At 35.8% G+C, this 62,288-nt stretch overlaps 1 protein-coding gene across 1 annotated transcript; it reads right to left on the minus strand.

The window, feature by feature from the left end:
• Window positions 1-10,234: 10,234 nt before the first annotated feature.
• LOC103040476 (cadherin-like protein 26) lies at window positions 10,235-43,805 on the minus strand. The gene is made up of 17 exons (XM_049462879.1): window positions 43,715-43,805; window positions 28,465-28,581; window positions 26,997-27,143; window positions 25,931-26,075; window positions 25,290-25,468; window positions 23,391-23,522; window positions 22,520-22,702; window positions 20,448-20,767; window positions 19,732-19,874; window positions 19,316-19,540; window positions 17,684-17,905; window positions 17,022-17,143; window positions 15,980-16,087; window positions 15,339-15,401; window positions 15,122-15,163; window positions 14,806-14,886; window positions 10,235-13,378 (listed from the first exon to the last, which is right to left on the minus strand). Exons 1-17 carry the CDS (start codon window positions 43,748-43,750, stop codon window positions 13,175-13,177), a joined length of 2,469 nt encoding a protein of 822 aa, XP_049318836.1. The 5' UTR covers window positions 43,751-43,805; the 3' UTR covers window positions 10,235-13,174.
• Between the last annotated feature and the right edge of the window lie 18,483 nt (window positions 43,806-62,288).

The following is a 62,288-nucleotide window of genomic DNA, read 5'->3' on the forward strand; positions in this document are numbered from 1 at the left end:
TGAGTTGCTTAAATATTTTTAGTTGGATTAACAAACTCAGAAGTGTTTGTTGTACATGTCAACAGAAAAAGAAAAAACTGAACATAATATGTGAACATGTGAAAATATAATACAAAAAGAATATTCATTGGCTCAACTTTACTCAGTCAGGTCATCATTTTGCTTTGACACAGTTAAGTTGTAAATATATAACATTTTAACCGAGTTTTGTTCATACAGCAATAGTTTAATCAGCTCAACAGTTTTTTTTTTCAAGAATTGTGGGCTTAAACAATTCAGTTTATTTAACCTATATATATATATATATAGGTATTCTCAGCATATTTAGCATATTTTTATAGAACTGCCAACACTGACAGTATAATCCTGGGGCAGCATAAGAGTGAACTCTGTAAAGAACTCCAAGCCAACATACTCTGATCACTAGGAACACAGAATAAAGGTAACTTGCTCTTACAGCCTACAACAAGGCCTGGCAACCAACACACATATTACACTAATGCACAACTAGAATAAGGTAACTTTGGGCAACAGACAACACAAAGATGGTGAGTAAAGGAAAGGCCATACCCAATATTCAAATATATGATGGCAGGAGGCTTATGGGAAAGCTGTACGAACCAACACTGTAGAAAGAGCATTAAATGTTGGTTAAAATCACCTTTTTTCATTAGCTCAACAAGCATTTTTAAGTTTTCAGGTTGAAGTTCTCTGAACTCAATTTATTGAGTTGTACTGCCTGGTAATTTCACTCAACCTGATAATATTATTTCTCCTGACTAAAACACAAAATCGCTTTTTAGAGTGATGCTGTACACTCTAAGAAATATAAGTACAAAAGAGTATAAAGCTTGTCTCTGGGGCTGTACCTTATATTGAAGTACAAAAAAGTACCTTTCAGTGAAAGTCCTTTTTTGTACCCATGTTTTTTGTGCCAGTAAAGATTATAAAGATTATAAACATTATCATCAACTAAATATGGCTCAAAAACTTGATGATGCAAAATTGTCTGGTTTTCAAATAAAAAATGTGCAATTAAAGTATATATAGTTTATTAGTGCAGTGATACAGAATACAGAATGTACCTTTTGGCTGCAGGTTAAATGGTACAAATTTGTACTTATTGCTGTTAGAAATTACTTTGTACTTCAGAGGGAACAAATCTGACCCTGTAAAGACCAATATTATACCTTTAAGTGTACAATTATGAAGAGTGTAATTGAGTACAAAAAGTACTCATATCGTACCTCTGGTTTTTAGAGTGCATCATACAGGTTTAATCTAAAAATGTACAATTACCACCTTTCAACCTACTGTGCATCTAAATTTACATCAGCACTGTCTCAGTTAATCCCCGCCCACAGAGAGACCATCCTCCAGCAGTATCGATACTCTCCCTTTTGATGACGTCATTCAACTTTAGTCATCACTTTATATCAATCACACTCTTAAAAATAAAAGATGCTTTTAAGGGTTCTATGAGGGATTGATTTCTCAGAAGAAACGATTTTGGATAAAAAAATAACTTTTTCTTGTTGAAGAAAAGCGTAAATGTGAAGAACCTTCATATTTGTACATGATTTCTACAGCAAAAAAATACGATTTTTAAAGCCTTTTTAACACAACAAAACTGGTTATTCTGGTTATTATGTATTTACGCCCGCAGTATAGATCTGCTGCTCTGAGATTGAGCTGGTGGATTGGCTGCATACAACAAGGAAGTGGTCCCACTTTATAATATGTTAATAACAACACATTAACAATACATGTAATAACAGTGAATATATTGGTGAAATAGGCATTATTACAGATTAATTACAGTTGTACAGGTTATGATTCATGTAATTACACACATGTGTATAAGGACCAGTTAGGAATGTTTTCGCTTTTCTCATAGTGAAATCTAAATAATAGTGATTTTTTAGAATTCACTATGCTCACACTATTAAACACAAGTCAAGTCAGTTGATGGTGATGCATTTTTAATGACATAACCTGTGCTTAATTAATCTGTAACTATGTGTAATTCACCAGTAGTTACACTAGTACACTGTTATTACATGTGTTGTTAATGTGTAACTACATAGTTATTAGAGACTCGATAGATAGATAGATAGATAGATAGATAGATAGATAGATAGATAGATAGATAGATAGATAGATAGATAGATAGATAGATAGATAGATAGATAGATAGATAGATAGATAGATAGATAGATAGATAGATAGATAGATAGATAGATAGATAGATAGATAGATAGATAGATAGATAGATAGATAGATAGATAGATAGATAGATAGATAGATAGATAGATAGATAGATAGATAGATAGATAGATAGATAGATAGATAGATAGATAGATAGATAGATAGATAGATAGATAGATAGATAGATAGATAGATAGATAGATAGATAGATAGATAGATAGATAGATAGATAGATAGATAGATAGATAGATAGATAGATAGATAGATAGATAGATAGATAGATAGATAGATAGATAGATAGATAGATAGATAGATAGATAGATAGATAGATAGATAGATAGATAGATAGATAGATAGATAGATAGATAGATAGATAGATAGATAGATAGATAGATAGATAGATAGATAGATAGATAGATAGATAGATAGATAGATAGATAGATAGATAGATAGATAGATAGATAGATAGATAGATAGATAGATAGATAGATAGATAGATAGATAGATAGATAGATAGATAGATAGATAGATAGATAGATAGATAGATAGATAGATAGATAGATAGATAGATAGATAGATAGATAGATAGATAGATAGATAGATAGATAGATAGATAGATAGATAGATAGATAGATAGATAGATAGATAGATAGATAGATAGATAGATAGATAGATAGATAGATAGATAGATAGATAGATAGATAGATAGATAGATAGATAGATAGATAGATAGATAGATAGATAGATACTTGATTTATCCCGAAGGAAATTTAGGAATTTTAGAAAGTGAAAGTGATAGTTCTCAATCAGTAAATATGTGAATTAAAGCTGTGTGTGTATATTGTTGTGTGTTTTGGGGTCAGTTTGTATAGAAATCTGGTTTATTGTGTAGAGTTCAGTAAGGTCAGGTTATTTTGGAGCACAGCCGATGGATGTTTCAGATGTATCTGAATACTTTACTAGATTATTCTCCTCTGTTTCTTCTGTGTAAACAGTGTTTTATAGACGTTCTACTGTGAATTCTCTGAATTCCTCTCCGCTGACATTTAAAGACTTCTGATTTAAACTCAATTCAGAAACAGAAGCGAACAAAACAAAAAACAAGCAAAAACATCAGTTTCCTCATTCCAGCCATCAGCTTTAGGAGACAGACACACACTTCTCCAACAGATTCCACATAAACAAAACAGCTTTTTAAAAACAAACATGTCTTTCAATGGAAGCCACTGTAAAAACGCTTCTATTCCAGGTCATTGTGGAGCTTTTCTGTTGTAGTTTTCCATTTGTTGAAGGTCACACTTCAGTTTCTGAATCAGTTTCTCTGATTTTGCTATTTATAGGTTTATGTTTGAGTAAAATGAACATTGTTGATTTATTCTATAAACTACAGACAACATTTCTCCCAAATTACAAATAAAAATATTCTCATTTAGAGCATTTATTTACAGAAAATGAGAAATGTCTGAAATAACAAAAAAGATGCAGAGCTTTCAGACCTCAAATAATGCAAAGAAAACAACAAGTTCATATTCATAAAGTTTTAAGAGTTCAGAAATAATCAATATTTGGTGGAATAACCCTGGTTGGTTTTTAATCAGTTTTTTTCATGCATCTTGTCATCATGTTCTCCTCCACCAGTCTTACACACTGCTTTTGGATAACTTTATGCTGCTTTACTCCTGGTGTAAAAATTCAAGTAGTTCAGTTTGGTGGTTTGATGGCTTGTGATCTTCCATCTTCCTCTTGATTATATTCCAGAGCTTTTTAATTTGATAAAATCAAATAAACTCATCATTTTAAGTGTCTCTTATTTTTATCCATAAATCAATATATCTGTTAGTTAAATATAGCAGAACTATTTTGACTATTTTCTCATAATAAAATCTAAATAATGATTCACACGCACACTACCCTGGTGAAAAAAGTATATACTTTATTGTACTTAAAACATATTGAGAAATGTCTGTAAGTATGCTGTAAATAAAGTAACAGATTTATGTACTTACTTAAAATATATTAAAAGTACATTAATATTAAGCTTTCATCAAATGTATGAAAGTACACTTTGATCATACTTTTTAAAAAGTACAATATAGTGTATTTAACATAAATAGAATACTATGAATTACACTTTAAGTTTAATGTAATCAGTAGATATTTTATATATTTATTTCCAAATATACTTTTGTTTGAGTACTATAGTACTATGTTCTCAGCCCATGTCTAGATACTTTTTTTACATAACAGAGTAATTCAAAGGAAGGTAGTAAGGTGGGGTATTGCAATTAATCACAATAAGATAATTTTTACTAATTTACATTAGCAAATTACACTCTTTACACTCAAATTACCCCCCCCCCCCCCCCCCCCCCCCGAGCAAAGCAGTCTAGAACATGGGCTGAGCTGAAACTACTAAAATCAGTTTAAGAACTGTCCAATGCTGTATTATTGAATAGTGGAGAAATATCATTTTCCAGAAAGGAATGTGGTCAGAAAAAATCAACCACTTAAACTTTTGGAAAAAAAATAAATCAGACAGAATAAAAACGGCACTAGAACTCAGGGAAATGTTGTTTAATAGTGAAAGTAAGAGCTTTACCATAAACACACAATGCAGTGAAGAGAACTGAAGTGATTAAAGAGATTAAACAGCTGTGTAGCTTTAAGAAAAGCTCTTATCAGTAAAAAAAAAATCAGATAAAACAGCTTCAGTTTAGTAGAGAGAGTAAAGATCAGACTCTAGATCAGAGGAAGAAGAAGATCATGAGAAGATCTGATCAGTCCTGATTTACCCAGAGTTCCAGATCTAGGTTCACAATAGATTACAAGAGATTGTGATAAGAAGATCACAATAGGGGGCGGAGAACTGCGCTCTGTAAAGTTCTACAGAACTCTGGACCATCTAATCTTTATTTCACTGGAAGCAAAAGGTCAGTCTGATCTCAGACCTGCAGAAACCTGTTCATCCTGCTGTACAATCACTACTGCACCAGAAGTGAAGCAGCAGCAGCAGTAGTAGTGATAGTGGTAGTAATAGAAATATTAGCAGCAGTAGTAGTGGTAGTAGTGATAGTGGTAGTAGAAGTGATAGAAATATTAGCAGCAGTAGTAGTGGTAGTAGTAATAGTGGTAGTAGTAGTGATAGAAATAGTAGCAGCAGCAGTAATAGTAGTGATAGTACTAGTAGTAGTCATAGAAATAGTAGCAGCAGTGGTAGTAGTAGTGATAGTCCTGGTACTACTAGTAGTGTTATAAATAGTAGGATTAGTAATGATAGTGGTAGTAGTAGTAGTAATAGTGATATAAATAGTAGCAGCAGTAGTAGTGATAGTGGTAGTTGTAGTAGTGATATAAATAATAGCAGCGGTAGTAGTGGTAGTAGTGATAGTGGTAGTAGTGGTAATAGAAATAGTAGTAGCAGCCGTAGTAGTGGTAGTAGTGATAGTGGTGGTAGTAGTAGTGATAGAAATATTAGCAGCGGTAGTAGTGGTAGTAGTGATAGTGGTACTAATAGTGATAGAAATAGTACCAGCACAGAAGTGATAGTGGTAGTAATAGTGATAGATATAGTAGCAGCAGCACTAGTAGTAGTGATAGTCCTGGTACTACTAGTAGTGTTATAAATAGTAGAATTAGTAATGATAGTGGTAGTAGTAGTAGTAATAGTGATATAAATAGTAGCAGCAGTAGTAGTGATAGTGGTAGTTGTAGTAGTGATATAAATAATAGCAGTAGTAATAGTGATAGTAGTAGTAATATAGAAATATTAGCAGCAGCAGTAGTGATAGTGGTAGTAGTAGTGATAAAAATAGTAGTAGTAGTAGTAGTAGTAGTGATAGTGGTAGTTGTAGTAGTGATATAAATAATAGCAGTAGTAATAGTGATAGTAGTAGTAATATAGAAATATTAGCAGCAGCAGTAGTGATAGTGGTAGTAGTAGTAGTAGTGATAGTGGTAGTAGTAGTGATAGAAATAGTAGCAGCAGTAGTCGAGATAGTGGTAGTTGTAGTAGTGATATAAATAACAGCAGTAGTAATAGTGATAGTAGTAGTAGTAGTAGTAGTGATAGTGGTAGTAGTAGTAGTGATAGTGGTAGTAGTAGTGATAGAAATAGGAGTAGTCGAGATAGTGGTAGTTGTAGTAGTGATATAAATAACAGCAGTAGTAATAGTGATAGTAGTAGTAGTAGTGATAGTGGTAGTAGTAGTAGTGATAGAAATAGGAGTAGTAGTAGTAGTGATAGTAGTAGTAGTAATAGTGATAGTGGTAGTAGTAGTAGTGATAGTGGTAGTAGTAGTGATAGAAATAGGAGTAGTAGTAGTGATAGTAGTAGTAGTAGTGATAGTGGTAGTAGTAGTAGTGATAGTGGTAGTAGTGGTAGGGGTAGTAGTAGTAGTGATAGTGGTAGTAGCAGTAGTGATAGGGGTAGTAGTAGTGATAGTGGTAGTAGCAGTAGTGATAGGGGTAGTAGTAGTAGTAGTAGTAGTGATAGTGGTAGTAGCAGTAGTGATAGTAGTAGTAGTAATGATAGTGGTAGTAGCAGTAGTGATAGTAGTAGTAGTAGTGATAGTAGTAGTAGTAGTGATAGTGGTAGTAGCAGTAGTGATAGTAGTAGTAGTAGTGATAGTGGTAGTAGTAGTGATAGTGGTGGTAGTAGTAGTGATAGTGGTAGTAGCAGTAGTGATAGTAGTAGTAGTACTGATAGTGGTAGTAGTAGTAGTGATAGTAGTAGCAGTAGTGATAGTGGTAGTAGTAGTGATAGAAATAGGAGTAGTAGTAGTGATTGTAGTAGTAGTAGTGATAGTGGTATTAGTAGTAGTGATAGTGGTAGTAGTAGTGATAGAAATAGGAGTAGTAGTAGTGATAGTAGTAGTAGTAGTGATAGTGGTAGTAGTAGTAGTGATAGTGGTAGTAGTGGTAGTGATAGGGGTAGTAGTAGTAGTAGTAGTGATAGTGGTAGTAGTGATAGTAGTAGTAGTAGTGATAGTGGTAGTAGTGATAGTGGTAGTAGTAGTGATAGAAATAGGAGTAGTAGTAGTGATAGTAGTAGTAGTATTGATAGTGGTAGTAGTAGTAGTGATAGTGGTAGTAGTGGTAGTGATAGGGGTAGTAGTAGTGATAGTGGTAGTAGCAGTAGTGATAGGGGTAGTAGTAGTAGTAGTAGTGATAGTGGTAGTAGTGATAGTAGTAGTAGTAGTGATAGTGGTAGTAGTGATAGTGGTAGTAGTAGTGATAGAAATAGGAGTAGTAGTAGTGATAGAAGTAGTAGTAGTGATAGTGGTAGTAGTAGTAGTGATAGTGGTAGTAGCGGTAGTGATAGGGGTAGTAGTAGTAGTAGTAGTGATAGTGGTAGTAGTGATAGTAGTAGTAGTAGTGATAGTAGTAGTAGTAGTGATAGTAGTAGCAGTAGTGATAGTAGTAGTAGTGATAGTGGTAGTAGCAGTAGTGATAGTAGTAGTAGTAGTGATAGTGGTAGTAGCAGTAGTGATAGTAGTAGTAGTAGTGATAGTATTAGTAGTAGTGATAGTAGTAGTAGTAGTAGTAGTGATAGTAGTAGTAGCAGTAGTAGAAATCCCACACAATATAACACGGAAACTCCACCCAGATATTGACTTGAACCCGAGACCCCAGCGCTGGGAGGTGAATGTGCTGAACCACTAAACCTATTACTACCTTTACCATATCCATCACCACCACCAATAATAATAATAATAATAATAATAATAATAATTATTATTATTATTATTATTATTATAATCTTTCATTAATTCAAATAATTGATTTGCATTTTTTATGCTTAGCTTTTTTAAACCAGTGCAGTTTAATTACTGATCTCTGGCTCTTCAGTCACAGTGTAATTCTGTATTTGTAAGGGTGGCGCCCCCTCCTGGTGTGACTGAGTGCTGCACTGGTTCAGTGTTTTCTACAGCGCCCCCTCCTGGTGCGACAGGTTGAGGTATTGTTTTGAACGGTATCGGGTTTGGTGAGTTTTACATAATGCAGGTATTGTTCTGGGGCATGCTGGGTATGCAAAACTGCAGCACAGGTGTGTTCCTAATGTTCTGGTTGCAGGTGAAGCGTGTTGACAACACCTAACAACACCTGGACTCTATTGCACACTGTGTAATAGAGGTAATTACTACCTCACTGGTTATTTTTGCACACTGCATAATTTGCACACTGTCTTGTTATTTATTATTCTTTGTCTGTATTGTGTTGTATTGTCTGTCTGCACTTTTGTACTGTTGCACTATTGTTCTGTCTACACTGTGTTTATGTGCACCATGGTCCCTGGAGGAACGTTGTTTCGTTTCACTGTGTACTCTGTATATAGCTGAAATGACAATAAAAACCACTTTGACTTTGACTTTGACTAATCACAACGCCCACCTGTTTGCAGTCATGCAAAAACCTTTTATGTTAATAGTTTTTTTTTATCTTTCTGCATAGTCTTTTATATTGTATCAAAATTATTTTAAATGAATGAACCAATAGAAATGCTCCAAACTGACGGATAGGACTTCCACTGACTACACTACATTAACGTCCACTGAAAGTTAAGAAAATGTACAGAATATATGAATATTCTTCCTTTTAGGCTTAAAAACATAATAGCAGTAGTAGTGTTAGTAGTGAAAGTGGTTGTACTAGTAGTAGTGAAAGAAATAGCAGCAGCAGCAGTAGTAAGAGAAGTGGTGGTGGTGGTACTAGTAGTAGTGATATAAATAGTAACAGTTGTAGTAGTAGTGATAGTGGTAGTAGTAGTAGTAGTGATATAAATATTAGCAGCAGTAGCAGTGGTAGTAGTGATAGTGGTAGTAGTAGTAGTAGTGATATAAATATTAGCACCAGTAGCAGTGGTAGCAGTGATAGTGGTAGTAGTAGTAGTAGTGATATAAATATTAGCACCAGTAGCAGTGGTAGCAGTGATAGTGGTAGTACTAGTAGTAGTGATAGAGGTAATAGTAGCTGCAGTAGAGGTAATAAAAATAGTACCAGCAAAATTAGAAGTAGTAGTAGTAGTAGTGATAGTAATGGTAATGGTGGTACTAGTAGTAGTGATAGAAATAGTAGCAGTAGTAGTAGTAGTGATAGTAATGGTGGTACTAGTAGTAGTGATAGAAATAGTAGCAGTAGTAGTAGTGATAGTAATGGTAATGGTGGTACTAGTAGTAGTGATAGAAATAGTAGCAGTAGTAGTAGTAGTGATAGTAATGGTAATGGTGGTACTAGTAGTAGTGATAGAAATAGTAGCAGTAGTAGTAGTAGTGATAGTAATGGTAATGGTGGTACTAGTAGTAGTGATAGAAATAGTAGCAGTAGTAGTAGTGATAGTAATGGTAATGGTGGTACTAGTAGTAGTGATAGAAATAGTAGCAGTAGAAGTAATATTAGTGATAGTAATGTAATGGTGGTAGTAGTAGTAGTGATAGAAACAGTAGCAGTAGTAGTAGTGGTAGTAATGGTAATGGTGGCACTAGTACTATTGATAGAAATAGTAGTAGTAGTAGTAGTAGTGATAGTAATGGTAATGGTGGTAATAGTAGTAGTGACAAAAATAGTAGCAGCAGTAGTAGTAGTAGTGGTAGTAATGGTAATGGTGTTACTAGTAGTAGTGATAGAAATAGTAGCAGTAGTAGTGGTAGTAGTGATAGTAATGGTGGTACTAGTAGTAGTGATAGAAGTAGTAGCAGCAGTAGTAGTAGTGATAGTAACTGTAATGGTGGTACTAGTAGTAGTGATAGAAGTAGTAGCAGCAGTAGTAGTAGTGATAGTAATGGTAACAGTGGTACTAGTAGTAGTGATAGAAGTAGTAGCAGCAGTAGTAGTAGTGATAGTAATGGTAACAGTGGTACTAGTAGTAGTGATTGAAATAGTAGCAGCAACAGTAGTAGTAGTAGTAGTAGTGATAGTAATGGTAATGGTGGTACTAGTAGTAGTGACAAAAATAGTAGCAGCAGTAGTAGTGGTAGTAGTGATAATTTAATGCAAATTAATCACATGAAAAAGTTTACAGAGTCTGGTGACATTAATTTTATTCAGTTTTATTTTATGGTACAAAAATTTTATGGAATCAAACATTTTCAAAACATTTAAACATTTTCACACTCTGTTCTCTGTTCTCTGTTCTGTGGGCAGCAGCCTGAGACGGTGACCCAAACCATTATAAAACTCTACACACTTAACTCTAAAACCACAAAACTGTTCTTTACTCAACACCATAGAAGAAGCTCCTTCTGATCCCTAAAACACAAACTCCTCTATAGAATTGATCAAAGAACCATTTCTGTCACATTTTAAAATTCTATCTATTTACATTATATTTCTATCTATATAAAACATGTTAAATGTACTCAATTCTAATCATTTCAATCAGTGACTGTAGAAAAGCATAGACAACCCAGCGTCTAGCCCCCTGCTGGCTGGTTGCAGTATAATGCTTATGTGTGTAGCTCCGCCCATCTCCATACATTCAGTAATAAAACAGCCTGTTTTCCCAGCCGTGTGCTTTCTGGCACATTCCTCTGTGTTCTCCTTGTCTCCGCCCATGACTTTGTAACCCCGCCCCCTTGTTACTTGTCCCCAGGTGTTTCCTGTCTACTTCTGTATACAGCTCTGGTAAAAATGAAGAGTCCACTTTAATTTCTGAATCAGTTTCTCTGATTTTGCCATTTTATTGAGGTACGTCTACATTTGGAAGTGTGAGGAAAGGTAATCTAATTGAATCTACTACTTTTTCGGTCTGTCTATTTACATTATATACTGTTTTCAACTTTGTAAAAAGTTAAACTGAGGTAAACTTCCAATAGTTAATACATTCAATCAGAAAAGCCACTGTTCAAGCTTACAACAAAAATTCACGCTGGAAAATAAAACTGTTTTGTAAAAATATAGAACATTATTCAATAGGTTTTATCTAAACATGTACAACAACAGGTTACCACCTCACCCTATTCCACCTTTCAGTGAACTGTACATCTAAATTTACATCAGCACAGAGAGATCATCCTCCAGCAGTATCTGTATTCTCCATTACCATGACGACATCAAATGTTATTCATCTTGTTTTATGTTAAAAAGAAAGAATGCATAAAAATTTTTTAGAGAGATTTCTCAGAAGAAACAATTTTGGATCCAAAAATAAAAATTTTCCTTGTTGAAGAGAATCGTAAATGTGAAAAACCTTCAAGTTAGTAAATGATTTTTTAATGAAATTAATATTTTTAAAGTCTTTTTAATACACCAAAATTGGTTATTCTATGTCGTAACTCAAAAAGACCTGTTTTTAAAAGTCTACTGATACAACAAACCAACATAGCAAAGATGCTAGAGGCCTGGTTTCCGAGTCTAATACAACAATTGGCCTGAAGCTGCATGTGCCAACACCCCGGTTACCGAGTATAACATAGGAATCTACCCAAGCTGCTTGTGCCAACACTCGAGTAGCTGAGTATAATATGACAATTGGCCCAAGCCACATGAGCCATCACCCCGGTTGCCAAGTATAATACAACAATTGGCCTGAAGCTGCTGGTGCGAACAGTCCGGTTGCTGAGTGTAATGTGGGAATTGGCCCGAGCCGCTTATGCCAATTCTCTGGTTGCTAAGTATGATATAGGAACTGGCCAGAGTTGCATGTGCCAACACTCTGGTTGCTGAGTATAATATGCGAATCAGCTCGAGCTGCTTATACCATCACCCCCATTGCCAAGTCTAATACGACAATTGTCTTGAAGCTGCTTGTGCCAACACACCGGTTCCTGAGTATAATACGACAATTTGCCTGAAGCTGCTTGTGCCATTACTCTTGTTGCTGAGTATACTATAGGAATTGGCCCAAACTACTTATGCCAACACCCCAGTTCCTGAGTATAATACTACAATTGACCAGAAGCTGCTTGTCCCAACACCCTGATTGCCAAGTATAATACAGCACTTGGCCCAAACTGCTTATGCCAACACCCCAGTTGCCGCCTATAATACTACAACTGGCCTGAAGCTGCTTGTTCCTTCACCCTGGTTGCCAAGTATAATACAGCAATTGGCTTGGCGAGTATAATACGACAGTTGGCCTGAAGCTGCTTGTGCCATTACTCTTGTTGCCGAGTACACTATAGGAATTGGCCCAAACTACTTATGCCAACACCCTAGTTCCTGAGTATAATATGACAATTGACCAGAGGCTGCTTGTTCCTTCAGCCCGGTTGCAGAGTATAATACAGCAATTGGCTTGAAGCTTCTTGTGCTAATACCCCAGTTCCTGAGTATAATATGACAATTGGCCTGAAGCTGCTTGTGCGAACACCCCGATTGCTGAGTATAGTACAACAACTGGGCCAAGCTGTTTGTGCCAAACACCCCATTTGCCGAGTATAATATGGGAATCTACCCAATCTACCCAAGCTGCTTGTGCGAACACTCCGATTGCTGAGTATACTACGGGAATCAGCTCAAGCCACTAATGCCAACTCGAGTATTTGTTGAGTATAAATCACAATACATTCCACATGCCTAATGCTGAGTCTCAACCAATTATTTTTACATCAGCTGATCTTGGGCCAGTTCTTCATGCTGTCTGGGTACACTCTGCTGGTCAAGAGCTGATCTACCGTTGATGATCTATAAGGATGTTGAGGATAAATGCCAATGATAATGAAGGACGGTGTATCTGTTTTTAAGGTCAGTGCAGCTCAGATCTTCTGTCTTTCTTTACTTACACTGCTTTTTTTATTTCAATTCTTCAGTTCTTTTCTACTCTATTAAAAAAGACAAAAACTCTCATTTTGGCAACTTCATCAATTTAGAATTTCTAAATATATACAATATTCAGCCCCTGGCTCCTCAGTAATGCCACTAACAGCACATACAACTGAAACTATGACACATAAACACTCCTCAAATCTGTAAAACCTCCTATATCTGTTAATCATTATCAAGTAAACAGATTATTAAAGATGGTCTGAGGCTATGACGCGAGGTCTGGTCTGCAGATGGAGGCGAGTTTGTTGAACCGGAGGTCCAGGTTGGTGAGGAGGTCTGGGTGGAACTCGTTCTCGGTGATGGAGATGTTGTCCAGCTGAGGGTTGAGCATGGGTTCTCCTTCGTAGGCGTAGCAGTGCGGCTCGTAATCACCCAGCTCTTTTTCCGGGGCCTGGAGTTGGGCCAGGTTCTACAGAGGAGGAACAGAAATCAGTCAAACTCAGTCAAAATCAGTCAAACTCAGAGTTTTGGGAAACTCTTAGAGCTTTTTTAGCCCTTAGAAAAGACTTCCTTATTTTTCACACTATAAGGTGCACTTAAAATCCTTTAATTTTCCCCAAAATCAGCAGTGCACCTAATACAGCATGTTATATTGGAGTTTCAGTTTAGTTCTCCAGCACTGAGACTGGAGCAGCATTAGCATTAGCTGCTAACTGCGGAGAGTACTGTATATCAGACTGTATTCTGCGTGTTTACCATGTTAAAACAAGCTATGTGTGACGAACCGCTAGTTAATATCACCCTGGCTTAACAGAACTCACTGAAGCTAGCGCTAGAGGTTACCTACTAGTGCTAATGCTGCTGCACCCAGCCTTAGTGGAAATCTGGAAATCTAAGCTTACTGTAATAAACAGAAGCTCTTTACTCACCCAAATAAACAGTTTTCAGGAGAGAAATCTGTGTAGATTAACATCCAGCACTCGTTTAACTTTTAAGAATTATAGTTTTGTTTACTTAACTACTTAAGCTAATTTAGAAGGAAAACATGGCAACACCCCTGTTCCTTACTAGTGTTACATAATGTGCCTTATAATGTGGGTCTTATGTGTGAAAATAGAACAGAAAATATAGAACTCACCAAAATATGTCAGTTATTGAAAGTCTTTGAAAAGCTTTGTGGTATAAACGTATATATAACCTTAAGACTTAATTCCGGCTGCTGAGTATACTATGGAAATTGGCCCGAGGTGCATGCTTTTATAGAGGTTTTTGTTTAGTACTGATACAGAATGTGTTTAATGGGTGTCTCCACACCTTTCCCATTGGCTCCTGGTAAGTCTATATAGCATAGTATAGTTGTAGTTGTATAAACTCCGGATGCTGAGTATATTTTAGGAATTGCCATGTTGCATGTTCCCACAAAAAGTTTTTTTTTGTGTAAAAAAAATATATATTTTACTGATAGAGACTGTGTTTAATGTGTGCCTTAAACCTTTCCCATTGGCCCCTGGTACCATCTATTTGCATACTGGGTGTGTCTTTTGTCTTTGATGTTAACTATAAAGCTTGCTAGTATAAACATGTATAAACTTGTGCCAACACCCCGGCTGCTGAGTATAATATGGGAATCGGATCAAGGCGCATGTTTAGTTTGATGCTTGCTTGTTCTTAAATAGTTAATCACATTTTTCTTTACAGTAACATATCTGATCAAAGCAAATGTCTAAAATTGTGCTGTATTGACCTATACTGTATCTGTATATCACAAAATAAATAGTACATCATTTCAATTTCAACAGCTCTAATTTATTGCTTACGTTAGTATCGATAGAGGCAAGTTATAAAGTGTTATTTATCTTAATTATTTGATAAAAAAGCAGTAATTAATAAAGTTACCTGATTAATGCGAGTGAACAGGTCCTGTCGGAGGCGGTAGTCGTCTGCAGAGAACGCTGAATAATTTCTATTCATTGTTTCCTGCAGAGAAAAAACACAAAAACAATCAGCACAGATACAAATAATACATAATAACGCAAAATCTCCTGATCATAGTTTAGATTTTGTACTGGAATAAATGAAATAAGATACTGATATATATTGTATTTATTTAAAACACAGTTATACAAGATATAGACTTGTAAAACCTGTGTAAAACAGACTGAATGTTACTGTAATAAATGAATGTAAAACAGACTGATCTCTGTTAGCGTACCGTAGCTGAGCGATAGCTTCTATACGAGCGTCTGGTGGAATTCTGTAGACGGAAGAAAAACACACGGTCAGTATGAAATATAAAGAAAAGATTGAAAAATAGAATGATATACACAGATCAGACAGATTATTATGACCACATTCTTATTTCTACAGGACAAAATCCTAATAAAATAATGAGATATATTGTGAAATGACTGTGTAGATTAAATATTCACCCGGTGTAAAGATCTCCTCATCATCTGCTCCCTATAGAAAGAACTGTCCTGAACAGCCATCGTCTGAAATAATCAAATTATATATTCTGTTTATACAGTGCAAACAGTATCAAGTCTACAGAAAGTAGAAAAAACAACAATTTTAACAATAAACAGCCCTAAATTCAGTGTTTTTTCAGTATTTTAAAAAGGTTCTGTATTGTAGTTTATACCACAGTCAGTGCAACCCTGCAGTGTGATTGGCTGAGAGATGTTCTACGAGTGCCATTATCAGCTGGTAATGCACTGTAACTGAAGCTCTCCATGTATTACTGTATTACTCCACCACATAAAGGTAACCTAGCAACAATGCAGCGCTTACAAGCCAAACAGCCCAGCTACAAACAAACAGAGCAGCAATGGAACTATTTTACTATTAGATCCTATTCTCCTATTCTCCTCCTCTTTATCTCAAAATCTTTCAATAAATAGTGATAATGGAACTGTGGTATAATCACAATAATACCCAAGCAATGTATCTTGTGTATTATTGATAAAACATTGAATTTAAAGGTGTGTCCAAACCTTTGACTGGTACTGTATATATATTTTTATTTTTATTGACTAGTGTAACTAAAGAAAGAGTGATTATGATGACGTACGCTTTGTTGCTGCATCATTTCCTGTTTAACATTTCCATTGTATTCTTCTATGTAGTTGTTTCCTTTCACGGTCTGGGTGCCGTCCACTTGCGTGATTTTGGCGGGAACCTTTATGAAGAGATAATAAACACAGATTATTATTATTATGATATAAGACTTGTATAAACCAGTTAAACAGTAATATATCAGCTGCATGCTTCAGTTAGCATGTTTCAGTAACTGTGGTAGATGTTTAGTTATAAATACATTTCTTTGTTCCACTTATAATCAAATCAGATTTGTGGAGAATAGTAGCTTTACATAAATCCAACTATAATTCAAAAGAGTACTTAATACATGTAGATGCACATTACCAATACATGAACACTTTAAAAAACTAAACTTAAGATTGTTCTATTTAATGTCATTTTCTAAGTCAACTGAATTAGAAATATTAAATTGCACTGTAAACTATAGCAAACTCAACTAACCTCAACTAACTTTATTACGTTTCTTAATAAAAGTTGATCTAGTTGAACTAAATAATCTGTTTGGCAAAATTTACAAATTGTATTTAAACCCTACTCTGCACTTTTTTTTGCTGAAATAACAAAAAAGATGCAGAGCTTTCAAACCTCAAATAATGCAAAGAAAACAAGTTCATATTCATAAAGTTTTAAGAGTTCAGAAATCAATATTTGGTGGAATAACTCTGGTGGTTTTTAATCACAGTTTTTTTTCATGCATCTTGGCATCATGTTCTCCTCCACCAGTCTTACACACTGCTTTTGGATAACTTTATGCTGCTTTACTCCCGGTGCAAAAATTCAAGCAGTTCAGTTTGGTGGTTTGATGGCTTGTGATCATCCATCTTCCTCATTATTATATTCCAGAGGTTTTCAATTTGGTAAAATCAAAGAAACTCATAATTTTTAAGTGGTTTATTTTTTTTTTCAAAGTTTCACCCTTTTTTCTGTTCATTTTCTGAAATATATCTTCATAAAGTCCCCTGAGTAAACCTGTGGGTTATGGAGGGGAGACTGAATGTACAGTTTTTTATTACCTTACAGTCGGTTCCGGGCGTCTCGATGTTGGACTCGAGGAGACGCCAGCCCGGCCCGTCATCCGTCAGGATCATCTTCTTCTCCTGTTTACAGGAGATCAGCATCGCCATGAGCAGAACCGCTGCCCAACAAACACAGACATACATCAGATTAATCACTGACACCAGTCTACTGACCAAACTACACATATAATATAATATAATATCAGCTCTGTAATGATTCAGTTTTTTTTATAATCAGCCTAAAACAATGCAGAACATTTATATACCAGAAATTTATTTTTCATACATAGTAAATGAATAGTGAAGAGATCCAGACTATGAAGGAACACATAAGGAATCATGTAGTAACTTAAAAGTGTTAAACTTGCAGTTTCTGATGAACCTATCCTGTGCAACTTTCCTGGGATGGTCCTGATGAGTGCTAGTTTCATCAATATAACGTATAAAGTGACTGCGCTTGAGGATACTTCTTGAAATTCTTCACTTTTTTCTTAAAGGCTTTTTTTCCTCACTTAGTTGAGTAGTTCATACCTCAGTTCACTACCTCATAAAGCTAACTAAGAAAATCCAGCAGAGATGTGGAAGACTTTTGTGTTAATCTACAATGTAGAACATTAAAACATACTGTATTACAGTAAATGTTGAGTGGTAGACTGTACCCAGCAGGAGGAGCATTGCGAAGATCATGATCCCGATGGCGCTGTTGCCCACCTGGGCTCCTGAAGCTCTGCGTTCCAGGCAGTTGGGCATGGTGATGCAGTCGCACACGGTGACGGAGATGTTCTGGGTCAGGCTGAGGCCCTGGTTGTCTGATACTTTAACCTGAAGCTCATGGTGACCCGAATACACACTGCTCTCCTTCACCAGGTTCACTGTGTTTCCTGTAGAGAAATCAGATTCAGATGAATTACTAATGTAATTAATAATGTACTAATTCTCTTAATTAATCATGGGTGTGGTTAATTTGGGCCTTATGTGAAATAAACCAATCAAATATTTACTTGCTCATCATTCCAAGTCAGGTGAGCTCTGACTTTGGTGAATTGCTATTTTAACGGTGCAGCTACCTGGACGTGTCCAACAAACTCTTCTCAGCAGAGGAAACTGAGCTGCTGGTTGACGCTGTGAAGGAGCTCCAGCAGCTCATTTACGGGAACAGTAATGTTATTTTATTTACTATTCTGTTTATTGTTGATGTAAAAGTTGGGTTTGTGTCGATGTTCATCTGTGTAATAAGTGGCCAAGATAGCGATGAACGTCTGACTGTTGGCGTCTGTCTAGGTTGTATTAAGTCAGTGAATACAACAAGCAAAACTCCAGAAATTTACCTGAACACACCTCATTTCATAACCAGACCACCACGCCCATCAGTGTAGATATATTCAGAAGCACTTTTGCTATTTAAAAGAGGCAGTAGGAAAGAGTGAAAATAGGCTTTTGGTGGGGTGTAAGATAGGGCTATGGGTCTTTCCACAATAGGTTGTAACAGGTTATAAAAAGGCTCTCAGAGGTTACTTTCGGATAGTGTATCTCCTGGTAAGAGATCACTGACTGTTAGAAATACCTCTAACCTCTATACCTCCACTGGACTGAGAGAAACAGGATGAACATTTCAACAAATTGCTTTCATTTGCTGTGGTGTCATGAAGACAAACTCGGACGACTACAGACTGGAACTGTATCGCCTCTACTGATGAATCCAGGTTTGGTTGTTTGGGATCTGATGATGAGGTTTGAGTATGAAGATCTCGTGTTGAGAAGTGCTTTAATCCTGCCTTTTACCTGGACTGAAGAGTTCACACTGTAAACTGCTGGTGTGATTGATTGATTGATTGATGATCTGAGGAGCATCTTATACAATGACAGTCAGTCACTCCTAGTAGTGATAGGAGGAACACTAACAGTGATTTCAGTGATATGTGCAGAACTTCCTGCAGACACAGGAAGGTCTCCACCAGATTGCAGCACTTCCTCATCCTGCCCGCTCTCCTGATTTATCACCAATCCAGCATTTATGGAGCAGCTGAGACTCAGCAGCTTCAGCTTCATCCTACGAATGTAGAGCTACAGGATATACAGGTCCAGTTGTAGCAACATCTGTGGGTAAATGTGCTGCAGGATCCATACAGAACCTGTAGAACCTCCAAACCCAACCCTCTCAATCTCATCTTATATCCATTAGGGTCTAAACTAGATAAACTAGAGCCTCCTTTTAGTTAAAGAACAGTTTTCCCCAGTAAACTTTAATATATCATGATTATATTACATCTATCTTCTTCTAGGGTATTTACCGTGGCTGGGGTCGATCCTCCACTTCCCCTTCACATCTCCCAGCAGTTCGTAGGTGAAGGGTCCGCTGAATGGAGGCAGGTCCAGATCTACAGCCGTGATGTTGCTCATGGTGGGTTTATCAGATAAACACATTCCTAGTGAATTGGCCGTCAGTGTGGGCAGGTTATCGTTCTGATCCCCCACCTGGATGATCAGGGTTCCAGTTCCCGTCATTGGAGGCTCACCTGTGCATCAAAAATAACATCAGTAACATTAGAATAAAACAAAAATGGGAAAATAGAGATTCCAGTGTTATAACTGCACAAACAATACAAATTAACACTGGATTTTATTTAGTTCATAATTATTAACTTTATTAATCCACATTTATTATTGTAAAAACTATACAAACTCCAGATTACTAGTATCCACTTACCATTATCCACTACATACATTATCACAGGGTAGGAACTGTTCTTCACATACGGTGATTCCCTATCTAGAACCTTCGCTGTGAACACTTGCCCTGTCTTCGGATCTACAGTTATCCAGTTTTCCACATCTTCCCCTTTAAAAAAACTGCAGAGAAAAGAGAGAATAGAGAGAATAGAGACATTTATAACAGGAAGTTACTGAAAACTGAATCATTTACTGACACAAAATGTAAATTAATCCAATAAATGACCATTGTGATGCGCCTTGTGCAGGGGGTAATAAAGGACCCAAGTGTTGTTTAAGGGTGTAAGAAAGTACTGATATATCAAAGTATTATGTTGATACTTTTTATTATTAGTTTAGATGTAAAGATTGATGTCAGAAGTGATGTAGGTAGTGTTGTGTTTAGCAGTGTTGTACTGTGTTGTTATTCCACTGTTCTGATTGAGTAGAAAATGTTTTCTTTTCTTTTATTTAGAATTTATAAATATGATGATGATGATGTGTTTTTATATGAAGACAGTTTTCCTAAAAATTGATATTATTAAAACACAATATGTCTTCTCGCTTACGGTGGAGCAATATATTGATATACCAAGTCGCAATTTTTCAACTTTCAAACAAATCTACATTTAGAAAAAACATCCTCACATAAACGTGTTTACACCTTTTTACTTAAAAAAGACACTTGTTCTATGGAGAGTTATTGTCTCTTACCGAAACGTGTTGGCGAAGTTTTTATCGGGGTCGATGGCCTTCAGCGTGCACAGGGAGGTTCCTGCCTTGGTGTTCTCCATGATGCCCTCCTTCCTGACCGGCGGGACGAACTCCGGCGGGTCATTAACGTCCTCCACCGCGATGGTGATGGGGTACAGTACGGGGTAGTTTGGCAGCTTCACGTCGGGACCGCCGGTGACGGTCTTCACCTCCCACAGCCTCTGATTAGGACGAGCCGTGACCTCGCAGGAGAAATACGGCACCAGGTTCTCCACGCTCACCGAGATATTCATGGAAGATTGCTCTTCATAATCCATCGCCTGTGGGTTTAAAAACAGAAAATATGTTAAAATATAAGGGATGTGTCTCAATTGTGTACCACACACTAATACTATAAGGTATAAAAAGCATTTTTTAAAAGATAATTTCATTGATTAATTTTTACCCCTAAAAATGAATTAACTGTAATTAACTACATTTTTGTAAAGTTCAATTTCACTACTAACTACAGCAAGTTCTGATTACTGCCAGACCTGTAGAATTAAGAAATCACTTAAATAGAACCTGTCTGACAACATAAAGTACTTGGGTTCTGCAGCAGGACAATGACCCAAAGCACACCAGTTTTATAAGAAGGTCTTTTTATATTTAAAAACTGAAGAAGATCGGACAGCACTCGTATAATATCCAATGTATTTATTTAACTCACAGATAAAACAACATTACGGTTTCAGCGTATGAGAAAGGCCTAGGGGTCGAAGCGTTTGTGTTTTATTGAGTTAAATAAATACATTGGATATTATACGAGTGCTGTCCGATCTTCTTCAATTTTTGGATTATCTATTGCGGATTCAGCATTTGAGAAGTATTTGGGAGGGAAACCTGTTTTTTGACTTTGACCTGTTTTTTTTTACTCATGTAAATCCAAAAAATGTAAGATAATTATATATTTTTTCACAGCACTGAATACAATCAATTATTTACACAAATAATCTTAAGCTTGAACAGATTTTGAGTAACAGATTATGCTGTTATTTTAGGATTAACAATAAATCTAATTTATTTGCAGTGCGATCACCCTGAATAAATCAGATTAAAAATGTTTCAATAAACCTCAATTTATTGTATAACTCTTTTATTAAGGTTTTATAAATGAATACCCGGCTGGCAGATGACTGATGATGTAATCTGTAAATAATCTCCTGTAATTATGGGGGATAGGACTGAACTAATGCTTTTATAATCCTGAGCTGATCTCAGCTTTACAGAAGAGCTCAGGATTATTAGAGGTTTAGATCTTCAGGAAGAAACACGTCCATAAGCCTCAGTTTAGAGACGAGTCACAGAAATTAATATGTCTAATGGAAATAACCCCAAAAACATTCGTAATATACCGCAATTACCAGAGAAAACCTCTGAACATGGTCACATATCACATTACATCCCATAACATCACATCACATATATAACATCTCATATCCAATACAATCACATTACATCACATCACATCAAATAACACATAACACTATAATTCACATCAGAGTTTCACAGCAGTTACTAAGTAACTCACTGTAGATACTGATTTCCTACTGAATTCACACTGAATACTGAATTACGCATAGTAGAATTCATACTGGATACTGAATAACTGACAGTAAATACTGAATAATTCATACTTGATACTGAAGAATTTATATTGGATACAAAAAAATCATACTGGATGCTGAATTAGACATAGATGATACTGACTAATTCATAAATTATACTGAATATTTCATACTGGATAAAGAATAATTTATAGTGGATACTGAATTTCGCAGAGTAGACACTAAATAATTCTGAACTCTGTATATTAGTTACTAAATAATTAATAGTACGTACTGAATAAATCATAGTGCATATGTATTAATATTTAATAGACCCAGAATTACAGTAATTACTTTTTAAAATTAACATCAACATATAAATGGGTTTAAAATATTTCAAGCTAAAACAGATTTGTGTTTTTTACAGAAATAATAAATGACTCATTATTAAGAATAACTCGTCTGTGTAAAGCGTTTATAAAATACCTTTATGACGGTGAGTTTTCCCTCATTGGTTTGTGGGTCCGTCTCTATTTTGAAGTATTTTTCTTTATCTGCGTGAATTTTATATTTAGCTTTCCAGGCGTCGGATCCGGGACTGTCCTTATCAGAGACCTGCAACCGCAGGACCTCCACCCCGCTGTCCCGCTCCTTTATCCTCCCCGGACCCTGAAATCACATCATAACATTATTAATAACTTTATTAATATCATTATTAATATCATCTTTATCCTCCCCGGACCCTGAAATCACATTACATCACTATTAATAACATTATTGATAACATTATTAATATCAATTATTAATATCTCCTTTATCCTCCCCGGACTCAGAAATCACATCATAACATTATTAATAACTTTATTAATATCATTATTAATATCATCTTTATCCTCCCCGGACCCTGAAATCACATTACATCACTATTAATAACATTATTGATAACATTATTAATATCAATTATTAATATCTCCTTTATTCTCCCCTGACCCTGAAATCACATTACATCACTATTAATAACATTATTAATAACTTTATTAACATCATTATTAATATCACCTTTATCCTCCCCTGACCCTGAAATCACATTTATATCACTATTAATAACATTATTAATAACATTATTAATATCATTATTAATATCACTATTAATATCTCCTTTATCCTCAACGGACCCTGAAATCACATTTATATCACTATTAATATCACTATTAACATCACATTTATCCTCCCTGGAGCCTGAAATCACATTATATCATTATTAATAACATTATTAATATCATTATTAATATCACTGTAAGCGTAATTGTGAGTACAGTGAGTCTGTGATTAGTAACAGTGTAATAACAGTACTCACCGTTTGGCCGGTGATGACCGGCAGGTGATTGTTCTTGTCGATAATGTTGACGATCACAGTGCTGGTGCTGGAGAGCTTCACTTTATCTCCATCATCTTTAGCTTCAACCAGTATAGTGTATTTCTGCGCTGCCTGAACAAAAACACACACAACCAATCAAACGTCTGCACACACCTTAACCCTTTCACTCCCTGCATACATTACAATTAACATCAGGTAGTTTCTTTATTTTTAAATGTTTTTTTTTAACATAGCACTATTTGACCACGAATTATCCAATGAACAAGTTTATAAACCAATAAAACACTAGCTTGGCTCCGCCCACTGCACTAGAAAAACAGAACTAGTATTAAAAGCATTGAGACAAAGTAACAGCTGGTTTTTACTATTTTACTTATTTAGATCACTTTTTAATCATTTTTTTTTACAGTTTAGGGATGTTTAGTGCCTAATTATAATATTTTTATAGTTTTACCGAATTTTGCACTAATAGTTTATTTACTGTCCACTGTTTACATTTTTACAATTTGCACTGCTAAATTATTATTATATAACTGCGTACGTGAAAATCCTGTATGGCTGACATCATTCGTCTTCTCAATATTCCACATCAGCTGGTGTTCATTGTGTTTTACTGACTCTACTTTTATACGTTATACGTTATTGTCACGAAGTGACCCAGGCAGGGAGACGAGGAGGCGGACACAGGTGCAGGTAGGAGCGATATAAAGAAATAATTTATTAAATAAATAACAAAGAAACACAAAGAAACAAGTAAACACGTAACAAAGATAATCAAATCACAAAGAACACGTAATAATAAAGTAAACCAAAACAAACGAGAGGAACTAGTGAACATAAACTCAACAAACAAGAAGTACTAAATATATATATATATATATATAAACAGGGAGTAAATAAACAAAGAAACAAACAAAGCTAAGAACATAAACAAGGAATAAACAAGAAACTAGAAACTACCAAAAATAACCAAGAAATAACCAAAACTAAACAGGGCAGGGATATATATATATAGACAAGGAATATACTAGAAACAAAGCAGGGTATATACAGGGAGCTAGGGAACACGGAGCAAGAAACTAGAAAAAACCAAACAAGAAATAAACAGAGAAAAACACAGAGCAAGGACTAGGGCTAGGAAACGCGGAGAAACACAGAGAGACAAAACAACAGAGGTTAGTGCAAAGACCGACGGAGACAAAGTGGTAGACGAGGGCTATTAAAAGAAACAGGAAACACTAGATTAGAAACACCTGGGGAAGGGGCGGAGCTACAAATGAGAAACACATGGAAAAGTACTGAGACAGGAGACACAGGGGAGCACAGGTCACGTGGGACACACACAGAGACATGAAACAGGGCTAAGACCTGACAGTTATTTTATTACTTTTTACTGTATTTGTTACCTATATATTATTGTATACTTTTTTTGTAACTTCTGTTCCATTCATCCATCCATCCAACAAGGTTTATATGAAATACAAAATATCTTACACACAGACTTTCAATGCAGTGGCAATACATTTTTTTAAAGATTTTTTATATATATATTTGCTATATATATTTTATAGTATAATATTAGGGCATTCTTAGCCCTATTTGAGTAATGTTCTAATCCATATTATGAGAAACAAGAACTACTCAACTAAGTAAAGAAAAAAATTAAGGTCACTCAATCTGAAAATAAGAATTTTAAGAACTTTAAAAGTATCCTCAATTGCAGTCACCGCAAAAAAGACCATCAAAAATGTTAAACAGAAGGAACTGGCACTCATCAGGACCACCCCAGGAAAGGATAGAAGAGCATGAGTTCCCTCTCAGAAACCGCTAGTTACAAGCTCCACAGATAAGTGCTAAATGCTAAGTGCTATTTTTTACCTCGTAGTCTAAACAGCCTCTGAAATAGATGCTGGCGGTCAGTGAGGTTCCGGTCGGCTCCAGGAAGAACTCGGCGTTTTGGGTTTTGGGCGTAACCGAGGCGATTCTGAAGGAGAAAGTTCCGTTAGGAGTCTGAGGATCATCCAGATCTGACGCCACCACCGTTAAAACTTGCTGACCTGCAGAGATTCAGATCACCGTTATTTATTATCAGCATCCCGAGTAATACTGCTAAAATTACTACTAAAATTACTACTAAAATAACTACTAAAATTACTACTAAAATAACTACTAAAATAACTACTAAAATTACCACTAAAATAACTACTAAAATTACTCCTAAAATTACCACTAAAATAACTACTAAAATTACTACTAAAATAACTACTAAAATTACTACTAAAATTATCACTAAAATAACTACTAAAATTACTACTAAAATGACTACAATAATACAGTTTATAGTTTATAGATAGATCTTCAGGAGTGTAAGAACATATATTGAAGTATATCGAAGTACCACATTTTGTTTTGCAACGATAAAAAACTTTGATGATTTTAAATTAGTAGTTAAGGTGTAAAGATTGGTGTCAGAAGTGGTTCAGATAGAGTTGTGTTTAAATCCCAGCTCTATATCTTACCCTGAGTTGCAGACTCTTCCAGAGAAGTGTCGTAGACTGGTCGGTTAAAGACGGGGGGATGATCATTAATATCCAGGATCTTGATCTCCACCCCGAGTCTTGTGTCCACTTGATCGTTGGAGACGTTTCTGGCTTCAAACGTTAACTAAAAACAGCAGAACATAGTTATAATTATCTTTATATATTATTTAATAGTCACATTTACAACATGATGATGCTCTAATTACCATTTTAACAACATATTTTACATCACTGATAAAATCTAATGAAAGCATCAAAATTAGTTTGTAGCGTTTGGCTCCATAATGCACAAAGAAATTGATTTTTTCGGCTTGTTTTGGCTGCTGCGCTTGCGCAGATCTCTATATCATAACGCAACCAATGATTGGTTTCCTTATTACTATTCCCCCCCCCCCAAGCACCGCTAACACAGAATTAGCATGCAGGCTATGAGGGTTGATCAGAATTTCCTGATAATTGGACCAATTGCAATGCCCCAAAAAAGTCTTGGAATTTAGTATTTTTAAACCAACTTTCATTAAATGTTAGTTAATTCTCATTTTGGGCATCATTTCAGATATACAGCTCTTCAGTTTCTGAATCAGTTTCTCTGATTTTGCTATTTATAGGTTTATATTTGAGTAAAATGAACATTGTTGTTTTATTCTATAAACTACAGACAACATTTCTCCCAAATTACAAATAAAAATATTGAAATATTGTAATTTAGAGCATTTATTTTCAGAAAATGAGAAATGACTGAAATAATAAAAAAGATGCAGAGCTTTCAAGTTCATATTCATAAAGTTTTAAGAGTTCAGAAATAATCAATATTTGGTGGAATAACCCTGGTTGGTTTTTAATCACAGTTTTTTTTTCATGTATCTTGGCATCATGTTCTCCTCCTCCAGTCTTACACACTGCTTTTGGATTCCTCTTGATTATATTCCAGAGGTTTTTAATTTGGTAAAATCAAAGAAACTCGTAATTTTTAAGTGCTCTCTTATATTTTACAGAGCTGTACAACCTAAAATTAAAAATATAATAAAATATAATAAAAACGTACCCTGAGGATCTGAAAGTCCTCATAGTTGACTTTCTTGTGGACCCAGATCTCCCCGTTACTCTTCATTTCCAGAACTCCTACAGGTTCTTCATTAACTCCACTGCCCAGGAGCCTAAACTTCACCAGATACTTCCGGTCCAGTTCAATCTGAATCATAGCATTTACATCAGTATATCACTCGTTAACTCTTTATTTTAGAGTTCTGCAGTAAATTACAGCAATTATGTGCACTTTATGATGCTGTATTAAGTTTTAAAACATGTACAATAGCAAACAAACTGGAAAATGTACAATAACTTGCCAACAAACATTTACAATAAGGGCAAAATATAACAGAACTTACCCCAAGTAAATTTTAGTGCTTAAGAATTAATTGAAACATTAGTTAAAAAACTGTATGCAATGATTAATAATGTATTAACGAGTATTAATTAATACTTAGTTGAGACATTCTGTTAATTAATGTTACATTAATGTTAATTAATGTTGCTTTCTTGTAAAGTGTTACTAAACAGTATAGTAATATTTGAAGTATTGTATTCATTCATCTATCAAAGTAATAGGCTGCTGTGTTTTCAATTAATTTTTAGCTAATATTAAAAAGCATATACATTAAAAGGCATATTACAAACAGTAAAATACTTAGAAAACTATTTATAAAATAAAGACACATAAATCCTGTCATAAATCCAATTTATTATGTATCTTTGCTTATTTCTACAACATATAATAAGTGGATATGTACTAAATAGTTTGTATTTTATGTTTTTTTTTAAAGTGATTATTTTATATTTCAGAAAACTACACCACTACTGTCCTGAATATGCAAAACAAAATCAAAATAATAAATTATGATTTATTATTATTAAAATTCAGCATGATAATATTTTTAAATAATCTGTAAAGAGTAAAATGAAGGGGAAGTTTTACAAAATGAAGCTATCTATTTATAAAGTTAACGTTCAGTAATAAACGCTACATTAAAAACTCTGAATAAACTTCTGTTTAAACTATAATATACTTGTGTCATGCTGTGTGCACCTGTAATGCTCTAAAAATTATAGAAATCTGTTACAGTCAATCTAATGGTAACTGCCATAGCAACCACCTTAAACGCCTATGCACCCCCCTGAAGAACAATAGGAACCCACCTAGCAACCATTGAGAAAAACCTTTAACCTTAACAACACAACAGCACTCACTTAACAACACCTTAGCCACTACCTAAAATATCATAGTATTTGCACAGCAACACCATAGCAACCACCAGGAATATCTAAAGGAAAGATTTGGCTATTTTAAATGAGCTGTATGTTCATTAATGTAACGTGAGTGCGGTTTAGCTTAGCGACGCCGGGTCTGAACAGGGAATTATAGTTTTTCTCCAGGCAGAATTTCTACATTCCAGCTTTACAGCTTTTAGAATGAGTTCCTCTCTGAAAGCGGTGTTTAGTAACTCGATACTCACTCGTCCCAACAGGTACGGGAACGGACCTGGGTTCTCCTCCTCAATGTTGAAGCTGTCGATGATCCACGCTCTCTTCTTCCTCATCTTACTGTCGGCCCAAACCACAGAGACCGCACACTGAGAGAGAGAGCATTGGCATTAGCATTAGCATTTTAGCAATAACAATATGTCACAATACAAGAACTTTGGTTCTTTTACCAATAGTGTACTACTACTATCTAAAAGCTGCTGTAGTACTGCTACTACTGTTGTACTACTAATCTACATACCCACTGACTTGCCTACTGATCAACCAACCTACCGATCAACTGACCTACTGACTAATCAACCTACCTGCCTTCCTACTAACCAATCAACCAACTAACAAATCAAGTGACCTACTGAGTAATTATTCTACCAACCAACAAACCAACCAACTGACCAACTGACCAATCAACCAACCTACCTTCCTACATACCTGTCAACCAGACAAGCTACTTTATACCTAGCCACCTTTCTACCAATCATTATACTTACCAATTAACATGCCGACCAACCAACCAACATACCAACCCGTTAACCTGCCTATCTTTTTACCTACCAACCAACCTACTTTCTACCCACCTATCAATCAACTGACCTACCTTTGTACCTATCAATCAAACAATTATCATACCTACCATCTAACTGACCGATCAATCAATCAATTGATCAAACAGCCTATCTTTCTACATACCTATCAACCAAATAACCTACTTTTTACCTAGCTTTATTTCAACCAAGCGACCTGCCTTTCCACCTACTAATCATCTTACTTACCAATTAACTTGCTGACCAACCAACCAACCTACCTACCAACCAGTTAACCTGCCTATCTTTTTATCTACCAACCAAACTACTTTCTACCCACCTATCAGCCAACTGATCTACCTTTGTACCTATTAATTAACCAATCATCATACCTGTCAACTAACTGACCAACCAACCTACCTTTCTACATAACTATCAACCAAATAACCTACTTTTTACATAGCTACCTTTCCACCAAGTGACCTGCCTTTCCACCTACCAATCATCTACTTACCAATTAAATTTCCAACTAACCAATAAACCAACCAGTTAACCTGCCTATCTTTTTACCTACCAACCAACCTACTTTCTACCCACCTATCAACCACCCGACCCACCCGATTGCTTGATTGTACCTATCAATCAAGCAATCATCATACCTACCAACGAACTGACCAACCAACCAACCAATCAACCAACCCACCATCCTCCATACCTGTCAACCAAACAAGCTACTTTATACCTAGCCACCTTTCTGCCAAACAACCTACCTTTCTACCTATCAAGCATCATACTTACCAATTAAATTGCCAACTGACCAACCAACCAACCAACCAGTTAACCTGCCTTACTTACCAACCAACCTACGTTCTACCCACCTATCAACCACCCAACCTACCTTTGTACCTATCAATCAATCAATCATCATACCTACCAACGAATTGACCAACCAACCAACCAATCAACCAACCAATCAACCAACCCACCATCTTACATACCTGTCAACCAAACAAGCTACTTTATACCTAGCTACCTTTCTGCCAAGCAACCTACTTTTCTACCTACCAATCATTATACCAATTAACATGCCGACCAACCAACCAACATACCAACCCGTTAACCTGCCTATCTTTTTACCTACCAACCAACCTACCCACCTATCAATCAACTGACCTACCTTTGTACCTATCAATCAACTAATCCTTATAAGTACCATTTAACTGACCAACCAACCAACCAATCAACCTGAAGTTTAAATATACTAAATTCGCTGTGTGCTCTTCTGTAATAATGATCTGAGTTATGATTGATATTTTATGATTGAGATGCAGCAGAATCGAACCCCAGGGTGAAGTTTGATTATAGGCAGGTGTTTTTTTCTGTTCTAAATGAAAGTTAAAGAGGAACATGTTGCGACAGGCAAGAGATGTAGATAATGTTATTACAGGATGTTTGGAGAATAAAAGCTAGTCTCAGCCTGACTGCTGGTGGTTCTCAGTGTCAGTAGCTACAGACGTCCATCACTGCTGAATACCTGCTGAATCCAGTCCATCAGCTCTTATTGTTATACAGGGTGAGGCTTCAGAACCCGAGTCAAGCGTACAGGAAAACAAAAAACGCTACATATCTAATGAGTCATTATACACATCATGATTATATACTCAATATACAGAGTGAATGACAGTAAACCGCTTAAACCGTCTGACGAGTATTGAACCTACTGACCTGATGGAACCTGATTTAGGGCGCTATATATCGTACACCCAGTGTGAGATATGTTGCGATGCTCATTGCTATCTTACACCCCGTCAACAGTCTATTTTCATGCCTTGCATCAGAGTTTCTGATTATTTCTACACTGATGGGTGTGATGTTCTGGAAGTGAAGGTGTGTTCAGGTAAATTTCTGGTGTGTTTCTATATATTTTGGTAACAGAAAACACAGGAGCTCCACTGACTGATTAAAACCCTGACAACAGTCAACAATCAGAGTCTATTCCTATAGGTGCTCCAGAGCACAAACCTGACTTTAAACTCAACAATAAACAGAATAAAGAATAAAACATTAAAATAATATAAAACATTAATAACAACAGTTCAACAACAGTGTCCTCTGCTGAAACACACAAAGCCCCACAATGTTAAGATACAAATGCGCCAAAATCAGAGCTCACCTGAGTCTTAAAGGGAATGATGAGTAAGAGGCACTCTGATTGGTTTATTTCACGTTATGCCCAAAATTGGCCACACCCATGATTAATTAAGATAATCAATTCATGTTTTTTGCGCATTTTGAGTCACGCAAGATATGCTTTTCCACACTCACGATACCAAAAACACACTGATACGTCCTAAATCCAGCTGCATGGTGCGGAATTGACAGGTGCACTATAGATAACTAAAAAACCATTAGAGCTCTTTTTATAAAGAGTGTTTAATCTTTATTGATTAAACTAATCCATTAAAGTAATGTGTGATGCAACATGCACAAGAAATTACTTTAAAACATTTACTTTATCAAGCTCTACAATACAGAGTTACTATAGTCACTAATATCACTTACAACTCTACGGTGCATTAAATGATTTGATGGTCTTTTTTGCAGTGACTGCACTTGATGATACTTTCAAAGTTCTTGAAATTCTTATATTCAGGTTAACTGACCTTCATTTCTCTAAGTATTTTTCTTTATTTATTTAGTTGAGTAGTTCTTGTGTCTCATAACCTGGATTAGAACATTACTCAAATATTCACTATTCACTGTATACCTGTAACTCTACCTCTTCACTACTTTACTTTAACTGATGCTCTCAAACACTTTATTAAGAGACAAGAAATTCAAGTAATTAACTCTTGATGAGTTCAGCACAGCTGTTAACTGAAAGCCTGAATTCCAGGAGACTCTACCTCATAAAGCTGACTGAGAAAATCCAGCAGAGATGTTCAAAAACTGATCATCTAAGAATATACAGCTCTGGAAAAAATAAGAGAGCACTTAAAAAAGATGAGTTTCTTTGATTTTACCAAATTAAAAAACCTCTGGAATATAATCAAGAGGAAGACGGATGATCACAAACCATCAAACCACCAAACTGAACTGCTTGAATTTTTACACCAGGAGTAAAGCAGCATAAAGTTATCCAAAAGCAGTGTGTAAGACTGGTGGAGGAGAACATGATGCCAAGATGCATGAAAAAAAACTGTGATTAAAAACCAACCAGGATTATTCCACCAAATATTGATTATTTCTGAACTCTTAAAAATTTATGAATATGAACTTGTTTTCTTTGCATTATTTGAGGTCTGAAAGCTCTGCATCTTTTTTGTTATTTCAGTCATTTCTCATTTTCTGTAAATAAATGCTCTAAATGAGAATATTTTTATTTGTAATTTGGGAGAAATGTTGTCTGTAGTTTATAGAATAAAACAACAATGTTCATTTTACTCAAACATAAACCTATAAATAGGTTTTTTAAAAGATTTTTTTCCAGAGCTGTAAAATAATTGGCTTCAGTGTAGAGAGAAATGAGTGTATTTGGAGAATAAATGAAGGCTGATTGTGTAGGACGAGGCTACATAGGTATATAATAGGTGTATAATGTGATTTATGGTGTTATGGTAGGTGTGTGTGTGATTGGTCAGGCTGCAGTAGGAGTTTTTCAGGGTCTGCATTGCGCTGGTGGGAGTGGTGTTTAGTTTAGTGTGTTTAAATCAAACAGTTCTGAGAATCACCTGAGGAGAAACTCAGACAGCAGGAATTCACTGTGTTTTATTCTTTACATTTTTCTACTGACAGAAACACAAAGCCACGCCCTCCACATTAAACCCTTAACTACCCCTCCTCCCTGTGTGAGTGAGTTATATACTCTACAGTAATGTCTGCAGGATTACTATAGAGCGTTTATACATTACACAACAGTTCACGCCTACACTGAAAAAAACAATGAGTAAAATTTACTTTAAAAAAAGTTTTACAACTTTCTGCATTTACTTTTTTTAAAGTAAATTTAATTTCAGATAAATTTAAGAAACTTCAACTCGGTTTCAAGACTTAAATGTTACACAGAGTAAATAAGTGAACTGAACTTCAGTCAATCCTTTCTTTTAGTAAACTTTACTTCATTTATTTTACTGAATCAATCCTTTCTTTTAGTAAACTTTACTTCATTTATTTTTACTGAATCAATCCTTTCTTTTAGTAAACTTTACTTCATTTATTTTTACTGAATCAATCCTTTCTTTTAGTAAACTTTACTACATTTATTTTTACTGAATCAATCCTTTCTTTTAGTAAACTTTACTTCATTTATTTTTACTGAATCAATCCTTTCTTTTAGTAAACTTTACTTCATTTATTTTTACTGAATCAATCCTTTCTTTAGTAAACTTTACTTCATTTATTTTTACTGAATCAATCCTTTCTTTTACTAAACTTTACTTCATTTATTTTTACTGAATCAATCCTTTCTTTTAGTAAACTTTACTTCATTTATTTTTACTGAATCAATCCTTTCTTTAGTAAACTTTACTTCATTTATTTTTACTGAATCAATCCTTTCTTTTAGTAAACTTTACTTCATTTATTTTTACTGAATCAATCCTTTCTTTTAGTAAACTTTACTACATTTATTTTTACTGAATCAATCCTTTCTTTTAGTAAACTTTACTTCATTTATTTTTACTGAATCAATCCTTTCTTTTAGTAAACTTTACTTCATTTATTTTTACTGAATCAATCCTTTCTTTAGTAAACTTTACTTCATTTATTTTTACTGAATCAATCCTTTCTTTTACTAAACTTTACTTCATTTATTTTTACTGAATCAATCCTTTATTTTAGTAAACTTTACTTCATTTATTTTTACTGAATCAATCCTTTCTTTTAGTGAACTTTACTTCATTTATTTTACTGAATCAATCCTTTCTTTTAGTAAACTTTACTTCATTTATTTTTACTAAATCAATCCTTTCTTTTAGTAAACTTTACTTCATTTATTTTTACTGAATCAATCCTTTCTTTTAGTAAACTTTACTTCATTTATTTTTACTGAATCAATCCTTTCTTTTACTAAACTTTACTTCATTTATTTTTACTGAATCAATCCTTTCTTTTAGTAAACTTTACTTCATTTATTTTTACTGAATCAATCCTTTCTTTAGTAAACTTTACTTCATTTATTTTTACTGAATCAATCCTTTCTTTTACTAAACTTTACTTCATTTATTTTTACTGAATCAATCCTTTCTTTTAGTAAACTTTACTTCATTTATTTTTACTGAATCAATCCTTTCTTTTAGTAAACTTTACTTCATTTATTTTTACTGAATCAATCCTTTCTTTTAGTAAACTTTACTTCATTTATTTTTACTGAATCAATCCTTTCTTTTAGTAAACTTTACTTCATTTATTTTTACTGAATCAATCCTTTCTTTTATTAAACTTTACTTCATTTATTTTTACTGAATCAATCCTTTCTTTTAGTAAACTTTACAAATGCAGAAAGTTGCAAAACATTTTTAAAGTAAATTTTACTCATCATTTTTTTCTGTGTACATTTTATAAAAAAGTGATTTCCTTTTATTATATAAGGAGAGACTTAATTATTACAGTATATAAAACAGTCAGTTACACTGCAGAGATATTAATCTGCCCAGTTATGAAGCACAAGTGATTGTGAATCAAATGCACCTTCTATGGTGCAAATTAAACTATTAAAAGTGAAACAAACAGTGGTGATTAACCTGTACAATACACTGCCCCCCCCCCCCCCCCAAAAAAAAAAAAAGCAGTAATGAATGTAGCACAGAAAGTGAGTAAATGTGCGTTTGTTACATAATTTCTTTGCTTTTTTTTGTTGGAAAGTCTTTTAATTTCTCAAATTTTTATGATTAATACTTTTTTATTATAAGAGAATAAGAATAATGCAAAGTGTAAAAGTAACACTAGTGCACTACAAGTTCAGTTTCTGAATCAGTTTCTTTTATAATTATTTTGCTATTTATAGGTTTATGTTTGAGTAAAATGAACATTGTTGTTTTATTCTATAAACTACAGACAACATTTCTCCCAAATTACAAATAAAAATATTCTCATTTAGAGCATTTATTTACAGAAAATGAGAAATGACTGAAATAACAAAAAAGATGCAGAACTTTCAGACCTCAAATAATGCAAAGAAAACAAGTTCATATTCATAAAGTTTTAAGAGTTCAGAAATAATCAATATTCGGTGGAATTACCCTGGTTGGTTTTTAATCACAGTTTTAATTTCATGCATCTTGGCATCATGTTCTCCTCCACCAGTCTTACACACTGCTTTTGGATAACTTTATGCTGCTTTACTCCTGGTGTAAAGATTCAAGCAGTTCAGTTTGGTGGTTTGATGGTTTGTGATCTTCCATCTTCCTCTTGATTATATTCCAGAGGTTTTCCATTTGATAAAATCAAAGAAACTCATCATTTTTTAAAGTGCTCTATTTTTTTCCAGAGCTGTATATATTTAATAGTGCATCTCGAAAAAATAGAATATTATTGAAAAGTTACTTTATTTCAGTAATTCAGTTGAAAATATGAAACTCATATATTATATAGATGTATTAAACACAGCATTTATTTATTTTATTGTTGATGATTATATGGATTACAGACAATAAAAAAAATCAGTTTTTCAGAAAATTAGAATATTATATAAGACCAGTTGGTACTTTTGGTTCTCAGTGTGGGCAGTGTGCCAAGTCCTGCTGGAAAATAAAATCCACATCTCCATAAAAGTTGTCAGCAGAGGCAAGCATGAAGTGCTGAAACAACTTAGACACAAAATAGCAACCACCACGAAAACTATAGCAACACCTTAGTGACCACCTAGCAACACCTTAGCAGCCCTTAGAAAGCAATTTAAAAACAACATAGCAACCACCACGGATACTATAGCAACACCTTAGTGACCACCCAGCAAGACCTTAGTAGCCAACTAAAAAAAAATAAAAACAACATTGCAACCACCACGGATACTATAGCAACACCTTAGTGACCACCTAGCAACACCTTAGTAGCCACTTAGAAAGCAATTTAAAAACAACATAGCAACCACCACGGATACTATAGCAACACCTTAGTGACCACCTAGCAAGACCTTAGTAGACAACTAAAAAAATAATAAAAACAACATAGCAACCACCACTGATACTATAGCAACACCTTAGCTACCATATAGCAACACCTTAGTAACCACCTAACGAGCTCTTAGACACAAAATAGCAACCGCCACGAATACTATAGCAACACCTTAGTGACCACCTAGTAACACCTTAGTAGCCACTTAGAAAGCAATTTAAAAACAACATAGCAACCACCATGGATAATATATCAACACCTTAGTGACCACCTAGCAACGTTAGTAGCCAGTTAGATAGCAATTTAAAAACAACATAGCAACCACCACTGATACTATAGCAACACCTTAGTGACCACCTAGCAAGACCTTAGTAGCCAACTAAAAAAAATTAAAAACAACATAGCAACCACCACGAATACTATAGCAACACTTTAGCTACCATATAGCAACACCTTAGTAACCACCTAACGAGCTCTTAGACACAAAATAGCAACTGCCACGAATACTATAGCAACACCTTAGCTACCATATAGCAACACCTTAATAACCACCTAACGAGCTCTTAGACACAAAATAGCAACTGCCACGAATACTATAGCAACACCTTAGCTACCATATAGCAACACCTTAGTAACCACCTAACGAGCTCTTAGACACAAAATAGCAACCGCCACGAATACTATAGCAACACCTTAGCTATCATATAGCAACACCTTAATAACCACCTAACGAGCTCTTAGACACAAAATAGCAACCGCCACGAATACTATAGCAACACCTTAGCTACCATATAGCAACACCTTAATAACCACCTAACGAGCTCTTAGACACAAAATAGCAACCACCACGAATACTATAGCAACACCTTAGCTACCATATAGCAACACCTTAATAACCACCTAACGAGCTCTTAGACACAAAATAGCAACCACCACGAACACTATAGCAACACCTTAGCTACCATATAGCAACACCTTAGTAACCACCTAACGAGCTCTTAGACACAAAATAGCAACCACCACGAATACTATAGCAACACCTTAGCTACCATATAGCAACACCTTAATAACCACCTAACGAGCTCTTAGACACAAAATAGCAACCACCACGAATACTATAGCAACACCTTAGCTACCATATAGCAACACCTTAGTAACCACCTAACGAGCTCTTAGACACAAAATAGCAACCGCCACGAATACTATAACAACACCTTAGTGACCACCTAGTAACACCTTAGTAGCCACTTAGAAAGCAATTTAAAAACAACATAGCAACCACCATGGATAATATATCAACACCTTAGTGACCACCTAGCAACGTTAGTAGCCAGTTAGATAGCAATTTAAAAACAACATAGCAACCACCACTGATACTATAGCAACACCTTAGTGACCACCTAGCAAGACCTTAGTAGCCAACTAAAAAAAATTTAAAACAACATAGCAACCACCACAAATACTATAGCAACACTTTAGCTACCATATAGCAACACCTTAGTAACCACCTAACGAGCTCTTAGACACAAAATAGCAACTGCCACGAATACTATAGCAACACCTTAGCTACCATATAGCAACACCTTAGTAACCACCTAACGAGCTCTTAGACACAAAATAGCAACCACCACGAATACTATAGCAACACCTTAGCTACCATATAGCAACACCTTAATAACCACCTAACGAGCTCTTAGACACAAAATAGCAACCGCCACGAATACTATAGCAACACCTTAGCTACCATATAGCAACACCTTAGTAACCACCTAACGAGCTCTTAGACACAAAATAGCAACTGCCACGAATACTATAGCAACACCTTAGCTACCATATAGCAACACCTTAGTAACCACCTAACGAGCTCTTAGACACAAAATAGCAACCACCACGAATACTATAGCAACACCTTAGCTACCATATAGCAACACCTTAGTAACCACCTAACGAGCTCTTAGACACAAAATAGCAACCGCCACGAATACTATAGCAACACCTTAGCTACCATATAGCAACACCTTAGTAACCACCTAACGAGCTCTTAGACACAAAATAGCAACCACCACGAATACTATAGCAACACCTTAGCTACCATATAGCAACACCTTAGTAACCACCTAACGAGCTCTTAGACACAAAATAGCAACCGCCACGAATAATATAGCAACACCTTAGCTACCATATAGCAACACCTTAGTAACCACCTAACGAGCTCTTAGACACAAAATAGCAACCGCCACGAATACTATAGCAACACCTTAGCTACCATATAGCAACACCTTAATAACCACCTAACGAGCTCTTAGACACAAAATAGCAACCGCCACGAATACTATAGCAACACCTTAGCTACCATATAGCAACACCTTAATAACCACCTAACGAGCTCTTAGACACAAAATAGCAACCGCCACGAATACTATAGCAACACCTTAGCTACCATATAGCAACACCTTAGTAACCACCTAACGAGCTCTTAGACACAAAATAGCAACTGCCACGAATACTATAGCAACACCTTAGCTACCATATAGCAACACCTTAGTAACCACCTAACGAGCTCTTAGACACAAAATAGCAACCGCCACGAATACTATAGCAACACCTTAGCTATCATATAGCAACACCTTAATAACCACCTAACGAGCTCTTAGACACAAAATAGCAACCGCCACGAATACTATAGCAACACCTTAGCTACCATATAGCAACACCTTAATAACCACCTAACGAGCTCTTAGACACAAAATAGCAACCGCCACGAATACTATAGCAACACCTTAGCTACCATATAGCAACACCTTAGTAACCACCTAACGAGCTCTTAGACACAAAATAGCAACTGCCACGAATACTATAGCAACACCTTAGCTACCATATAGCAACACCTTAGTAACCACCTAACGAGCTCTTAGACACAAAATAGCAACTGCCACGAATACTATAGCAACACCTTAGCTACCGTATAGCAACACCTTAGTAACCACCTAACGAGCTCTTAGACACAAAATAGCAACCGCCACGAATACTATAGCAACACCTTAGCTACCATATAGCAACACCTTAATAACCACCTAACGAGCTCTTAGACACAAAATAGCAACCGCCACGAATACTATAGCAACACCTTAGCTACCATATAGCAACACCTTAATAACCACCTAACGAGCTCTTAGACACAAAATAGCAACCGCCACGAATACTATAGCAACACCTTAGCTACCATATAGCAACACCTTAATAACCACCTAACGAGCTCTTAGACACAAAATAGCAACCGCCACGAATACTATAGCAACACCTTAGCTACCATATAGCAACACCTTAGTAACCACCTAACGAGCTCTTAGACACAAAATAGCAACCGCCACGAATACTATAGCAACACCTTAGCTATCATATAGCAACACCTTAATAACCACCTAACGAGCTCTTAGACACAAAATAGCAACTGCCACGAATACTATAGCAACACCTTAGCTACCATATAGCAACACCTTAGTAACCACCTAACGAGCTCTTAGACACAAAATAGCAACCGCCACGAATACTATAGCAACACCTTAGCTACCATATAGCAACACCTTAGTAACCACCTAACGAGCTCTTAGACACAAAATAGCAACCACCACGAATACTATAGCAACACCTTAGCTACCATATAGCAACACCTTAGTAACCACCTAACGAGCTCTTAGACACAAAATAGCAACCGCCACGAATAATATAGCAACACCTTAGCTACCATATAGCAACACCTTAGTAACCACCTAACGAGCTCTTAGACACAAAATAGCAACCGCCACGAATACTATAGCAACACCTTAGCTACCATATAGCAACACCTTAATAACCACCTAACGAGCTCTTAGACACAAAATAGCAACCGCCACGAATACTATAGCAACACCTTAGCTACCATATAGCAACACCTTAATAACCACCTAACGAGCTCTTAGACACAAAATAGCAACCGCCACGAATACTATAGCAACACCTTAGCTACCATATAGCAACACCTTAGTAACCACCTAACGAGCTCTTAGACACAAAATAGCAACTGCCACGAATACTATAGCAACACCTTAGCTACCATATAGCAACACCTTAGTAACCACCTAACGAGCTCTTAGACACAAAATAGCAACCGCCACGAATACTATAGCAACACCTTAGCTATCATATAGCAACACCTTAATAACCACCTAACGAGCTCTTAGACACAAAATAGCAACCGCCACGAATACTATAGCAACACCTTAGCTACCATATAGCAACACCTTAATAACCACCTAACGAGCTCTTAGACACAAAATAGCAACCGCCACGAATACTATAGCAACACCTTAGCTACCATATAGCAACACCTTAGTAACCACCTAACGAGCTCTTAGACACAAAATAGCAACTGCCACGAATACTATAGCAACACCTTAGCTACCATATAGCAACACCTTAGTAACCACCTAACGAGCTCTTAGACACAAAATAGCAACTGCCACGAATACTATAGCAACACCTTAGCTACCGTATAGCAACACCTTAGTAACCACCTAACGAGCTCTTAGACACAAAATAGCAACCGCCACGAATACTATAGCAACACCTTAGCTACCATATAGCAACACCTTAATAACCACCTAACGAGCTCTTAGACACAAAATAGCAACCGCCACGAATACTATAGCAACACCTTAGCTACCATATAGCAACACCTTAATAACCACCTAACGAGCTCTTAGACACAAAATAGCAACCGCCACGAATACTATAGCAACACCTTAGCTACCATATAGCAACACCTTAATAACCACCTAACGAGCTCTTAGACACAAAATAGCAACCGCCACGAATACTATAGCAACACCTTAGCTACCATATAGCAACACCTTAGTAACCACCTAACGAGCTCTTAGACACAAAATAGCAACCGCCACGAATACTATAGCAACACCTTAGCTACCATATAGCAACACCTTAGTAACCACCTAACGAGCTCTTAGACACAAAATAGCAACCGCCACGAATACTATAGCAAAATTTTAGTGAAACAACTTAGAAACAACATAGCAACCCACAGGGATACAATAGCACCTGCCTAGCAACAACTTAGCAACACCATAGCAACCAATGGGAGCCATTTTAGCTGCACAACCATTCTGTGTTTATTTCAGAAAACGCACTTTTCTAGTTAAAGTCTGATGTTTTATAAATACGATGAACAGTCTAAAGAATTCAAAATCATAAGGTGAACCACAGTGCTCACTAAATCAGACATTCGTATGATTTTATATTTTTGTACAGTTTTTACAGTCTAGTGCAGAAAAGCAAAACTAGTGTAAAAGTAACTTTTAGAAGGTTCTGTTTTTTACTTTTAATTTCTTGCTTCTTTTCATGAAGTTATTAGCTGTATTTGACTGTGATATATTAGCAATAACCACAATAATGCTGTATATAATTATAGAAAATGTTGCCACTTATTTCTTATCAAAAAACTTTTGTTGATTAGTTTTAATGTTTTTTGTCTAAAAGCTGTTGTTGAAAAGCTGTTCTATTTTAAATCATATGATGGCTCCCATTTGGAAGAGAAATGTATATGAAATCCATTTAGAAATCATCATTTTGCTGTATTTTCTCAGTTGTTTGAAATTCACTTGAAATGTGTTTTACATATACAGAAATACATTCCTATATATTTATTTTTATAAACTAGTGTAAAAGTAACTTCTAGAACTGCAGTGATGCTTAAATCATAAAAGTCCAACTCAACACCATCAACAAGTTCATTACTGTTTGTTTGTTTTATCATTAAATTGTACAATACTTTATATTTTTGTACAGTTTTACGCTCTAGAACAGAGCAGAGCAACAAAACTAGAAGTTCATATTTTCTTGAAAAGGTTGCCTCTTATTTTTCATTATGAATGTTATGAATAGCTTTGTTAGTTTTTGTCTAAAAGCGGTTTAAATTTAAATGTAAGTTTAAATTTTTCATAAAATTATAGTACGCATTCTATTTAGAAAAGGAATATATGTAAAATATGTTTAGAAATATGTTTCATTTGATCACTAAAAGTTTCAATTATTTGACAATCACTTGAAATGTATTTAAAATGTATTTATATATATATATCCCTTTACGGTGTAGAGTAGAAGAAAAAACTAGTACTAAAGGAACACTTAGAAGTTATTGTTTTTATATGTCTTAAAGTTATAAACTGTATTTCATAGAAACATATCAGCTTTACAGTTTTATCAGCTTTATCATTTTATAAATAATAAATAAGAAAACGCTGCCTAAAGGCTGTTTTTTAAAAGCTGTTCTATTTTCTCGTAAAATCATATCATGCATTCCATATGGAACAGAAATATATGTGAAATATGCTTATAAAAACATTTGATTTGATTACTAAAAGTTGATTGACTGTTTTTTTTTCTCAAATATTAAAAATTCACTTGAAATGTATTTTAAAAATATTTTAAATATAAAGAAATATATGCCTATATATTTTTTCTTTCACAGATAAGAGAACACTAGTGTAAAGTAACACTTAGAAGTTATTGTTTTTACACAAATTTTCTTGCATTATGTCTTGAAATTATAAATTGTATTTGCCAGTGATATATCAGCATAACATCAGTAATTTTATACATAATTATAGAAAAATTTGCCACTTATTTTATCAGCAAAAATATGTTTCAAACAATTTAATAATTGACACTATTTAAGACATTTTTTTTCATTACACATTTTTAAGTAATGTCTCAGTTCATTATTATTTACAACATTCTTATCTTTTACTACTGTCAATTCATTATTTATTAAGGCATTACTTAACCATTTAAAAATAGTTCCTTTTATTGTTAGTTTTGTTACTTTTTGTCAAAAAGCTATTTTCTAAAGTCTGTTCTATATTCTAGTAAAATCATATGATGCATTTTTTTTAAAGAAATATATGTGAAATATGTTCATAAATATGTTTAATTTGATGACTGAAAGTCGAATTTTTTTCTCTATTGTTTGAGAAGTAATTTCCTTGAGATGTAATTTAAATGTATTTTAACTATAAATATATACATTTTCCATTTACAGTGTAGAGTAAAAGAGAAACATAGTGCAAAAGTAACTTCTAGAACTAAAGTAAAGCTTAAAAAGTGTAAAAGACAAGCTCAACACCATCAACAAGTTCATTACTCTCGCAATTATCATTAACTGTATGGACCCTAAGATAGAGCCCTGGGGTTCTCCACAGTTTACACTATATAGTAAAAGGTTAATACAGTGTCTACATTAGTTTCTACATTAGAATTAATAACAGAATATTAATTAAAGGGTTTAATAGAAGCTAAAGGACCTCAGTAGTGAACCTTTACTATAGAACTGAAACTCTATTCATAAACACACGGATAGAATTACAGATGAAGCCTGAGTTACACCCTGTACTGCTAAGTTTACTCAGAGTTTAACTGTGTTATAAGTATAAATACTGTAGACCCTACCCCTCCTCCAGTCCTCACTGCTCTATAACACACTGTACTGGTTTTATTCCAGCTCCAGTACAGCACCAGTATCACCACAGGTACTCACCAGTGCGAGGGCGAGCGTGAGCGGGAAGCTCCTCATCCTGTAGCCGAGGGTCCTGTAGGAGCTCTGGCCTCAGAAAGAGCTGTAATTCCCCTCTGCGGTTTACTATTACACCAGGGGGAGGGGCTATATTATCATGAGGGAGGCCAAGCCACGCCCACGTGACATCATCAAGTTCAGGATGCACTCTCACCACAGGTAGAGCTCAGGTATGGAGTGTGGGTGGGTGTGTTACAGCAGTGAATAGTGAAGTGATCACACACACACACATATATAAGGAATCATGTAGTAACTTAAAAAAGTGTTAAATAAACCAAAATACTCTTTCTGAGGCTGAAACTCTGATAAACTTATCCTGTAAAACAAACATTGGTTTAATTTGAATTTGAGGGGAAAATATACCAGAAATAGGTGGATTTGTTCCCCCTCTTAAAAAAAGATATCACAGAAAAAGCAGTAATTGTTTTAAAATAAACTTTAATTTTGAAAGTGAGCCGAAATCTGCACCCCAGCCATGAAAAGCACCCTCTCATAAAAATAAGAAAAAAGAAACGTCGCTTTTAGCCTCTCCTGAGAGGGGGTGCTTTTTCTGGCGGGGGAACTGAATTCAGCACCATAGTATAGTGCCTAAATCTGCACCCCCGCCATGAAAAGCACTCTCTCTCGGAAGTATGCACCCACGTCTTCTCGGCTTTAACTTTACTTAGAAAATGGAAATACCATAAATACTGTTCTAAGCTATGCTGACTCGTAAGAAACAAGAAAAAAATAAATGTCACCTGCAGCCTCTCCCGAGAGGGGGTGCTTTTTATGGTGGGGGTGCTGAATTCAGCACCATAGTACAGTGCCTAAATCTGCACCCCGCCATAAAAAGCACCCCCTCTCTGAAGCACGTTTATAAATAAAGTTAGCTAAAGCAATTATCTCTGCTTTTTAATCTTTTTAATCATGTGGGTGCATGCTCCCAAGAGAGGGTGCTTTTCATGGCGGGGGTGCAGATTTAGGCACTATACTATGGTGCTGAATTCAGCCCCCCTGTCAGGTAAAGCACCCTCTCAGGAGAGGCTGCAGGTGTTGTTTTTTATTTTCCTTATTTCTTACGAGTCAGTGAAGCTTGGAACAGTATCTTGGATATGTTCTATTTTCTAAGTAAAGTTAAAGCCGAGAAGATGTGGGTGTGCGCTCTCTCGAGAGAGGGTGCTTTTCCTGGAGGGGGTGCAGATTTCTGGGAAATGTCTTGTTCTGCTAACAGACTGGGAGGGTTTGGGTTATCTAACGTTTATATTAATCACGGCCAAAAATCTCTATAAAATGTAAAGTTACATTATTTTAATAAAAGGACACCATTGTAAGAAGTGCTTTCAGTAGCCATTATAAAAGTTGGCTACCTGTTCATCATAATTTCTATTATTGCTATTTCTACAGGGCATTCCATAGAGTTGTTCTGGCTATGAAGCCTCCATACTTTTATTTATAGAGTCGTCTGTGAATATTTGATAGTGAGATCTTCACTCCTGCCCTCTGGAGGTTGTTGCTGATGTTACTAACAGTTAATTTAGGGGTTTTCTTTAAAGAACTGACAATCTTTCTGTTTTATAAACTGCTGTGGTTTCCCTTGGTCTATCTGTTCACAAATGTCACCTAGTACACCAGTGACGACTTTCTTCTTTAGGATATTCCAAACAATTGTACTGGCTATGGCGCATATTTGTCCTCCAATGGTTCTGATTGATTTTCAATCTTCTCTCAGCTTCACGGTTTCTTGTTTTTCTCACATAGACTTTCACAGCTCTCTGATTTTAATGTTGGTTTTTATCTTCTTGTGAAGCCTCTGTACTTTTATTCGTAAAGTTTTATGTGAATATTAGATTGTGATATCTTCACTCCTGCCCTCTGGAGGTTGTTGCTGATGTTACTAACAGTTAATTTATGTTTTTTTCTTTAAAGAACTCACAATGTTTCTCTTTCATCAACTGCTGTGGTTTCCCTTGGTCTATCTGTTTAGCCCCTCTTATTTAGTACACCAGTGATGACTTTCTTCTTCACCCATAGACTCTTATATATTTTTGGTTTTAATGTTATTGGTTACTTCTCTAAACTATAAAAACACAGTCTGTACAGATAAAAATCCAAATCTAAAACTGAGCATTCAGACATTCAGTGCTATAATATTTATTGTTTGAATTAGTAATGTTTCAGGATGCACCTGGTCAACAAAACACACCCAATAGGTGAGTTCAGACAGATGGTGCTACTGAATCTTCTGAACTGTGTTTCAGATCCAGATGTAAATACCAGATGTAAATACCTGAAAATAAAATCTAAAAGATATAAAGACGTTGAATTCACTGTTCCAATACTATTGGAGAAGACTGTTGATTAGTAATATTTCGTGTTTTCTGAGCAGAAATGTTGTTAAGCAGTTCTCATGTGCCTCTTGTTATCTTTTTACTCTATTATATACTGAAAAACAAGAAGTGCTTTAGTGCAGTTGGGTCTAAAAGCTGAAGTTGAAAGTTTACAAGAGTTTTTAGTTATAGTTTAAGTTTTTATAGCAGTGTAGAGAGACCCTCCCCCAACTGCACAGAGATAACCATCAGTTTTATCATCATTTTTAAGTGGAAGTGTGATGTAATTCTTCTTTTTTGTTGGGTTAAACCAAATAACAGCTCACTAATCTCCATTGAATCTCCATTGAATCACAGCCAGTCACATTCTGCATGGGAAAACACTTACCTTTAGATATTGCGTGTATAAAAAATAAACAGATTGAACATACAGTAAGTATGAATATATTTACATTGAAATAAAGAACGCCCTTGTTTTTCTGGTGAAATTCTCTACCAGTTTGATGTGTCACACGCCTACCTTGCAATTTAATCCAAGATGACGTAATCCAAGATAGATCCATATTGGTTTTATGGCCTTATAATGTTATCCATGCTCTACAACTGGTGTAGAAAATTAGATCACTGTCTACCACTTGCTTTTTATTTAATTTTGTTTATTTATTTTATTATTTTCCTTACTTTTAAGATGTCTTTGTTTTAGTTACACAAGTTAGAATAGGTCCTGGGCTAATATGTCTTAAAACATGTTCATCATAAAGTTTTTTACACAAAATCACTCTGACATAAAGATAAAAATCTCACCATCTCTATTCTTACCAGTTTCAGTCTCTTTCAGAATCAGCCGTTTAAGAGCTCTGCTTTTCACTTTTATGCAAATAAGCTTTTTCTGTCCTTTTCACACACATCCCATGTTTATGCTGAACATTTACAACACGTTAGCGTTAGCATGTGCTAAATGGCAAAAAACAACACAAACATGCAAGTTCATGCTCAACTGTGATAGAAGCACAAAATGTAAAAAAAAATAGCTGCTGACTTTCCATTAACAGTAAGTACAGATTCCTCCCTCAGAAGAAGTCTGCTGGCTAATCCTGCTGTATATTGTCAACTGAAGTTCTAGTGGGTGGGGCTCTGGTGGGGGTTGACAGGTAAGGGGTGGAGCCAGGGTGGTACTATGCAGATTTTCTTTTTGTGACATCACATTATAGGAGGCGCCAAATGTGTCATAGAAGCAAATGATTCCTGACACAAAACTCTTTTTCAGACGATTCACAGAAAACAGATGGATGTATTTTATTGGTAATTGTAATTATATTACTATGTCTCCATTAAAGGTCTAAATTCATCGTTTTTAAATTAATTTTAAAATGTCTAGTTGTGTCTCTAGTGTGAATGAATACCATGCTGTTTTTTGTGAAAAAAAAGAAGAAATGCTCTGGTGTTTCTATTTAGCCCTGTTTTAGATCACTGAATTAGTGGTCTCTGAAGAAAGAGACAGGGGCTGTGACCGAAATGGCTCCCTATTTACTAGTTAGGACACTATTGAGTATTTCAGCCATTTTTCTTTGAGTGTCCGAATCATAAGGGGGCATTCGTACGTGATTTTGAGGGCACTAAAAACTCCCATAATGCATCATGATTTATAGTAAACATCGCTGCTTACTAAGCGAGCTGAATGTGTCCCAAAATGCATTGCGGGTTTCGCTACTAAGCAACAGACAGCTGAAGAAACGAAGCGGACAGTGAGCCATTAGGGTTGCCAGATTGTTACAGAGGGATTCAGACAAAACCAATTCACTGGGTAAAACGTGTTTCAAATCCGCCAAATTACTGAGAAAACCACCCAAACAGCGGATGTTCATCAAATTAACAATATTACAGGGTTTATTTCAACATGATCTTAACTAAAATAACTGAATTAACTTAAATATCACTAATTACAAAAAACTATATTTAAATGAGTTTATCTGCATGTGTGTTTATGGAGTTTTAAATACACACCTGTGTGTGTTTCTGCGACCTGCGCTGGCGCATAGTGTCCGAATACACTCCTGTTTTATCACTAATTAGTGAACTACATAGTGTCTCCCTAAATAGCGCAACACTAATGAGGGAGTAGGGAGCCATTTCGGTCACAGCCAGGATTTTGGCTTTTACTCATTAATATGCAAATATATCGCCTCTGATTGGCTAACAGCACTGTGCAGCAGAGAACGCTTACCTGCTGCTGCCTTCCCCCCACAGTAAATTTTACAGCTCTTAAACTTAAAGTACAAAATGTTTTCAGAGATACAGCCTTAGTTTCTTTCAGCTAAACTAATGCTACTAAACTCTTATCTTAGTTTCACCACGTCGAAGCCCCAGAGTCGCTCTATATCATAAAAAACGTCAAACCGTGCTTTCTTAGTGTATATTTAAGATCTGGGTAAAATGCAGAATCAACCGGAGATCCGATTTAAACCTACAGTTACTTACACAGAATAGCTAATGCTAACAAGCTCTGTGAACAAATACTGTAAGCTTCGCCTGTGGGCGGTCCTGAGCCGAAGTGGGCGAGGCCATGATGAAGTCACTGTTTGAGGCAATACCATAACATCTCTCTGTTTAACTAGTATTTCTGAGGATTTTCTTTTACCATCTGCAGCAGACAATGGAGGTTGAGGAAGAGTTTCATCATGTGCAGCATCATAACAACTCAGAGAGACCCACTGTATTTCACAAACAACAAGAACAAGAGGATTTTAGCGAAAGAAGAACTTTAATACAGGAAGTGTACAGCAGATACAGGTACAGGTTCCCACAGTAAAGGTGAGTTTGCACCACTGGAGATGTTTAACGCTGGTAGAGGAAGTGGAAAATGATTCATATAAAGGTGTGTAGGTGTGTTTTCAGTGTGAACATTCCATCATTCTTCACCCTCACACTCTTTCTCAGTCAGTAGACCAAACAGAACCTGCTCGGTTAAAGAAACTAAACACCAGAGAAATTAAACACCACCTCTGCAGAATAAGGGAGAATCATTGTCGTTTTTGTTGTAATTGTGTTTCTTTCTGGAGAATCTTCACTTCTATCTTCTGATGATGTCTTGTCTTCTACCAGACAATCTTCAGCTCAGAGTTAACCCCCCCTCAGGCTCTTCAGCCTCAGACCCACCATTCCACCCTTCAGCCTGTCAACAGCAGGGTTAGCAGCTCACCTGTGCAGGTGCTGAAGCTCCGCCCACATGCAGGTCACCTTCCAGGAACTTCACTTACAGATCAGAAGTCTTCAAACCCGGGTTCTGTGACACTGAGTGGCCAATAGGTAACTTTAATTCCGTGTTAAACTATTTATTCTATGTATTTGTAGCCACGCCCCCTCTAAAATGCACAGGTGGGAGAATCCCAAATCTAGGACAGTAAGGACCAGAACATGCCTCCTCCAATACATGTGAAGTACTTTCAGCTCTTCAACTGTGCAATATTGCCATTATTGCCACTGGATGAAACACAATCTTAAAGCAAGATATATTTAAGTATACGTATGATACCTCCACCCCCATGCTTCACAGTTGGCAAGGTTTGATCTTTTCATGAAATCCAAAACAATGTAGTTAAACTAAGTTTGGCAGTGTACAGCTAAACTATACAGTATGTACAAAAGTATTGGGACAGCTGTTAATTCATTGTTTCTTCCAAAAGGGAATTAAACATATTTTAAATATATATATTTTTAAAAGTAGATAAAGAGATTACTTTTAAACAAATTAAACAAAAATATTATACAATATATATTATTCAATATTACATACAGTATCTATCTATCTATCTATCTATCTATCTATCTATCTGTTTGTCTGTCTCTGTCTTTGTCTCTCTATCTATCTGTCTGTCTGTCTGTCTGTCCTTCTATCTCTGTATGTCTGCTTGTTTTTATGTCTGCCTGTCTCTGCATTTATCTGTCTGTCTGTCTGTTTAACTCATTCATCTGTCTGTATCTCTGGCTTTCTGTTTGTCCATCCATCCGTCTCTGTCTGTCTTTCTGTCTCTCTATCTATCTGTCTGTCTGTCACTGTTTGTGAGCTTGTCTTTGCCGGTAAATCCATCCATCTTCATGGGATTTTTTGGTCCAAATGGAAAATCGTTATGTTTGGAGAAACAAAAACACTGCATTCCAGCATAAGACCCTTATCCTATCTGTGAAACATGGTGGTGGTAGTGTTATGGTTTGGGCCTGTTTTGCTGCATCTGTGCCTGGAGGGCTTGCCTTCAATAATGGAACAAATAATTCTGAATTATAAATCAGAGAATTTTAAAGGAAAATATTAGAACATCTGAAAATCAGATTAATAGGGTTACATGCACACATGCACACATGCACTTACATGCAATCATTTGATAATTTCTGAAAATTACTGAAAACTTGAATAATCAGATGACTGCAACACATAATGTATCATGTAGTAACTTAAAAGTGTTAAACAAACCAAATTTTGAGTTGTATCAAAGAGTTCTGAATAAAAATATCAGAATATTTGTCTATGAACTGAATCTCAGGAAAAGGTGGGTCATGCAGCAGGACAATGACCCTGATCACAAAAATCATTCTACTAAAGAATAAAGTTAATGTTTTGGAATGAGGCCAAATCAAAGTCCTGATCTTAATCCAATGGAAATGTTGTGGGCGAGCTGAAGTGAGCAGTTAATGTGACTTTCACATACCATTACCCTCATAAATATGTAATATTGTCTTATTTCCTCAATATATATATATATATATATATGAGCAAGTATAATATTTCTTTTTCAGTTTTTTAACTGGATTCTTTATCTTCGTTAAGGATTTAAGAATATCTGATTATGTTTTAGGTCATATTTATGTAGAAATATAGAAAAAAAAATATTCTGCAATGTGATTGGCTGAGAGGCGTTCTATGAGTGCCGTTATCAGCCGGTAATGTACTGTAACTAACCGAAGCTCTCCATGTATTACTCCACCCACATACAGGTAACCTAGCAACGATGCAGCGCTTACAAGCCAAACAGCACAGCTACAAACAGAGCAGCAATGGAACTATTTTAACTGGTGGAGTTTTTATAACCAAACAGATCCTATTTTCTCCTCCTCTTTAACTCTTTAAAATCTTTTAATAAACAGTGATAATGGAACTGTGATATAATCACAGCCTGTGGCCTTGTGTCTACGACCGCAGCACAGCAGTGCCAATATGACAAGTTATAGCTCGAACCTCTCATGTGTTATTGCTTAATTCTACAGGGTTTGCAAACTTTCAGGCGCCACTGTAACTGTTTCTACTGTTCAGAGAAGACTTTTTTCTAGATTTTAAACTCCCACTGCTGTGAGGATTTGATTGCATTCTGCTGAATTCAGTAAAGAAAACACTGGAAGATCATGTTTCATGATTTTTGTTCAGTGTTTTCTCAGGTAGTCCCAAAATAAACGTATTTATTTATTTTTCTTATCAGTGTAAATCTCCAGCCCGACCCAGTTATAATAACCAGCCGCTGCTTCACAGCGTCCAACAGGCTCAACAAGTTCCTACAAATCCCTCGATTTGCATAAAACTACAGAGCGCAGAGCGTTCCACCCAAACCCAGCCTGTATTCATATCACAGCCTTTATCTACCAGATCTCACTCCTTTATCACAATCGCTGATTCACTTTTATGGGTGTTGGTGTCGTGTGAACACGCCCGGGTTCTGAAATTACCCACATGACCACAAACCAATCATACCAACCACCCACATCATCCACGTCATCCACCCTACCATCAGCATTAATACTGCATGATACCAGGGAACTGCATTCTGGCAGTTGGACTGTTGCTCCACCTTAAAGCTGGTAATGATGCATTTCTTTGTCCAAGAAAGATTATTTATATTTATATTATTTACATTGATGCAGAATTTCTTTTATCTTATACACTATGTGCGTTTACATGTTCTGATAACATGTTCTGTACTCAATAATCTGATAACTGCACAAAATGCCATTTTTAAGTAATCTGGTTTATAGGTTTATGTGCACACAATAATTTCAGAAAATCAGATCTTTTTAAAGGAATCTAATCAATGGAGGTATATGCACTCAATAATCTGATACCTGCACAAAATCAGATTCAATAATCTGATTAATAGGCGTATATGCACTTAACCGGATAACTGCTGAAAATGCCATTTTTGTAGTAATCTGATTAATATGGTTAAGTGAACACAATACTTTCAGTAATCTGATTAAAAGGGGTATATTTTACTCAATAATCTGAAAATTGCACAATTAGATTCAGTAATCTGATTAACATGGATATATGTACTCAATAATCTGATAACTGCAGAAAATGCCATTTTTTCAGCAACTGATAGGGTACTAATAGGGTTATGTGCACACAATAATGTTTGAAAATCAGATTTTTTTATTAGTAATCTAAACAATTTAGGTATATGCACAATAAACTGCTAAATGCAGAAATCTGTTTTTTTTAGTAATCTGATGAATATAGTTATATGCACTCAATAATCTGATACCTGCACAACATGCATTTTGTCAGTAATCTAATTAATAGAGGTATGTGCACACAATACTTTCAGAAAATCAGATTGTTTTCAATAATCTGATTAATAGGGGTATATGTACTCAATAATCTGATAACGGCAGAAAATGCCATTTTTTCCCAGCAACTGATTAATAGGGTTATGTGCACACAATAATTTTTGTTAGTAATCTAAACAATGAGGGTATATGCACTCAATAATCTGATAACTGCAGAAAGTTAGATTCAGTAATCTGATTAATAGAGTTATGTGCACACAATACTGTTAGAAAATGAGAACCAGTTTTATCATTATAACGTTTTTAAAGGGTTTTTTTTTTTTGCAGTGACTGCACTTGAGGATACTTTTTCAAAGTTCTTAAAGTTCTTCTTTTTCAGATTGACTGACCTTCATTTCTTCTTATTGTAATTTTTAAATCTTTATTTAGTTGAGTAGTTGTTTCTTCTCATAATCTGGATTCGAACATTACTCAAATATTCACTATTCACTGTATACCTGTAACTCTACCTCTTCACTACTTTACTTTAACTTATATAATGGGTTTATACCGTCTGTAATCAAATAATATTATTTAAAGGAAGTGTCCATACTATTCCAATGTGTCTGATTTTTATATATTTATATTTTACACAGATTGTGCATTTTCCTGTAATAATTAAAAACAGTGTTTTAGAGAAAAAAACGACAGAAAACAGGCAGATAAAGCAGCAGATATTTAAAAGCGTATGGTTTCTCAGGGTTAAGAATCTGTCAGTCATCTTCAGGGTACAGTCATGCCTACAGGCCTCAAAAACGCTCTGCTAACAAAAATTCAGAAACTACGTGAGAACTGGAGCAGAGCTGCAACAAGCCTCAGCAGGAAACCTGCTATAATCAGAGCTTCATCTGTGAAGATTTTCTACAAAAGCTTGGGTTTCTGGGTCTTTAGATGGGATTATGGTGGATTTAATTAATGTTTTAGATCATTATTATGTTGTTGAAGCCACTATTCTTTCAGTTTCAATAGAAAGTAACTTAAATTTATTTTTTTAATCCAGAGTCAAAGTCAAAGTGAAAGTGGTTTTTATTGTCATTTCAGCTATATACAGAGTACACAGTGAAACGAAACAACGTTCCTCCAGGGACCATGGTGCACATAAACACAGTGTAGACAGAACAATAGTGCAACAGTACAAAAGTGCAGACAGACAATACAACACAATACAGACAAAGAATAATAAATAACAAGACAGTGTGCAAATTATGCAGTGTGCAAAAAAGACCAGTGAGGTAGTAATTACTCTATTACACAGTGTGCAATAGAGTCCAGTGAGGTAGTAGGGTTTTTAGTGCTTTCCATTTTCTGGGGTAAGTGGGGTAAGAGTGTGTGTGCATGTACAGAAAACCATCAGTTCAGTCTCTGCAGTTAAGGAGTCTGATGGCTTGGGGGTAGAAGCTGTTGCAGAATCTGGTCGTGCTGGACCGGATGCTGCGGTACCTTCTTCCCGAAGGCAGGAGGGAGAACAGTTTGTGTGAGGGATGAGTGGGGTCATTCACAATGCTGGTTGCTTTGCGGATGCTGCGGGTGGTGTAAATGTCCGTGATGGAGGGGAGAGAGACGCCGATGATCCTCTCAGCTGTCCACACAATACGCTGGAGGGTCTTGCGGTCAGAGACGGTGCAGGTCCCAAACCAGGCAGTGATGCAGCTGCTCAGGATGCTCTCAATGGTCCCTCTATAGAAGAGTGTGAGGATGGGTGGAGGGAGACGGGCCTTTCTCAGCTTCCGGAGGAAGTAGAGACGCTGCTGGGCTTTCTTGGCTGTAGAGCTGGTGTTCAGGGTCCAGGTGAGGTTATCTGCTAAGTGGACACCAAGGAACTTGGTGCTCTTAACAATCTCCACAGAGGACCCGTCGATGTTGAGTGGAGAGTGGGTGTGTTGTGCTCTCCTGAAGTCAACAACCATTTCCTTTGTCTTGTCCACATTCAGGTGAAGGCTGTTGACTGTACACCAGTCTGTCAGCCGCTGCACCTCCTCTCTGTATGCTGACTCGTCGCCTTTGGTGATGAGACCCAGCACGTTTGTATCATCGGCGAACTCGATAAAGCTGTTAGAACTGTGTTTTGCAGCACAGTCATGAGTCAGCAGGGTGAACAGCAGAGGACTCAGGACACTGCCCTGGGGGCCCCCCGTGTTCAGTGTGATGGAGCTGGAGGTGCTGCCCCCGAACCGGACTGACTGGGGTCTCCCCGTCAGAAAGTCCAGGATCCAGATGCAGAGGGGGGTGTTGAGGCCGAGCGAGCTTAGCTTCCTGGTGAGGTTCTGTGGGATGATGGTGTTGAATGCTGAACTGAAGTCTATAAACAGCATTCTGACGTAAGTGTCCTTCTTCTCCAGGTGGGTGAGGGAGAGATGAAGGGTGGTGGTGATGGCATCGTCCGTGGAGCGATTGGGACGATACGCAAACTGCAGGGGGTCCAGTGAAGAGGGCAGTCGTGTCTTGATGTTCCTCATGACTAGCCTCTCGAAGCACTTCATGATGATGGGTGTAAGTGCAACGGGACGGTAGTCATTGAGGCAGGACACTGTGGACTTCTTCGGCTGTGGGTGTTTTGTTGAATTCATACTTTCATCCTCCATGTAATGCTGTTAGAAAGTGCCACTGGCTGCAGCACAACCCCAAAACAGGATACACCCACCCCCATGCTTCACAGCTGGCAATGTGTTCTTCTCATGAAATGCTTCCCTTTAAAAAAAAAAAATATATATATATATATATATATATACTTAATTGTACTTAAAACTTTATATTTAGACATATTGAGAAATGTCTAAATATGCTGTAAATATACTAACAGATTTATGTACTTACTTAAAATATATTAAAAGTACATTAATACTATGCTTTCATCAAATGTTTGAAACTAAACTTTGATCATACTTAAAAAAAAGTACAATAAAGTGTATTGTAAATAAAAAGACTAATATGGAGTATATTTCAGTTTAATGTAAGTCAATATACTTCTTAAATACTTTATAATAATTTCCAAATATACTTTTGTACAGTTTTTAGCGAAATGTGTTAAAAACAACTGTTACAGTAGTTCACTTAAAGTACAATGTATCCTGTAACTTTAAAAAAAGAGTTAATTAAAATACTACATTGGTAAATTAAATATATATATATACGTATATATATTTAGGTATCACATTAATATAACAGTTAAAATGTATATCAATGCTCTGTAATTATAATAAGGAAAATATAAATATAATTAAATTGTAGGACACATTGTTAAATAACACATTTAAATGTCAAATAAATTTTTTTAAAGTAAATTTGTAACAATTTATATATTTATATAAAATATATATTTTATACCCAATGAAGTATACTAGAAGTGTGCTACTTACAAAAGACAGGAACAAATAGCATATATATTTGTACTCTAATGTAAATATAAATCACATATATTTAACATCAATTCTTAGTACATATACTCTAATATACCTGGTGTATAATAAATAGTGATACAGGTGTAATACTCTAATAATTAAATGTATTATAATTTTATTGTAAGCATGTTTAAAATATACGGAGTTACATACATGAAGTAGTTTAAATGTTTAAATGTTACTTTAACATATATTTAATATAGCTCCATTTTAGTACAGTTAAGCACAATTTAAGTGAGTATAATAAGTACAAAACAAGTTGTTCCATTTTATATGCATACTATAGCATAGGATTATAGCATATTAATGCTTAGTATACTTTAATCTACTTTTATTTCACTAGGGTTTAATTTGTTTTATTCCAAATGTCAAACAAAATAAAATACATTATATGGATACAATTCATGAAACACATACTTATTTATTGTATCTTCTAAAATCAAGGGTATTAAAAAGGGTTTTAAGAGTTAATCCTGCTTTTGTTGGAGTTTTGTTGGAGAATGGCTTAGCGCTGTGGTAAGCGGCTAATGCTAATGCTAATGCTGCTCCAGCAATGCTAGCCAGGGTTACCAGCAGGCTTTAGGCTGATATACTCACCGTCTGAATGATGATAAGAGCTAGCGCTTAGCGCTGTGGTTAGCGGCTAATGCTAATGCTAATGCTAATCCATCCTTAGTGCTGGAGAAACTTTACAGAAACTCCTGTATAACTCTGTACTTCAGCTGAGTGGCTTTACTGCTCCTTAATACCTGACTGATAGAATTCATACATAAGGAGCACCGGATTATAAGGGGTACTAATGATGATTTTTGGGAAAATTAAAGTATTTTAAGTGCAGCTTATAGTGAGAAAAATATGATTTTTTGGAAATATGAAAATGGAAATGGTTTGGTAATTAAATACATGAATTGCTCTGTAATTGTTGGGGCATTAATTACATTTACAGGATCAGATCTGCACTGTAAACTAAATGAAGGCGGTCTGAGACAAACGTAATATTGGGAAAAGTGGGCGTGTCTACAGAATGAAGCACAATAGAAGTAATATTATATTCTCAGAGACGCCAGACGAGCAGCAGAACAACATCAGCTCAGAGTTAACCCCCTCAGGCCCTGCAGCTCAAACCCACCATTCCAGACTGCAGACCTTCAACTGCAGGTTAACAGCTCACCTGTGCAGGCGTGCATCACTTAAACACGAGACTCCACCCCCCCTGCAGCTCTGCTTCAGGTAAAACGATCCTCAAACCAGCCCTGCTAATGACAGATCTCAGCTTTACTTCACACACAGCTTTATAATCTACAAAACAGGAGAATCTGAGACCAGAGCTTAAGTTTAAACACCTTAAATTCAGAGTTTTTTTCATTATTTTAAAATGTATTGTATTTCTGTATTGTAGATTAATACTAAACTCATCCAAACTATGAAGAAAAACATATGGGATAATTTAACAAACAAAAAGTGTTAAACAAACCAGAATATGTTTTATATTTTAAATTCTTCAAACAAAAAAATGTTTTGAGCATTTCTGCTGGATTTTCTCAGTCAGTTTTATGAGGTAGAGTCTCCTGGAATTCAGGCTTTCAGTTAACAGCTGTGCTGAACTCATCAAGAGTTAATTACTTGAATTTCTTGTCTCTTAATAAAGTGTTTGATAGCATCAGTTAAAGTAAAGTAGTGAAGAGGTAGAGTTACAGCTATACAGTGAATTTAGAGCTGTCGTCCATCAAAATAAACCATGAACCAGCCAATGAAAAGGTTTTCAAGTCCTTGAAATAGTAGCTTAGCCCCGCCCACTGCAGTGGAAAAACAACAAATCAGAAGTGGCTCAATTTTATAAATTCTGTGATTTGAAAACCTTTTTTTTTATCATGTATATGGATGGTTTGTTAAATAAAATATCATCTTTAAAAATATAAAATTTAAAATCTTAAATATTGGCTTTCAATGCAATTGACATTAGAAAGGCAATTAAACATTTTAGTTAATTGGATTTTTTAATTTTACCATCACAGGAACATAAATAAGGTCTAAAAGGGTTAAATACTTTTCTGAGAGGTGTTCTATGAGTGTCGTTATGTATTACTGTATTACTCCGCCACATACAGGTAAACTAGCAATGATGCAGCAGCGCTTACAAACCAAACTGCACAGCTACAAACAGAGCAGCAATGGAACCATTTTAACTGGCAGAGTTTTTATAACCAAACAGATCCTATTTTCTCCTCCTCTTTAACTCTTTAAAAACTTTTAATAAACAGTGATAATGGAACTGTGGTATAATCACACTATTACACTCGAGGTTTGAGCTATAACATGTAATATTGCTAATCTACGACTTGTGACCGCAGCACAGCAGTGCCAATATTACATGTTACAACACGAACCTCGAGTGTATTATTGCTTAATCACGACAAGAACTACTCAACTAATTAAAGAACAAAAAATACTTTGAGAAGAAATGAAGGTCAGTCAATCTGAACAGAAGAATTTTAAAAAGTTTAAAAGTATTCTCATGTGCAGTCACCGCAAAGGCCATCAAAAACATTATGGTGATGGAACTGGCACTCATCAGGAGCACCCCAGGAATAAAGGGATAGAAGAGCAAGAGTTTTCTCTGTTGTACAGGATTAGTTAATCAGAGTTACCAACCTCACAAACCACAAGATATAAAAGTATTTTGGAGAGTATTTTGGTTTGTTTAACAGTTTTTAAGTTACCGTATTTTTCACCCTATTAAAATTCTTTAATTTTCCCCCAAAATCTTCAGTGCTGCTTATAATCTGATGGTATTTATGTAAAAATTCTACCAGTCAGGAGCAGTAAAGCCACTCTGCTGAAGCACAGAGTTATACAGGAGTTTTAGTGGTGAGTATTGTAACTTGCTGCTAACCTCGGCTAGCACTGCTGGAGCAGCATTAGCATTACACTCTTACCACATTAGCTCTTTTACCATTCAGAGGTGAGTATATCAGACTGTAGTCTGCATGTTTACCATGTAAAAATAAGCTAAGTGTAACAAATCGCTAGTTAATATCACCCTGGCTTACTCAGGGTTCCTCAGTGTAGCACTATTGGGCGGCATTAGAGGCTAACCGCTAGCAGTTAGCAACTAATGCTAATGCTCCAGCCTTAGTGCTGGAGAAATTTGGGAATCTAAGCTTACTGAAAATAAAGTGCTTTATCTACCCAAATATACAGTTTTTAGGAGAGAAATCTGTGTAGATTAACATCCAGAATTCATTTAACTTTAAAAGAAAGTATTTTTTATTACAGTTTTGTTTACTTAGCTTAGCTTTACTTAACTTAGTTAAGACCTGCAAAAATGTTAAGTTCCTTAATGGGTTTTCAATGGCCAAGAAACTCCATCTAAACCTCACATCAGTGTGATCAGTGTGATCAGTGTTTGTGCGAGACGCTGGTTGTTGTTGCTTAGAGGTGCTTCATATGATACCTGTCAGTGTTAACCCTTTAACCCCCTCACTCGCGGTGTGCAGTCACCACCACCACCACCACCAGCGCCGCAGCCTTAAACTCTGCTTTTAACCCATTTTATCCTCTCAAAAGCTGCTCTAACATCTTCCCCCGAGGCACCGGGCCAAGGTCGTCCAACCCGTTCTCTCACAATGCCCTCGTCACGTGACCACGCTCACTACTACACAACACACACCCTGCTCAACAGACAACCTATAGCTTCTGCTCCTGAGTTCCTCCTGAAATCCAGGGTTTCAGTGAGGAGTTTCAGCCTACAGTCTTCTCAGAAAGCTTTACAGTAGATGTTATAACATACAGTGCTGTGAAAAAGGATTTACACCTTACAGATGTATTTCATTTTTGCATTTTTGTCATGCTTACTTTTTTCAGATTATCAAACAAACTATAATATCAGACAAATATAAAAAGTACTTTCTGAATGATGATCTTATTTACTAACCCTTTCAGAACCAAATATAAGTATGCAATGCACGTGAAAGAAGACTCTTATTAACTAATATACTAAAATCCAGTGTTCCTCCTAAGATTGAATGGTTTTATCCAGGTGTTGGATGCATTTTCCTGCAGTAACAGCTTGTGCAACAGGAACCAACAGGAATACCATAGCAGCCATGCAGCAACACCCATAGAACCACCCGAAATCTCATTGTGACTAAGTAATTAGCCACCAGGGACTCAATAGCGCCCATGTGGCACCCCAGGAACCACCAGTGGTACCACGGCAACCATGCAGCAAAACTCATGGAACCAACAGAGACACTACAGGACGCATGTAGCAACACCCCAGGAACCACCAGATATACCACTACAGCCAGGTAGCAAAACTTTACAAACCACAAGACACACCGCAGCAACCAGGTAGCAACACCTCATGAACCACCAGATATAGCATATTAACCTGGTTGCAACATTCCAGGAACCACCAGGTAGCAATACCCAAAGAACCCCACATAACAATGCCATTGCAAATAGATAGCCACACACCATGAAATAGCAGAAATACCACAGCAACCAGGTAGCAACACCACACTTAAACCCTCAAAAATACCATTGCAACCATGCAGCAAACATAATGGAACCATCAGTAATACCATTGCAAATAGGTACCAACACCTCAGGAACCACCAGACATACCATATTACCTGGTAGCAACACCCCATGAACAACTTGAGATACCACAACAACCATGTTGCAACACCCCAGTAACTAGCAAAAAGACCATATTAACCAGGTAGCAACATCACAGGAACCCCCAGAAATTCCATATTAACCTGGTAGCAACATGCCAGGAACAACTTTAGATACCACAACAATCATGTTACAACACCCTAGGAACCAGCAGGGATAACACAGCAACCATGCAGCAACACCCCAGGAATATACCACTACTACAGCCTGGTAGCAAAACTTGGTACAAAACACACCATAGCAACCAGGTAGCAACACCCCATGAACCACCAGAAATACCATATTAACCTGGTAGCAACGCCCCAGGAACCAGCAGAGATACCATAATAATCAGGTAGCAACACCCCATGAACCACCAGAAATACCATATTAACATGGTAGCAACACCCCAGGAACCAGCAGAGATACCACACACAGCAACCAGACAGCAACACCCCAGGAACCACCAGAAATGCCTTGTTAACCTGGTAGCAACACGGCAGGAACAACGTGAGATACCACAACAACCATGTTGCAACACCCCAGTAACTAGCAGAGATACCACAGCAACAGCAGCAGGCAGCAATGCCAAAACAACTACCTAAAAATACCATTGCAAATAGGTAGCAACACCCCAGAAACCACCAGAAATACTCTATTTACCATATTACAAGACCATATGAGCCACATTTTCCTTACAATATGTACATTTCTAATTATTTGTGCAATTACATAAAACCTTTAACATTGAACCTCTATATTTGTATGGGTTAAAAATATACATTATTTAAAATTCTGGTAATCTGATTTTCCTCAGTTAAATAACGTTCCTCAAGAAATATATTATCATTTATCAGAAACTGATCAACTTTACTTTTTAAGTTCATAATAAACTAATGAAAATACTTTATCTAATGTTAATAAAACTCTGTATTTATTCTCTAAAGCTGCAGAAATGTAGATAAAGATGGTTGTTGAGGTTAAAGTAAAAATGACACAAGACAGTGTTCTGTAATAAACTCTTAATTCCACTATTAAAACTATTTTACACCAAATTACAAAATTATACAAATCCCACGGCTGCCTTAAATATTTACATTCAAATACATCTCATTTTTAGACGCCCAGGTTATTAACAAAATAATAATAAAAACACATTTAAAATCATTTTACAGTGCAAATTTCCATTATTGCAATAATTTCCTCACACAGTGCATGCAATACCGCCCCCTACCAGCCACCTGAGTACTGCAGTCAGAGATACCAGCTCAGCTCAGTGTACAACAATAACACCATGTACACCACCCTCCAACCCCCCATAAACACACATTAACATACTGCCCTTCCTCCGGGATCCGAACACAAAACATTCATTATAGCTTTAACTTTAATACATTAATTAAGACTAAAACAATTACTCTATTAATGCATATACAGCTCTGGAAAAAATAAGAGAGCACTAAAAAATGATGAGTTTCTTTGATTTTAACAAATTAAAAACCTCTGGAATATAATCAAGAGGAAGATGGATGATCACAAACCATCAAACCACCAAACTGAACTGCTTGAATTTTTACA

This window comes from Astyanax mexicanus, chromosome 13, assembly GCF_023375975.1.
Source record: "Astyanax mexicanus isolate ESR-SI-001 chromosome 13, AstMex3_surface, whole genome shotgun sequence".
Taxonomy (NCBI): Eukaryota; Metazoa; Chordata; class Actinopteri; order Characiformes; family Acestrorhamphidae; genus Astyanax; species Astyanax mexicanus.

Coding starts and splice junctions, on each gene's coding strand:
- LOC103040476 (XM_049462879.1), bottom strand. CDS start 43,750: ATGAGGAGCTTCCCGCTCACGCTCGCCCTCGCACTG. Junction 23,523..25,289: donor GAGGCTGTTTAGACTACGAG/GTAAAAAATAGC, acceptor GTTTTTGTTCAG/GCAGCGCAGAAATACACTAT. Junction 19,875..20,447: donor AACTTCGCCAACACGTTTCG/GTAAGAGACAAT, acceptor TTTTCTCTGCAG/TTTTTTTAAAGGGGAAGATG.